Source organism: Eurytemora carolleeae, unplaced genomic scaffold (assembly GCF_000591075.1).
Source record: "Eurytemora carolleeae unplaced genomic scaffold, Eaff_2.0 scaffold213, whole genome shotgun sequence".
NCBI classification, from domain to species: domain Eukaryota; kingdom Metazoa; phylum Arthropoda; class Copepoda; order Calanoida; family Temoridae; genus Eurytemora; species Eurytemora carolleeae.
In genome coordinates, this window is record NW_019396118.1 from 166,527 (window position 1) to 238,615 (window position 72,089).

At 32.1% G+C, this 72,089-nt stretch overlaps 3 protein-coding genes and 1 long non-coding RNA gene across 6 annotated transcripts in view; 2 read left to right on the forward strand and 2 right to left on the reverse strand.

Annotated features, from left to right (window-relative positions):
• Window positions 1-22,588: 22,588 nt before the first annotated feature.
• Window positions 22,589-43,915, reverse strand: LOC111695470 (hemocyanin AA6 chain). 2 transcript variants are annotated; one of them, XM_023464814.1, is made up of 28 exons: window positions 43,788-43,915; window positions 43,346-43,441; window positions 43,254-43,271; window positions 43,099-43,184; window positions 41,855-42,016; window positions 39,423-39,472; window positions 38,073-38,164; window positions 37,213-37,269; window positions 37,131-37,158; window positions 36,185-36,307; window positions 34,824-34,901; window positions 34,292-34,354; window positions 33,862-33,896; window positions 33,753-33,792; window positions 32,860-32,937; window positions 32,323-32,372; window positions 32,157-32,184; window positions 32,046-32,085; window positions 31,191-31,236; window positions 30,765-30,817; window positions 29,875-29,945; window positions 29,470-29,538; window positions 28,146-28,254; window positions 27,005-27,078; window positions 24,867-24,935; window positions 24,345-24,452; window positions 23,440-23,528; window positions 22,589-22,690 (listed from the first exon to the last, which is right to left on the reverse strand). In XM_023464814.1, exons 1-28 carry the CDS (start codon window positions 43,849-43,851, stop codon window positions 22,668-22,670), a joined length of 1,899 nt encoding a protein of 632 aa, XP_023320582.1. In that variant the 5' UTR covers window positions 43,852-43,915; the 3' UTR covers window positions 22,589-22,667. The 2 variants fall into 2 exon arrangements, with proteins under 2 accessions (XP_023320582.1, XP_023320583.1); XM_023464815.1 differs by lacking the exon at window positions 43,254-43,271.
• A 2,280-nt stretch (window positions 43,916-46,195) lies between these two features.
• Window positions 46,196-48,781, forward strand: LOC111695471 (uncharacterized). Its single transcript, XR_002763879.1, has 3 exons — window positions 46,196-46,238; window positions 47,120-47,146; window positions 48,700-48,781. It is a non-coding gene; the product is annotated as an uncharacterized LOC111695471 (long non-coding RNA).
• A 1,741-nt stretch (window positions 48,782-50,522) lies between these two features.
• Window positions 50,523-53,387, forward strand: LOC111695473 (uncharacterized). The gene is made up of 5 exons (XM_023464816.1): window positions 50,523-50,576; window positions 50,656-50,741; window positions 52,077-52,232; window positions 52,888-52,937; window positions 53,202-53,387. The coding sequence occupies exons 1-5, from the start codon at window positions 50,528-50,530 to the stop codon at window positions 53,281-53,283; spliced, it is 423 nt and encodes a 140-aa protein (XP_023320584.1). The 5' UTR covers window positions 50,523-50,527; the 3' UTR covers window positions 53,284-53,387.
• Window positions 53,388-55,228: 1,841 nt separating this feature from the next.
• LOC111695475 (stromelysin-3) overlaps window positions 55,229-72,089 on the reverse strand; it is a 19,834-nt gene continuing 2,973 nt past the window's right edge. Inside the window, exons 4-25 of one of the 2 annotated variants that reach the window (XM_023464818.1) lie at window positions 71,927-71,964; window positions 70,584-70,644; window positions 69,074-69,123; window positions 68,370-68,429; window positions 68,258-68,306; window positions 67,911-67,985; window positions 67,338-67,381; window positions 67,151-67,276; window positions 66,381-66,418; window positions 66,155-66,216; window positions 64,424-64,484; window positions 63,696-63,920; window positions 62,913-63,019; window positions 61,905-61,960; window positions 61,655-61,746; window positions 61,086-61,153; window positions 60,348-60,393; window positions 59,973-60,047; window positions 58,996-59,113; window positions 56,984-57,023; window positions 56,491-56,551; window positions 55,229-55,454 (exon numbers count right to left, since the gene is read on the reverse strand). In XM_023464818.1, coding sequence (XP_023320586.1) covers window positions 55,345-55,454; window positions 56,491-56,551; window positions 56,984-57,023; window positions 58,996-59,113; window positions 59,973-60,047; window positions 60,348-60,393; window positions 61,086-61,153; window positions 61,655-61,746; window positions 61,905-61,960; window positions 62,913-63,019; window positions 63,696-63,920; window positions 64,424-64,484; window positions 66,155-66,216; window positions 66,381-66,418; window positions 67,151-67,276; window positions 67,338-67,381; window positions 67,911-67,985; window positions 68,258-68,306; window positions 68,370-68,429; window positions 69,074-69,123; window positions 70,584-70,644; window positions 71,927-71,964 — 1,662 coding nt within the window. In that variant the 3' untranslated portion in view covers window positions 55,229-55,344. Of the gene's footprint in view, window positions 55,455-56,490; window positions 56,552-56,983; window positions 57,024-58,995; window positions 59,114-59,972; window positions 60,048-60,347; window positions 60,394-61,085; window positions 61,154-61,654; window positions 61,747-61,904; window positions 61,961-62,912; window positions 63,020-63,695; window positions 63,921-64,423; window positions 64,485-66,154; window positions 66,217-66,380; window positions 66,419-67,150; window positions 67,277-67,337; window positions 67,382-67,910; window positions 67,986-68,257; window positions 68,307-68,369; window positions 68,430-69,073; window positions 69,124-70,583; window positions 70,645-71,926; window positions 71,965-72,089 lie in introns of those variants that run through there. The other variant, XM_023464819.1, reaches the window with a different exon arrangement.

Sequence of the window (72,089 nt, forward strand, 5' to 3'; positions counted from 1 at the left end):
CCCAAGGTTGTAAGCTCTATTGCAAAAATCTATGAGAATTTATCCCATTACTTACCAAAAACTAAAGCGTAAACGATGTAGTCGTTAGAGATAATGCGTTCAAAAAGAAAACAGTCTATCTATCAAACCACGCCCATCCCTACACGTATGTAGCATGTAGATACAGGATAAACGGACTTAAATTGTAATTATAATCATATTTTGTACCTTACATAAATAGAAAATGATTGTACAGTTAGAAAATCAGTTGGAGGGGGGGGGGGGGTAAGAATTTAGAGGGTTTTCATAGAGACAGGGAAAAATTGGTTGAGTGAAAAGGGGGAAAATAGTACATCAAACCGTAACGCCATATTCATCCATTTTCCCATTTCCCGATTAAAATAAAATAATTAAATTTATTTCTTTTCCCCAATATTTATTACGATTTATTTTGTATTGTATGAACGCTGTTCTTTGTTTGGGTCCAGAGGAATTATGCACCAATGCAAATGCCTTGATTTTATGTTTCATGTTTTCAATCGAGAACTTAGATGCAGTCCATCAACATGTACAATTCAAATGTAAATCAAGGTAATTTATAATTTAATGTTTGTTGTATAAATGTTTTTATCTCAACCTCAATGAATTAACGAGAACTTTTCTTACATTTGCATTTTTTTTACAACAAAATGTTAGTTCAGAAAGAACTAGGGTTTTCTGTGCACAAACAACTTTTTTTAATTTGAGGAAAGATTTCCCAAGAATTTTGCCACAAATTGAAATTTTCTAAACCGTATATCTTTGCAACCTGATCTTACATATTTCATAGTTTGAAATATCAAAGGTCATTGGATTGCAAAGATAGACAGATAAGAACATCTGAGTTTCTTCAGCTAAAATTTATTTAATATTATATTAAACATTTTTATCTATTTATTATATGTGAATTATCAAAAACTAAAAACCTTTAGAAAATGCACAATTATCTAAAATGCAGCATATAATACTACAAAGTTTGTATTATTCTTCTACAATTTGGTGCCAGTCCCGGGGTGCAAAAATCTTGCGAAAATGTTCGGATCGACAGGCTCTCTGCTGTTCCAAAAATGTGCTTGCCAACCGGATCGCTTCACTTACGAGGGGGCTAGAACGTCGGGAAACCCGTCGGTCGCAGGGTGCAATTTAAACTACAACAGAGACACTGGAAATCAATTTCTTTTCCTACCATTGCGATTATTTCCAAGATAAATTTTAAATTTTTCAAATAGGTCAGGTATTACAGATCAAATTTTGCGCTTTTTTGGCGCAATTGCGAACGAACGGTCCTAGGGGGAATGAGAATTTTTGAAATTTGTTGAAGAATTGGGTTGAATTAAAAAAATATTTATTTGAATGATAAATGATGCTGCTCTTAAATACCGTCTGCTTTCTGCACAGATTTCTGTTTACACAATGATCCAAAGGTTGCGTAAGCTCTCAGCAAAAATTGTTGAGAATTTTGCAAATTACTTCTTTTACTTTCAAACTTGATTATAGTTCGAACATGAATGTCAGAAGTTTAAGATGAGAATAAATAATAAATATGCGCATATTTTTATTCTCAATAAGAAGTATAGCTGTATCTATCTAACAACCATTCTATACAACTCTACTCACGTCAAACTAAACTAAATTGCACTTAAAGGGAGTGACCGGCTATGTAAGGTAGTTGAACTGAGTATGTACTGCAGTGTTTAACAATTTAAAAAAAACAAAATGAAACGTATCCACCCCCAAAGTAGGAGTTTTGAACGTCGAATTTGCACTCAAACTCAGGATTTACAGATCTTTAAAAAGATTAATATGTCTCAAATGAATCCGAAAGAAGTTTTCCACAACACTGGATACTCAGTTCAACTACCTTACATAGCCGGTCACTCCCTTTAAGATGAAAATGTTTGCAATTATAACTCAACTTATTGAAGAGCTATTGAGAAGAAAAACATGCTATAAATAAAAAACGAGAAAATACTTGTGCGGAAAATCAAGCCTAGACGAAGTGCAAGGTTACAAAGTCGTAACCGTAATGTAGCGTAAATTTTATCCTCTTTTTCTATATAGTTTGCAGTATGCTGAGAGTAAAATAGTTTACAGCTGCAGAAGCAAAGAAGGAAAAATTTTTTTAACACTGTTGACTCATCTCACCTTTAGATGGCCCTTGGCCTTTTTTCGTAAAATTACTCGCTACTAAAAGTCTTAAAAAGCATCATTTAAATCGGAGAAATATTAGGAATATCTTTTCATTGTATGTCTTTTGAATTCTAACGGAAAATATAAGATGATTTAGGAAAAGTTTTTAGGAAAATCCAAGAAGTATGGCCAAGGCAAATATTGCATATTTTTGCAATATTACAAGTACCTATGGAAGAAGACATTCTAAACTATTCAGCAACTGTTATGTTTCGTGGGACACCGTGAACACTATAGTTTCAGTAGAAGTAAATACTTCCATTTACTGTTGTAGCGCCGATATAAGGATTTATCTCTAATTGGATAATGAGCTAGAAAGAGAGATAGATGTTACCGTCATGCAATTTCTATTGGTTCAGAATAGACAACAAACACATGACTGAACCCTGATTGGATAAGGCGCTAATGGACTCGGCATACTAGATTGTGAAGATGTAGACACAGTAAACCATATTCTAAAAAATAATAATGTTGATAACCAAATCATCAAAGGTCTTCAAGACGTATACCGAATAAAAGGTACAGGGTGTTACAGATTTTATGACTTTTTCTTGTTATCTGGTTCACCCTGTATTATATACATATATGTATCTATATGTAAGTGGATGAATATGAATCGTGGACTCTTGATTGACAACCAAGAGAAGTAACCTCATTAGCATGCAAATATATAGATATATAGATGAATAGATAGATAGATAGATAGATAGATAGATAGATAGATAGATAGATAGATAGATAGATAGATAGATAGATATGTAGAATGAAAGATATATACATAGCATTTTTGGTGTGAATTTTTTCTTCTCCGAAATTACATTTAAGCTATAAGAGACATTAACGAAACACAAAACAACAGTGCATTTTTTTAATTTTAATTAAACTTTTACTCCTAAGTATGGGGGGGGGGGGAAGGCGGTTTTTAGTAACATATTGGTTAGGACTTCAGGGGGAGGGGGAGGGGGGGGCTTACTTGTTATTTTAGATGATATTAAACATTGAATAGAAAGAAAAACTGGGCATGACTGAGTTTAAAAAGAAAATCCGTTCTGAGAATTTAAATGTTTCGACACAGTAGTCTTATACAGTACACTGTGTAATCTTTTAAACTACTAGACTTTTAGGGCACCTCGCGCCCATCTTCTATTTCAATTGAATACATTGTAAAACAAGACCAAAAAAAAGTTCGCAGATGTCATAAAAGAATTTTGAGGATTTTCAAAATTTAATGTAAATCGAATTTTGTCAGAGTATAATTTTTGATCATTCATTAACCTTTCCTGTGGCCACGTGAGGTCCAACAAAAAATAGTCCCGATCGGTTCAACAATTTTGACGCTTATTGGATTCAAACAAACAAACAAACTGACAAGCAAAGTATATATAAAGATAAATAATTCACTCGAAGTTGGAGAAGGAAGATTCAAATCATATATAGATGAATAATTCACTCAAAGTTAGAGAAGGAGGGTTCAAATTATATATAGATGAATAATTCACTCAAAGTTAGAGAAGGAGGATTCAAATTATATATAGATGAATAATTCACTCAAAGTTGGAGAAGTTAGATTCAAATTATATATAGATGAATAATTCATTCAAGTTGGAGAAGGAGGGTTCAAATTATATATAGATGAATAATTCACTCAAAGTTGGAGAAGGAAGGTTCAAATTATATATAGATGAATAATTCACTCAAAGTTGGAGAAGGAAGGTTCAAATTATATATAGATGAATAATTCACTCAAAGTTGGAGAAGGAGGGTTCAAATTATATATAGATGAATAATTCACTCGAAGTTGGAGAAGGAGGGTTCAAATTATATATAGATGAATAATTCACTCGAAGTTGGAAAAGGAGGGTTCAACTTGTATATTTTGTGAGCAATTTTTATTCCGACCTTCATTAAACAATATCTTAAAATTACTTGTAGTCTGTAGATTTACTTATTATGGAAAAAATTTGTAAATTATTAAAAATTATATTTTTCTATTTAAAAATGAGGTTTAAATCCTAACCTATGAAACCAACCTATGTGCGATTTCGAAAACAACCCAATGTCCATGAAAATATTTTTACAAAGTTATTACAGGCACAACTATGTGACCTTGTAATTTAATTTACGTATGAATAAAAAATTGAACTTGATTGCATAATTTAGATTCAAAACTTGTTTGTTCCTCTCAGTAGATCTTGAAAAATCATTCCAAATATTGGAAATATATGTCGCAGTTGTACTTTATTTATTTAAAAGGAATTATCAAATATATTCTTCCAAAGGTTCCATTTACTAATGGTACTCCCTGTATCATCACAAACTTCATGAGAATCTTCAATTTATATTATTTTCTGACGGAACTTCTCTTTGAAGAGTTGCAAGCAGTACAAAGCATATACGATAATATTTTATACGATGCAAGAATTCTCTTTGAAGAGTACCTTAAAGGGAGTGTTCGCGAAAAATGAAAGGGGGTATAGGCTTAATGCGATAAAAAAGCGCTTTTGATCGCTAATAATCTTATTTCTATCTGTTGCGTCCAAAAGGAGAAAATTGTTAAAGACGTCTCATACCGAATAACTTAGCGCCCATACAAATTCAGAAAATTGCAACATATGACACGCGAACACTCCCTTTAAAAATTATTTGCAGTAAATCAAACCTAAACATTGTCTACGTTTTTTAGATAATCCGATTTAAGATTAAAGCTACAACAATTATTTTAATAACAATTTTTTTAATTATTGTCTTTTTATCTTTTCTTGTCATCTAAATCTGCATTTAAAAAATGATCTCACAAAACTTGACATTTTCATTACTGAACAGTCAATATTTTAAAAAGGTGCAAAGTTCTTAAAATAAGAGTATATATGTTGAATAAATTAGAAAGTACCCTCCCCCCCCNGAGAATGTGGTAACTGGAGTGTGGAATATGTTTTTTAAGTTGGGATCATTGGAGTGTAGAATATGTTTTTAAGGTTGGGATCATTGGAGTGTGGAATGCGTTTTTTATGTTGGGATCTTGGGAGAGAGTGTGGACTATGTCTTAAGGTTGGGATCATGGGAGGGGGACTATGTTTTTAAGGTTGGGATCATGGGAGGGGGACTATATTTTTAAGGTTGGAATCATGGGAGGGGGACTATATTTTTAAGGTTGGGATCATGGGAGGGGGACTATATTTTTAAGGTTGGGATCATGGGAGGGAGTGTGGAGGTTGGACTATGTTGTTAAGGTTGGGATCATGGGAGGAAGTGTGGAGTGTGGACTTTGTTTTAAGGTTGGGATCATGGGAGGGAGCGTGGACTATATTTTTAAGGTTGGGATCATGGGAGTTGGGAATATGTTTTAAGATCGGGATCATGGCCGGGAGTAAGGAATAAGTTTTAAGGTCGGGGTCAAGGAGCGGTAAATTTATCTTTAAGTCATCAAAGGTTTTCTTAGTTTTGGTCATCAAAGAGATTTGTTTACATATTGTGGCTTTTGGGAAATATGCTTTTAAAGTTAGGGTAGGAGAAATAATAAACTTGAAGATACCAATTGATTTTTTTCTTTCTTGATTTAATTTATATTGTTTATGTACAACGTCTATTATAAATTATATGTAATGTTTATGTACAACGTCTAGTAAAGATTATATATAATGTTTATGTACAATGTCTAGTATAGATTATATGTAATATTTATGTACAATGTCTAGTATAGATTATGTAATGTTTATGTACAACGGAAATACATATTTGACGTGAACCGGAATACGTAGTCATGTCATTATTTAGAAATTATCCTGCCATCATTAAAACAAGATAAAATACAAAAAATGGAGACAGGGTTAGGGGTGATCCAAATTTTATAATGAAAAAAATATTTTTTAAAAATTAAATTAATTTTGTAGATAAATTTTTGGCTGTGTCGAAGAAATGAATCTACAAAAAGCGCCCCACCCCCTTGTCTTTGTCCCCATTATGAAATCTAGTACGTTTGATCTCCTGCCCCCTGCCACAAAAGATGGGGACGTGAACACATTTTCTCTGCTTTAGAATACATGATTAGATAGATAGATAGAAAGATAGATAGATAGATAGAAAGATAGATAAATATTTAAAGGTATATTATAACAGCTACACATTGAAAGATCCATAACATTCATATAAATGAGAAGAAGAAAAAAGATGTTTCTTCTGTTTTCTGGTTTAACTACGTTTGTGGTGTTAGACGTTCGAGTTCTAGTTTTCTTCACATTGATCCAAAAGTTGTAAGCTCTTGTGCAAATATCGTTGAGATTTTTGCCAATTTCTAAAACAAAAGCTACTAACAAGTGCAGTAAATTTTTAAAATGTACATGTCTTGGCCTACAAAAATTAATAGAATATACAAGTATAAGTATAAGTGAGTTAGCGAGTGAAGTAAAATCAACAGAGACACTGAAAAGTTGAACCAGCTATAAGCAGTCTGGATCTGTGTTTTATATCGCCTGACAATATTTTGGTAATGCTTTACAACTGTTTTTGTATTGTAGGATGTTTAGATGATTAGTTTACTTTCTTGCTTTGTTATTTTTTAATTCAGATTTATGATGCAAATTGTGTGATAATGTGTTTATTGTTTGATGGTGTCTCCTCTGTATGACGGATAATAAAAGCAAGACGTGCAAGGGTATCAGAGATCATTCATGGTGATGCAGGATGCCACACTGCTTTAATTTCTAGAAAAGATGGGGTGTGGCGTAGATAAGGCACTGTGGGCCAGGCTACCTTAGTTGCAGAATTCCATGCTAGGTACTCTAGACGGACTGGTACGAGAAAATACTTGACTGGTTACCTTGCAAAATTTAGTCTCATGTTATGGGTCATAAAAAAATGTTAAAAAAGTTAAGGAGAAGGTAAAATTTTTGTGAGATCACAGTTACGACTTTGTGACCTCACAGCTCCTCTAGTAATGATTTTATGCACAAGAAAGAGAGGCAAATTTTATTGACGTGATTTGCGGCCTTAAGTTTTGGTTAATTTAGCATCCTATTCATCTCAGCTGCGGCGTTGGTCAAATAAAAGGCATGGCCGGCTGTGACCTGATAATTTATTCATTTGAACCAACAAAAAGCAATGTTGGATGCACTGTGCCAAAAAAAGGGTGAAATGGGGTTTTATTGAGTTTTATTTTGTGTATGTCAAATCAATAAATTCATCTTGTCTGTCTGTACGTGTGTATCCAATAAACGCCAAAACGGCTGAACCGATCAGGTCCAAATTTTGTGTGGGACCTTAAGTGACCCAAGGGAAGGTTTATGAATGATCAAAATTTCAAATATTAGTTCCATCAAAATTCGATTTTCATTAAATTTTGGAAAGTTTTAAAAATCTACGAAATTTTTGCTTAAAATCTGCGATTTTTTTGTTTATACACAAAGAGAACATGTTCACACATAAAATAGAAGATAGACGCGAAGCGACCTAAAAGGCTAGTAATACAAAAAAATTCTTAGGATGCTAAGGTATTTGTGTAAAAAGACTGTCCCAGTAATTCAAAGCCTCCCTCTACTAAAACTGCATGCCCAACTCACATGAGTACCCTTTAAAGTTTTGTCTGCACAGTAGTCATAAAAAAGATAATTTTAGATTATAGATTTCTCATGAAAGTGACTTGCGGGAGAAAAGACTGTTTGCAGTTAACGAAATTTATCGCTTTTATAGTATAGAAAAACGTTTTAATCTTCTTTGTCGTCAATTAAATAAATGTGAAATTAGATCAATCGGTCTTTTAAAGAGTTAAACATGATTTATATCTTATGATTGTAGATATATTGTATAATATTGATTGATTTAAATTTTCTGATATTTGAAAAACTCCGTCCGGGCGATTTTTGTGAAATCTGCACAAAATTCATAAATTTTTGCAAATTGGATTTTAATTTATGCAAAAACATTCCGGTCTTCCCCAGTATTTGCTGGATTTGATCTCGGGTCACGCTTCTTCAACATATTTCTTAAAACATTGGCTTGGTCTCGTTCTTGTTTAAATCGTCAGGGAAATTGGGGGAAAGTTTGATCTAAATATACAGCAAAGACAGATACGCAAGCAACCCCTATATATATATATATTTGTGGAGAATAACATGTACCGTAGAGGATGAAAATCCCCGAAAGAGGATTATAAAATCTGCAAATTATTTGTGTCGGATTATGGAACCAGAGAAGATCTACTCATCTTCCTCTCCTAGCTTTAATATATTTATTTTTCACCATGTAATTATATCTAGAAGCAAAAAATGTACATTATAAGTTCTGCCATTTTTAGAGGGATACGTACACAAGCACACTGCACAGTTTATGCAGTTTATATTTAATATACAAAGATGTTTATTGATACCCAGTAGACGAAATTGGCTTTACTTATTGTCTGGATCACCCTGTAATTCAAGTAGTAACCTATACCCAACTATTGTCTAGTTCACCCTGTAGTTCAAGTAGTAACCTATAACCAACTATTTTCTCTCTGCAAATTAAAGGGTTTTTATCCTTGCTAATGTATACACACGTATTATTGATGATCTTAAAGAGCTTACCGCCTGAAGGGAAGGGAAAGATAGGAGGGAGGGCAGGGGAGGGGAGCAAGGGTAAACAATTTTTTTGGCTAGCTTATTATGTAGTTCTAACGGCCAGTAAGAGATACAGAAAAAAAACATCATATAAATCATTTTCAATTTTTTCTATTTCTAGTAGATAATAATAGTAGTATAATTTAATTGTAAAAAAATTGTCTTTTAAATTAACCATCTCTATTGAAAATAAGAACTGTGTTTATGATAAGATAAAAATTACGCAACATTTGTTACTCAGGAATGCGCAACGCAAAGAAAAAATATTTACAGATTGGACTCGGACCAAAGATAATATAATTTACTAGCTTTTGTATTTACAGGGATCCAAAATCTATGAGAATTTTGTCAATTAATTTTTAAATATTTAGCTAAAAGCATGTCTAGGGCTACAATAAAGTCTAGTGAGGTAAACTGTACGGAGAAGGCGTTACGAGACTTTAAAGCTGATCTAGTAGCGTGAAAATTGATGCATTGATCTTAGCTGCAGATCTTACCTATCTTAATACGTCGTACCAGTGTAGTTTCAGTTGAAGTAAATATTTCCATTTACTGATAGCGCCGATAGAATTATTCATAACTATGATTGGATAATGAGATAGATAGACAGAAAGATAGATACTATGTCCCTTGGTTCAGAATAGACAACAAACACATGACTGAATCCTGATTGGATCAGGTGTTAATGGACTCGGTATACAGGAGCGGTCATAGTAAATGTAAACATATTCCTTCACTATATTTCCTCGTTTATCTCCAATGAAACAACAATTCAAATGTGAATAGTTTGAATTTAAAACAATATCTGTGGCCATTAATGATGTCATATATATTTTTGTATGCATTGTATACAATATTTTGGTAGATATCAGAAGCGGGATCTTTTATTGTTTGCAGGAAGATTTTTCATAGATTTAAACCAATAGATAATTCAGGATTCACCAACGGGGTTATAGTATAAAGAGTGATTTTGTACACAAATCCTTTACTAACCGTACAGGCCACGTATTCTCCAGTTACTTACTGCGAAAGCGTACTGCATATTTGATGTTCGTGCATGACATATTACATAATCTACAAGCTTTAACACCAAAATACGAAAAAAATACTCAAAAAACATGGTATTTTCTGCAATTTTTAAAAAATTAGCCTTATCCATATATTTTTTAATCTCTCTTTTTTAATTTCTAATTATTCTCTTAATTTAGAAAAACGATCTAATATGATGTGGGACACCCTGTACTTTCATTCTTTCTTGTACACACAACCTGAATAGCAGGGCTATATTTAACTAACAACACCCCTGGGATTGATCCATCTCGAAAATATTTAATCTATGATGATAATGATAATATAACAAGACTGAAATTACGTGTGGGCATCTCAAGATAAAAACCTCTTTGATGAAACATTGAAGGGTGTAAATGTTAAATGTTTTTACATCCATTTAATGTGGGCAGAAAGTAAATCCACCCTAGAGGGAAAAACCTTTAAAATGACCAATGTTTGATATGTTGGGTCAGCAAAAACATAATTCTAAATTCCAGATTTCTAATCTTCAAATTCCAGGCTAGGATTAGGTTTAGCACGCAATGTTATTTGTGAATTATTCTTTCACTCCTCTACTCCTCTACTCCTCTACTCCTCTACTTCTCTACTCCTCTACTCTTCTACTCTCTACTCCTCTACTCCTCTACTCCTCTACTACTCTACTCCTCTACTCCTCTTCTCTTCTACTCCTCTACTCCTCTACTCCTCTACTCCACTTCTCATCTACACCACTACTCCTCTAGTCCCCTACTTCTCTACTCATGTACTCATTTACTCCTACTCTACTCCCCTGCTCATCTGCTATTAAGATTTATAAAACTAAAGACTTTTATTTTTACCTAATCCTCTCTCGTTCAAAATGATTGACTCATTATTTCAAAATTCACTTTATATCTCAGCCAAAAGTGGTTTTTGATCCCCTAATAAGTATCACTGTAAAGATGAGAAAAAGAAAAACACATTATCATTATTTATTAATTAATATCAATTACTGTTAATTACTGTTTGTTCATTATGATTATAATTGGTGTTTACATTAGACCTAATGATGGTGTTTATTTGTATGAAGTATCTGAAAACTCTATTCAAAGATTAGATGGATGAAGCAATGTACAGGGTTACCCATAAAGGATGCGACTTCAATGACGACTTAAAACTCAAGAATTAAAAACCTAATTGTAGAAACCCTAATATAGGACCTACATGTAGGGATGGATCGTTTCTACATTTTGAAAAACGATCGTTTCGTTTTAAAAACGACGAGGAAAAAACGAAAAACGAAACGGTTGTTTTTAACCCTCCGTTAACGGTCGTTAATGACCTTTTACTGAGTAAAATCCGAGGTCAGAAAACATTTAGGTTATTTGTCTCGATAAAGAAAAACCATTTGGCAAGACATTCAAAAACTTATCTTCCTGAACAAAAATTAAAGTTAATTGATGTCATAAGACTCGGATTCATTAACGAAATTTTTTCAAAAACTATTGTTTTTTGAAAGTTCAAAACGAGTAATTCGTTAATAAACATTATCGGTTTTTTTCTAATAACGAAACGAACGTTTTTTAGAAAAAAAAACGTTTAACAACCCTGCCCCCAAGGAAGGTAGAAGAAATTCTATTTTTTCTCAACTTTTGCGAAATGCGAAAATTTGCATTGCTATTTTTCAAAATGTACCAGAAGCTTCTCATTAAATATTTGCAACAACAAACTTAGAATATTTGCGAAACTTCCTGTAAATCTAGTTTATTTTATAATTGTTGCTAAAAAGGAAAAGTAGAAAGAGAAAAGTTAAAAAATAAACCACTTTCCTTAAAGTTAAAGTTCTTAAAATATGAAGTGAATTTCAGTTCAAATGTTATGAAAAACTAAATTATGCAGATGATATAATATGTTCAGACTCTTCATACTAAATTCATATATTTCATATTACTTCTTTCTTTTCAGAAGATCACTAAGATCCAGACTGTTGTAAAGGAGATCACGTCGATCCAGACTTTTGTAAAGGAGATCACGTCGATCCAGACTGTTGTAAAGGAGTTCACGTCGATCCAGATTGTTGTAAAGGAGTTCACGTCGATCCAGACTTTTGTAAAGGAGATCAGGTAGATCCAGACTGTTGAAACATTTTGAAGTGTCGCAACGCCTTGGTTTTGATTTGACCTTACTAACTCAGTAACACTTTTGTAGCCATAGAAAAAACAATTTTATAATTTTTTAGTAACAATTCGCATCGATTTTTGCGTAATTTTGGTTGACTGTGGCATACTTTGCAAAAAATGAGGAAGTGTTAACATCAATATAACATTTATAGCAGCAGAGAATATTCATAAAACCACAAAATTTAGTGTTAGCACTTCATATAAGATATATATAAACTTTATGATATTATAAAAAGAAAAAGAAAATTGGAAAAGATTAGAATACCGATATCATGCACATTGCACATCATATGGCATATCACATAAGTGCATGATCCAAACCGTTGTAAGGATTGTTTGATGTAGTGTTTACTCGTACCAGCCCGTCATGGTGTACCCAGCACGTTTTTTTGCCACACAATAAAGCTGTATCTCTGTCGTTTGTGTGTCCGATCTTAACTAGTGAATCCCTTGACAGATTATACTCAAATTGGGGAACTCGGTAGGACCACGGGAATGTTCTTACCTTAAATAAATGATTCTATAAGTTGAGTGGGATAACTTAGATACAGATAGTTTAGTTCCCAGATAAAGCTGGGTTCCCAAGGTAGTCCGATAAAATGTGGCACATATATGCCGATCATTTAGGACTAGGAGGGGGGAGAGGCATGCCAATAAGATAGATAAGCATAATGGGGGTGGGGTTAAGTTTAGAATCTATGGATGCAAAGTGTACATAGTACTAAACTCTAATGAGTGCAAGAAACTACTAAGTATAAGGTATTTGACAATGATGTATTTGTTCATTTAAATCAGTATTGTTTGCACTCAGACGTTTTATATATATAAATATAATAGAATTGTATTAAAGATGAGTTAAAAGCCGTCGCTCAATTTCTTTTATTCAAATGAAATGAATTCTGTATTTTCATATTTATAACTATATGGGAAGTTGGGAACTATCTAGGATATCTAGGGTAGTAAAAAGTGTAACTTTAAATTGACAATTAAAATTCACTTAAAGGGACTGTAAGCGAAATTTTAAGTGATCCGTCAAGCAAAGAGGGCAATGCACAATTTACAACGGTACCCTAAACATCGTTGTGTGTTGTAGGGTTCAGAGATATGTGTGTTTAAACTTATCGAAACCCGCTTGTATTCGATTGTAAAAATTCTATGAAATTGGAAATATATATATATATATATATATATAGAGCTGCATGAATTCGTAACGCTCGACGACCTAACTTATATTTCGCTGGTACATGTTAAAACGACTTATTAGTTGAGTTAACATGATTCTTCGTATTAAAAGTTTACACGTAAATAAAGACTAGCTTTCTTTATTTACGTCGATAGTTGATTTAATGCATGTTCTTAATTTGCTTTTAGTCTTTGGCAGCAGAAACATCTTTTTTTTAAATCCCCGCTAAAATGAAGGATACGTAAACTACTTTAAAATCTTCTATTTATAATTTCCCATACATTCATTTCTTCGGAGGTTGCGTGATTTTTACAAACAGTATATTTACAAGTTTTCACGGAACTGGCGGTATCAATAACTGCATTAAATTACAAATATAAATTAAACATTCAAAGTTCTATCAAACTCCCACAATATGTATAAAAAAACTTCAAATATTTATTAATCAAAATTGCAAATCGAATTATTCATGATTCCCATAATTTCATGGTTATTAATGTGATAATAATAGTTTCTATGCTAATTAAGTTTAAAATTATTGTCAGTAAAACTGCCAATTCTGATAAGCAATTCATCAAAACATATTATTTATCAAACATTTTACTTTCTAATATTCTCTTCTAAAGTATTTCTTTCGTTTCATATTCTCTTCTAAAGTATTTCTTTCTTTTTATCTTCTCTTCTAAAGTGTTTCTTTTTTTTATCTTCTCTTCTAAAGTATTTTTTTCTTTTTATCTATTTTTTTCTATAGTTTTTTTTATTTGGATTAGAAAATTAGTGATGAAATCTTAAAGCAAGTATGTTTTCATCAAACGGTTTCACTGTTTTTTTTAGTAATTTTTCAATGTAACTAATTTTTAAAATATGCTAAACTTATTACTTTAAAATAGGCTTCTAAATTGCCTTACGATTCATTGTTCTGTTGATATCACGTGATCATGTTTAACGTTACACCCTGCATCTCAACCTGTTAAAATATTAGTAGATCTTTCATCATTTACAACCTGGAGCAAAACATTACAAATTATATCACACAAAACATCTCGCAAAGATGTAAAAAGTCCAAAAAATCTTGAACTTCCGGTTAAATTAGAGCGCAGATCACAGAAAGGTCACCAGGGCTGCTTCAAATGACAGATATTATATTTTTCTCACATTTACTTTCAGAATTTGTACACAGCTCATCTTAACACCCTTCAATTCCCACGCAATCGTCGCCATTTTTTTTATCTTCATCTTTCTTTTTTGTCATATATACAATGAGACTCAAAAGTTGTATTTTGAATATTAGTCCAATAAACATGAAACACAAATATTTGTGCAGTTACTAGACCCTTTTCACTTAAAAAATTTAATTTTAAACTAAAAGGTATTATTGCGATATAACAGCATCAAAACACCTTAATTGCTTAAATGTCGTCTTCGTATTCCAAAGTCTAATCATGGGCTCACTGAATGTAAATGAATATCCTTACTATTTATTTAAACTTCATTTTAATCTTTAACTTTATCCTTATCTTTATCCTTGTCTTTATCTTTATTTTTTATTTATCCTTAGTTTTATCTTTATCTTTATCTTTATCTTTATCTTTATCTTTATCTTTATCTTTATTTTTATCTTTATCTTTATCCTTATCCTTATCTTTATCTTTATCATTATCTTTATTTTTATCTTTATCTTTATCTCTTTATCTTTATTTTTATCTTTATCATTATCTTTTTTTATTTTTATCTTTATCATTATCTTTTTTTATTTTTATCTTTATCTTTACCTTTATCTTTATCTTTATCTTTATCTTTATCTTTTTCTTTATCTTTGTCTTTATCTTTATCTTTATCTTTATCTATATTTTTATCTTTATCTTTATCTTTATCTTTATCTTTATCTTTATCTTTATCTTTATCTTTATCTTTATCTTTATCTTTATCTTTATCTTTATCTTTATCATTATCTTTTTTTATTTTTATCTTTATCATTATCTTTTTTTATTTTTATCTTTATCTTTATCTTTATCTTTATCTTTATCTTTATTTTTATCTTTATCTTTAAATTTATCTTTATCTTTATTTTTATCTTTATCTTTATCTTTATCTTTATCTTTATCTTTATCTTTATCTTTATCTTTGTCTTTGTCTTTATCTTTATCTTTTTCTTTATCTTTGTCTTTATCTTTATCGTTATCTCTATCTTTATCAATATTGGTAGAGTAAGTTAACGGATAGATGTTCGAATATTAAATTTGAAAATCGACGAGATATTTTTCTAAAATCCGCAAACTTTTTTTGATTTTGCTTTACAATGCTGTGAACCATATCCCTCAAATTTCCCCTGTTGTAAGGTCGTCTCCGTCAAACTGTACCTCCGTTGAATACTCCGCCCACCCACCAAACCAAACCTTGCCAAGGATTTTGCATAACTATAAACAATAACCTCATGGAGCTAATAAAACTTAAAGTGCATTAAAAGAACCCATTTAAACATAATTTTCAATGAATCATTTACAAAATAAACAGTGAAATTACTTTAACCAGATAAATATTCATTTCAGAAGAATTAAATTGCTTTAGACTTCAGTTCAAACAACTTTTTGGCCTAACACAGTTTTCTAGATTGTAAGTTAAACCTTTTATTTGTCNTAACTCCGAACACCTTCTCCTTCTTGGCCCAATTCGTCATCGAATTGAAAGGGCACTACCAGGACAACCCCAACCTCTATGACCTTGACCTCTCCCCAGCAAGCATCGGGGTCAAGGCAACCAGGCCTGAGCCACACAAGCCCAACTCCAAGCCTCAATACTCTGCAACCACCTCCAAGAACAGGGTCATGCGCCCCTGTTCACTATGCACGATCAAAGGATTCCAGGATGACCACTTCGCCCTCGGCAGGCTTTGTGGAGCGGCCAAGTTAAGCTCCCCTGATATTCTCAAGATCATCACTGACAATCATCTTTGTCCCATTTGCACCTTAGCTCATGACCCAATCTACAAGTGTTATACGACCTATAAAGATGGGAGGTCTAAAATATGCACCAAAGGATGCATGCACGGAGGTTCCCCCGTCCACCACAAGGCCTGCATGCACAACAACCAGGCTCCCTTCGTCACTGTAGCCAAGGTCGACATGAACAAGTCGGTCCCCCTGGTAGAGGACATCCAAGTGAACAAGGTCACCCTGGGCGTGCAGTATGACACAGGGTGTCAACTCAGCATCATTTCCAAGTCAGCACTTTCAGCTCTGCCCCCTTCAATGTACTCCCTGGGGACCTCCTCTCAGATAAGGGTGATGACCTACGCAGGTGAAGGGAACACCATTCTCGCCACGCCGGTCAAACTAAGGCTCCCTGGAATCACTTTGACCCTCACAGCCATTGAAGAAGACCTCAACAACGGATCTGGATTTTCATTTCCAGTTCCCAGCAAATGGAGGTCAACAGTGGGGTTCTCAACCTCTCAACACTCAGGACGGGTATCCATCTTACTGGGTGGAGACAACAATTACCATTTTCCCAAGGAGATTGAACGAGATTCTCTAGGTTTAGCCCTATACCAAAGTAAGCTGACCTCAAATTACCTAATCTACGGACCGATCCCGCCCAACACCATCACCTGGTCGGAGCCAATCATCTCGCTGTCCATCAAGACCGTCTTCATCCACTCAGTGAATGTACAGGCTTTACAGGACAACCTCATGCTCCTCTACTCTGCAGAGGAATTCACCACTCCCTCCAATCGAAGCTTGCTGGCGCAGAAGATCAAGGAGAAGGGCGTCAAGGACATCATGGATAACACCTTCGTGGACCTCACCAAGAACAAGGTTTGTGTCAAATACCTGTACAAGGCTAATTTAGCCAACCTTGGGGAAAATTATCTCGGGGCTACTAAAAGAATTCATGCTCTGCACAACAAAATCTACAACAAGCCCGAGATCACTTCAGAGATGGACAAGTACATCCAACAACAGGTCAACAACGGTAACTACGTGGAAATCAACCCCGACGAACACAGAGATCACCATCAACTCCACTTCGTTGCGTATAACTTTGTGGTTTCAAACACCAGCACTTCCACCAAAGTGAGGATGACAACGGACAGTTCCATGCACACAGAATCTGGCCTCAGCCTCAATGACGTCACCCAAACTGCCCCCGGAAAAGTTCCCAGCCTCAGGGGGATCCTCATGCGCTCCAGGAGTCACCCCTACTATGCAGTCTACGACATCACAAAGTTCTTCAGGTCCGTGCTCACCACCGACAAGGACTCATTCCTCAGGATTGTGTGCGTCCCCTTTAACTCTTTCTCCAGTCAACCCACTCCCAACCCTACCTGGAGATATTTCCGAGACCACGCCATCCCATTTGGGGACAGTGCGTCAGGCGATTATGCTACTTGTGCCAAGGTTGCTACAGTCCAGACATTCATTAAAGAAGCCCCTCCCCCCCTCCAACAAGCCATCTTACAAGCCACATTGGAAGACACCTACATAGATGACGGGGGAGTCGGGGCCGAGTCCTTCAGCAAGCTCTCAGCCCTTCAAGGTGAAATTGAGAGAATCCTAGGCAAAGGTGGATTTCAGATCAAATCATGGGAATGTTCGGGAGAGAAGGGCGTCAGCAAATACCTAGGGATGACCTGGGACCGCTTCAGAGATTGCTTCATGCTCAAATTCCGACTCAATCTCCACAAGAAACACCGAGGTATCCCCTCCGGAGACGACCTGGATTCCGGATTTCTCCAGGACAACACTATACCGATCACCAAGAAGAATGTCCTGTCCGTAGCCTGCCAATTTTACGACCCTACAGGACTTGCAGCACCACTCATGTTCTCTGTCCGAGCACTCTTCAGCGAAATCTGCAGAGACTCTCAATGTTCCATTAATTCTGTACTGTCTCAAGAACTCACCGATAGGTTCAGGCGTGCCGTTGGAGAGATCTTACTCACCAAAGAAATATATTTCTCTCGCCAGATCATCTTCAACTATTCAGCTCAACTCTTCATTTTCTTCGACGGAAGCCTACAAGGATATGATGCATGCGTCTACGCTCACTCCAATGATCAATTCAACCTTCTCTACAGTTCAGCAAAGATTTTGGGGAAAACTGCGTACTCCGCCCCTCAATCCAAAATAGCAGGGGCAACCCTGGCTACCAGGATGGAGCAGAAGATCAGTCAGGAACTTTTCAATGTGACTCTGTCCGCTCCTATGTTTGTGGGGGACTCGGAGATCGTCCTGAAAATGATCGCCAAGAATGATCCTGCTGGACCCCCTGTATTCTATGAAACCAGACTCATGGAAATCCTTTCCACTTCTTCACCAGACAACTGGTTCTGGTGTCCAGGCCCTCTCAACCCAGCAGACCTGTTGACTAGATCTGGAACAGAATGCAAACAAATCAACTCCGAGTTCTGGCTCCGAGGCAGTTTCCTTCCTAAAGAAAAGTCCACCTGGCCCATCATAGCATGTACTTCTCTTCCTACTTCTGATACCTGCACCAGAATGGTCAACATCATCAACCTGCCAGTTAACCAGTCCCAGGATCTGATTACCCACTACCTAGAGCACTCCCAGAGCCTCACCAAGGTAGTCAGAGCCATAACTCTACTCCACAAAGTCTGCAGAGCCTGGAGAGCTAAAAAGAATCCTAACCCTGCTTTTACCTGGAGCAAGATCAAGGACTCCATCTCCTCTTCCATCATTAAATGCTTTATCAGAACCACGGAGTCCATCATTGCCTCCAATAAGATGAAACATCTGGTGGTTCAAAATGTCAAAGGAGTTTATTACGTCTCCGACAGAAGCTTCCGCTCCCGGGTTGGTGTGCCGCTCATTTGCAAGACGACTATCCTGGCGAAATGCATCGTTAACGATGCACACCGTGACCTGGGCCATGGTCGAGACATCCTCCAGACCATCTCACACATACAAACAAATTTCTTTATTCCTGGTGTCCGGACAATGATCACGGATCTAAAGAAGTCTTGCCCTGGATGCATCAAACTCAACAACAAACCGTTCTCTGCATTCGAGGCCGATGTCCCTGACGTCCTCAAGACCATCCAACCTCCCTTCACTTACTGTCAAGCTGACATATTTGGACCAATATTTGCACACCAAGAGGGACTACAGCTCAAGAGATGGGTGTTAGTAGTACTCTGTCTCTCCAGTCGCGGGGTGCACCTGGAAATCCTACACAAATACAGCGCTCAAAGTATCTCAAGAGGTTTCCGCAGGACATTCGCTCTGAGGGGCACTCCAAGAATCATCTGGATTGATGCCGGACTGAACATTGTGAAGGCAGGCAAGGATCTGATTGATACAGAAATGAAGGTGATTTCTGGCCTCAACCTCAAGTTCGAAACCATCGAGTTCAGAGTAACTCTTCCCAAGCACCACCAAGGCATCGGTGCTGTTGAGAGAATTATTGGTTCAATTAAGAACACTGTCAGCAAATCCGTGAAGGGACCACAGCACCTGATCATGGACGACGAGGAACTTCTCACCTGGTCCCACATGGTCATCAACGAGCTCAATAACCGGCCTCTAATCCTCGCTGCTCCGCTAGGAATCACCATCACCCCGAATCATATTCTCCAGGGGTTCAAGGAATGTCACGGGGACGAAATCAACCTCAACACCCCCGTTCAACACCAATTATCCAGGTGGAAGATTGCCCTCAATACCTTCACCTCACTCTGGTCCCAAGAATATACCAGGCGGAGGTTAACCGTGGCTTGGAAGGAACAGAAAGGGTCACCTCAAGTAGGAGACATAGTTCTATTCAAGAATGAACCCATTTACCGTCATCCAATCTCGGCCGCAAGAGTAGAAGCTGTACTCTGCAGGAAGAATGGAGACGTATACGGTGCAACCATCAGTTACCGCCGAGAAGTAGGAGGCCGGAAAATTACCGTCGACTGTCATCTGAACCAGTTGTTTCCATTCCTTGGCGTGGAACAGCAGCTCCCTCAGGAAACGATTAACGGGCTAGCAGCAGATCCTGTAGCTGAGAACCTAGCTCCGGACAGCTCCACTCAACATATCCCAGCTCAAGACGAGTTCCACACAGATCCTGCAAACCCGGACCAGTAAAAGCATAATTCCGGCGGGTACATTAGAATTTATCTTATATTTTCTTTTTTTTTGGGTCAAATTAATCAATCAATTTTCAAATCCATCAACATTATTTACCATTTTGTTGCTTGTCAACTTTCAAAACAAATGGAAAGTTTATCAATACCCGCCGGATTCACAGATCCCCGCCGGGAAACAACTATGAAACCACTCAGCACAGGAAATCAACCAGTCCATTAAACATTAAATTCAATAATTGAACTACTTATTTAACACACATTTCATTTATTTATTTCCCTCAAAAGAAAATCCCGTTTAACTGACACAACACTTTCAATTTGCCAATCGATCAATCATTAAAATACCAACTTGTTTATGCTAATTTAACATTCAATTCTCTGGACTGCCCTCAACCTGCAATTTGTTATTCATGATTTCGCATTTCTGTATCAATTCTGATAGTTCGTCAATAATAATAATATCCCTACATGTAGTGTAACAATGTGTCCCTTGTGATGTACCAATCAATCAATCAAACCCACAATGTAAACATTTTAAGGGCTATGGTTCTCATTTCTTCTCGTCTATAAGCTTTTATATCCTCGAACCCCTCCTGGGGCCACTGTGAACCATATCCCTCAAATTTCCCCTGTTGTAAGGTCGTCTCCGTCAAACTGTACCTCCGTTGAATACTCCGCCCACCCACCAAACCAAACCTTGCCAAGGATTTTGCATAACTATAAACAATAACCTCATGGAGCTAATAAAACTTAAAGTGCATTAAAAGAACCCATTTAAACATAATTTTCAATGAATCATTTACAAAATAAACAGTGAAATTACTTTAACCAGATAAATATTCATTTCAGAAGAATTAAATTGCTTTAGACTTCAGTTCAAACAACTTTTTGGCCTAACACAGTTTTCTAGATTGTAAGTTAAACCTTTTATTTATCTGTTCACAACAGTACCTTTTAAACCTTTTATTTATCAGTTCACAACAGTACCTTTTAAACCTTTTATTTATCAGTTCACAACAGTGCCTTTAAACACTTTATTTATCGATTCACAACAGCAATAAAATATGATCCCCAAATCCTGCTAAACCTACTAAACCTAGAATCCCCAAATCCTGCTAAACCTACTAAACCTAAAATCTCCAATCCTGCTAAACCAATTGTTCAATACTCATTTATTGATATTATTAACAATTATTATTTATATGCATGTGCGCCAATAACAATTTGTATTTTGTAGGAAACCTTGTTACTGAAATATACATTTTCAAGAAGTTCTCATCTATCTGTGTATGGTTGGAAAGAGTGTTTCCCTCACGAATTCGCCTTATTTCCCTATTTCGAGTGTTATTCCTTTTGTTCGGCTCACAATTGCATACAAAGAAAACTGTTCACAATTTAAAAAGAAGATTGACATGAAGCGCCCTAAAAGTCTCGTAACTTTAAAAGTACAATAAGCACGATACGAGACACATCAATGTGTTATGTAAACAGATGCAAATGTTACTTTAAATTAGTGAAATAGTAACACAATTCACTTTGTAGCAATTTACTGAATAGGCGTAATTATTGATACAATGTCGTCTTCAGATGACATTGTTATCTGGTTATCACAAATTCGGTAAAGTAAGACATGCAAAAATTATGCAAGATGAGAAAATATAGAAAATCAGACATATAGGATTGAATAGTTTATGATTACATAATGTAACTTTTGAAAATTGAAGTTTGAATTTGAATTGCATAGGAGAAGGAATTTAAAGAATTTGAGCCGCGGTTTGAATCCGCCAAAACCCGGTTTAAATTATGTGCCGGCTTAAATCTTGAAACATTTGATACAATTTTAAGTGGAACCAACCATATTTAAGCCGCGGCTTAAATTTAAACCGCCACTTTAAATTCGGCCACAGTATGATCTACAAAAAGTACACACAGAGGATGGCGCAGTAAATTCTGTAAATTTGATGATGAAGTCCTGAGAATTTCTCTGGAATTTTTTGAATTCTGTATTTATAGCAAAATTTTTGTTTTTTTTCTTCATAATTTCCATTTTTTCGGGAAATTTGTGCATTCCTTAATTTTCCGTGAAATTTTCACATTATTTTTCTCGCAAAATTTTTGCATCACTTTTTTAGCGAAACTTTCGCATCATCAAAATGTCTTTCCCTTAACAATGTGACTCAGATCTTGATCAGATCCGAAAGTGAGGCACACCGTCACACGGACTCCATCAGAGAAATCATCTGCGTGTTATAAAAGTTTTCTTTTAAGACTACTTTTCCAATTTATGAAATAATAAAATATACGATTTTTTCTTTAATTTAAGGTAAATTTATTAAAGAATAATGTTATTTATAATATTGATGGATTATTCTTGCTATGTTTGTTTAGGGCATAACCATCGATAAACCTTAAAATAAATGAAATATGATAAAATATACAGACATTAATGAAAATGAAATATGATAATAAAATATACAGACATTAATGAAAATGAAATATGATAATAAAATATACAGAAATTAATGAAAATGAAATAAATATTCCCTCTCCCTCTAGTGCAACCGAATGTTTAAAAATTTAAATTTAAATTTAAATTGAAACTAAAAGTGAATACGACATAGATTATAGGGCCTAAATTGCAACATTAAGATAAATTCAGGGGGGAAAAGTTGCGATCAATGAGTTGACCCAGACCTGACATTAAGTTTCAGATTTGGAACAAAATGACAAATGTAACTGTTAATATTTTGATTTTAATCAAGTATTAGAGAAAAAATGTCTTCTAAAAAAGTCAAAGAGATCCACTGAGAACCAACAATTTTAAAATTATTCCACAATTAGAAAATAAGATTGATGAGACCTGAAACTCTCAAAATATGACGATTTCTAGGTTGAATTAAATCTTCTTGAGTCTTTTTTTGGCGTATTTAATGATTTTGGCAAAGAGCGAAACCTGTTTACAGTTGCAAGGAGTTATGAATATAAGGAAACAGACAGTATAAATTTCCGAAGCTCCTTTGTGGTATAATATTACGACAATTGGTGTGATAAAAATGCAAGATTTATAATCTGTTCTGTTGATTAACAACATAATGGTTAATGTCAGGTTTTGAACACAGTCATGGGTTGGAACTTATGCCCCCTGAATGGTTTTACCTTCTCTAGTAAACCGGGCGTCATCGCAAATGCTGGGATTAAAACCTCTATTCATGATTTCAATCCGTTGAGAAATTCTCCCGAAAACCCTTAAATTGAAAAGAAAAGTTAATTACAGTCCCATCATCTATTTTTTAATATATCAGATTGTAACAATTGTTGTTGTCTTAATTTCTTTTTACTATTCTTTCAATTTGATGCTTTTTTCATCAAAAAATATATAGTTAGTTTTTACTCTAAATTCTAATACAATGAAACCCTTCATAACGAATACATCGAAAGAATTTATCAAATGTCGTATTCTTCACTTTCTGATAATGGAATGTTGCAGATATTTAGTTTTTTTAACTAAATGATTATATGGAGCACTTTAAAACCGTTACTGCATATTCATGGATATTAATTTATTTTAGCAAATACTAAAATTTACGTAATATAGTATAAAACTCATTGAAAAATTGTCAAGACGACATTTGAAAAATGCTTCCGATGTATTCGTTAGTAAGGGTTTCACTGTACTTAATGCTAAAATTTTGTTTTAAATTAAAATCTGTCAACCCTCTTTGATAACACAAAAGTGGAAAAGACTCTTTTTATTCATTGCATATAAACTTGGAATCTTCAGAATAATTGTTTTCTTTGCTTGAAAGGGTAAAAATTATTTTAAGTGGCATGTCCTATACACTACAGTACCCTTAAAAGCAAGTAGTCTAAAGAAGAATACATTAGATCTCCATTTTGTAAACTGTTTATTTGCATTTGTAGTTTCACTGCTTCAGAAATGATCAGATTTCAACACTTTTCAAACCATAAAAACTACGTTAAACAAGAAGGGGACTGTGTTTAAATATCCTCTAATAATAACGACATTTTTTCAAATGTTTAAACAAATTAGTTTCTCTGACCTGTATCTGTTATTAATCACATTCATTTTATTTAAACCTATCCAATCCTTGTCTACCGGCCACCCAAATGGTCTCGAGTCCATAAAAACGTTAGGCGAACCACAGGGACTAAAATCAACATTTTAAAGGGAGTGTTTGCAAAAAAAAGGTTGCAACGGACAAACAATTAATTAATTTTAGAACCAATATAATTCATGAAATAATTAGTTTATTTTAAAAATGTGGTCTTCCTTTTGGGGGTTTCAAAATTATTGAAAATGTGAATATTTTAAAGCAATATTTCGTTTGTGTGATAAAATAAAAATTAAACTAAGTGCTTTATAACTCTTTGAAAGCACAAAAAAAGGATCACTTCATATTAAAAATAGGAAGACTATTGTATTGTAAAAATCATAATTAAAAAGTTGAGTTAATAAAGAAATGCCCCAAATTATTTCAAAGATCATGTTGTCTTCCAATTATCAAGAAATTTCTATTTCTTATAAAAATCATTGCAGCAAAAAAAAATGTTTAGATATTTACATGGTTGGTTCATCAGATTCTCCTTCGTTGACAGCTTGATTTGAAACATCATTTATGAAGACAATTATTCTAAACATTTATAATATGACATTAGAAAATAATATATGGCCATTGGCCACCTACCTAGCTATAGCTGACCAAACCGATCGACCCAATTGGCTAAAAAAATTGGAAACTAAACCCTGGAGGTCACATAGGTTAAAAAGTTTTATTGTTTATTCGAAATTCGGAAATTGATTTAAAATTCCACCGGCAACGCCGAGCAATTCATCTAGTAACATGTAAAATTTACCTAAAAGGGCCTGGTTCATTTGGTGTACAGTCACGTTTTGTCTGGTATAATTTGTAAGTGTACTGTTTCTGTACAGCTCTCTCTAGCCACCCACCTACCTACCTGCCTACCCACCTACCTACCTACCTACCTACCTACCTTACTACAGTGATAACCAGAAAACTGTAGAATAGGAAGACGACACTAAAGCAATACTAAAGTGTATTTGATGTTGTCACAAAGCAAATAAATTTACTAGTAAGTTATCTAATCACTTATTAAGTGAAATAGGTCTGTTTGCACTGCACAACTGCTATGCCTCATGTTCATTGGAATATTTAATGTCATAACTTGAGTCTAAACATCGACTTCCTATTCCAAAGTTTTATGGCTCTTACTGTACTTTCCTACCTACCTATGGCTATACCTACCTACCTACCTAACTAACTACCTACCTACGACAGTCATAATCGGAAAGACCCGGAATTAATTGACAGTTAGTAGGCGATTTTACATATTTATCTATGGAAATTTTAAAGGCCAAGAAAGGCAAACCACAATTTGGAAATGGTAGGACTAGAACTATTTTGTGATTATTTTAATCATATATATATATGTATATCAGTTAAAACGCAACAATCTTCTTATAACAATTTACTCATAAACAAATTGTTTCATGCTTTTATGCAATCATCAGTATATATATATACAGTGGAACCCTTAATAACGAAAACATCTGAAGAATTTATCAAATGTCGTTTTGACAATTTTTCAATGAGTTTTATACTATATTACGTAAATTTCAGTATTTGCATAAATAAATAAATAGCCATGAATATGCGGGAACAGTTTTAAAGAGTTCCATATAATCATTTAATTAAAAAACTAAATATCTGCAACATTCCATTATCAGAAAGTGAAGAAAACGACGTTTGATGAATTCTTTCGATGTATTCGTTATTAAGGGTTTGGTTTCACTGTATGTATATATAATTAATATATTAATTTCTGATTAATTGTAAATAAAGTCCGGGTACTTCTGATAAGGACTGTACCTACCTGTAAGATTCTGGTATAAATTGTCCTACTTTCTGATTAGGACTGTACCTACCTGAAAGATTCTGGTATAAATTGGCCTTCTTTCTGATAAGGACTGTACTTACCTGTAAGATTCTGGTGTAAATTGTCCTCCTTTCTGATTAGGACTGTCTGTACCTACCTGTAAGATCCTGGTGTAAATTGTCCTCCTTTCTGATTAGGACTGTTCCTACCTGTAAGGTTCTGGTGTAAATTGTCTTCCTTTCTGATTAGAACTGTCTGTACCTACCTGTAAGTTCCTGGTGTAAAATGTCCTACTTTCTGATTAGGACTGTCTGTACCTACCTGTAAGATTCTGGTGTAAAATGTCCTACTTTCTGATTAGGACTGTACTTACCTGAAAGATTCTGGTGTAAAATGTCCTCCTTTCTGATTAGGACTGTTCCTACCTAACTGTAAGATCCTGGTGTAAATTGTTCTCCTTTCTGATTAGGACTGTACCTACCTGTAAGGTTCTGGTGTAAATTGTCCTCCTTTCTGATTAGGACTGTCTGTACCTACCTGTAAGATCCTGGTGTAAATTGTCCTCCTTTCTGATTAGGACTGTACTTACCTGTAAGATTCTGGCGTAAATTGTCCTCCTTTCTGATTAGGACTGTCTGTACCTACCTGTAAGATCCTGGTGTAAATTGTCCTCCTTTCTGATTAGGGCTGTACTTACCTGTGAGATTCTGGCGTAAATTGTCCTCCTTTCTGATTAGGACTGTACCTACCTGTAAGTTCCTGGTGTAAATTGTCCTCCTTTCTGATTAGGACTGTCTGTACCTACCTGTAAGATTCTGGTGTAAATTGTCCTCCTTTCGGTAGAAGTAGATTTGGAGGCCATCCACACTGGGCATTGTTCTAGAAATTAAGTTAGTTAGTTAGTTAGTTAGGAAATAAGAGTTTTCAAAATTAAAAATGAAATGAAAAATACTTATATCTCACATCAACAAGAACTCAAAGATTTGTTATATTGAAAGATAACATTTAAGAAATATTATACATGTTTGACAGCTTGACAGCTTGATGTGTCTGTGTACAGTGTACAGTGTACAGTGTACAGTAATGGCTGTGTTTCATGGTCATTTAATGCCTATATCAGTCCTCTTCCACGGTTTTATGACTCCATTTGTGTAACTTGAATATTAATGAACATAATCATAGATTAATATAACAATACAGACAATCCACTACATATCGTCTTTTCAAGATTTAGGAGTTCTTCGTTTACAATAACCCTGAGGCAGAGGCACAAAGAAGTTACGCGCATGGTCTCTCTCTGTCTTGTAATTTAAAGTTGCCTGCACGGAACTCCTTTGGGCTTCTGCCTCAGGGTTATTTTCATAGAGAATAGAATATATATTAGAGGGGAATTTAAAGAATCTCTCGGTATGCATTTTTTCAGTCCCTTTCAGCCTGAAAGGGAGTTCAAAGTGTACAAATCATGTAAATGTTCACAAATTATATGCAGTAGAGTACATTAATGCAGAATGTTCCCTGGACTATTCATTTCAAATTCGAGATTTTTAAAGCTGTTAAATAAACTTTATAATGAATTAGAGGAATAAAAACATTCATTTGATTTACAGTTATAACGGAAAATCATCGTTTGTAAAGTGAAAGGCATAGAGTCTATGTGAAATCATCATTGGTCAATTATGAAACCAGCCTATTTCATAATTTGGTTTTCTTTTAACATTAATTTTAGATTTTCTATAAAATGATATTCCAGGGCCCAAAAGGTTATATAGCATAAATATGTGAAGTACACCTGCAGTATGGAAACAGTACAACACTTTTTTCTTGTAAATTCCCCTCTAATATATATTCTATTCTCTTTGGTTATTGTGCACGAAAAACCCTTAAATCTTGAAAAGACGTCACTAGTGTTCTATCTGTATAGTTATTAATCTATGCATACAACCTACCCTCCAGATAATTGAACTTTGGTTTGAGAATCTTGTCAAAGATTCTAATCTATTTCCGGTCAGTCTGTAAGTAAACCTGTCCAGCTCAAAGTAGTGTCTATGGATATTCCTGAAAACAGTGAACTCTAGGCAGAGGCCCAAGGAATGCATGCCGCGTTGAATTACAAGATAGAGAGAGAGCCTGTTCTAGCCGCGGAGCTTGGCTCCTATCCTTTCCTAGCCTGCCCTAGCCGCAGCGCTTTCCCAAGAAAGTGTCTTAACCTAGCCCTAAAATAAATACTTCTCCTTGTAATTCAACGTAGCAAGTGAACGTAACTTCCTTGGGCATCTGCCTAAAATCTAAGGCCAATCTCAGATATGAAATGTCGTCTTGAAATGTATCTGAAAGTTTATGAGAGCTGTTATGCTTCATCATTGTTCTGTACATTACGAAAGCTGCTGAGATGTTCGCAGTTTTAAGGAATAAATTGAATATGATTTATGAAAATATATCCAAATATCCATAAATTGAGATCTTGATAATTCTTAAGAAACTAATTTTTATTCTTATTTAAAAAAAACTAAATATGAAATGTACAGGACAGCAATTTGAATATTAAACTCTTTGTTTTCCGCAGCATTTGAACTTATATAGATTGAGAATACGAAATTATTAAACAACTCTTGTTGCGTATTAATATAATTTAGATTGGCTGTTTAAATTTAGATTTTATTTTTTAAGTTCATTGATTTGTGGCATTTATTTTTTCCTAGCTGAAGGGCCCAGCGTTGCCCGTGAAAAAAAACATTAAAAAAAATATTTTTAAAATAATGTCTTGTTTTATTATATAGATTGAATAATTTGAATTAAAGTACCAACTATTTTGGTTCATGGGTTACCCAAAAATATTGATACTTCAGAGACGATTGTGCGGAATTCACTCAGTAATTTTTCTTACATTCTTAATTCCATAAGATTGTAAACTTGTCTCTAGCTTTGCCACATCATTAAGTATCATTAACAACGATATGCTTGACAGCTTTTAAAACGTCTTGTCTTTGATTTTTAAGTTGTCATTTAAGTCTTATCTTCTTAGGTAACCCTAGAGCCGGTGGTATAAGCGAAAATAGCATTATGTTAAAGACGACTTTTTAAATAAGTTTTTATTGATAACAACCTTTTTGAATTAATTTACAAGTATTTAAAGAGAAGCTTTTTAACGGATAGCTTGTGTATTCTGCGGTTTAAAAACTTGATATAAATCCAAATTGAAATCGAAAGTCGTCCTCATTATATTGCTTTATTTGCCTACTACCGTAGAATAAGATAGAAAAAAATACTTACACAAATTTCTCTTTGACAAGGAAAATTCTTAAGATAACCTTATTTCGGAGTCGTAATGCATTCCAAAATCTACATAAGAAGAGGGTAGGTTAATAATTATTTTCAAGGATTGGTAAACACGTTTCTTCAAATCAATAATTTATTGATTTTTATCAATCACTTCACTACTGATTATTCGTTTCATTAGTTCATTTTAAATGTATCGGGAAACTTATACGTTAAATTTCAATGCTTGCATTACATTCAAAGTTTTCTAATTTGTTTGTTCATCGTTTGTAAATTGACAATTTACTTTATTATTTTGTTAGGTCATATAGAAAATGTGCTGCTTCCTATAATAACAGATCTGGATGTTGATTTAAAAAAGGTGAAATGGGTTTGACACTTTAAAAGAACATTTTTTACCTTATTTCAAATCTGAAATCCATGTGATTAAGTCTGTATTGACTATCCGTTAACTCCCAGAAGGTTTCAACCTAAAATGAAATCTAGAAATTTGATCTCTAGGGATGAGATTTAAAGCGCAAGCCAGCTTAATCTAGACTGAAATGGAGGGATGCGATTTAAAACTTGAATCAGTTTTAATCTGGACTTAATTGGAGGAATGCGATTTAAAACTTAGATCTGCAGTTTAAATCAAACAATCAAACTTAATCAAAGGGATGTAATTTTAAACTCTGATCAGTTTTGATATAGACTTGATCAGAGGGATGAGATTAAAAACTCAGATCAGCTTTGATATAGACTTGATCAGAGGGATGAGATTTAAAACTCAGATCTGTTTTGATATAGACTTAATTGGAGGGATGAAATTCAAAACTCAGATCAGTTTTGATATAGACTTAATCCATGCGATCAGATAGGTGCACTCTGATCAACTGTAGCAAATATTAATCTAACTCACAGCGATCCAGATAGAATTGAAGAATACTTAATTTGATTTTCATTCTCATGAGAGACAGCTGTTATCAAATATGAGCGAATGATTGTTTCTAAAGCAACGCTCAGGATCTTTAGTAGGCAAAATTGGTCGAGGGAAACAGGGATGATATTTTTACTTAATTGTCCCAGGGGAGTGTTTAGTAACCTAACATTTCCCTGATAATCTATATAATAAAACATTCGTATATATGTTCCCTATAACCGGCCAAAAAACTGTTTTTAGGGAACCCGTTAAACAAAATTCGATATTTTCCAAATATTTTTTTTCAAAATTCGTCTGTTCAATTTGTATTTACATGGGCAACGCCGGGCACTTAAGATAGTTTATTTCTAAAAAATGGAACTAAGATTACCTTATTTACATCTCTACATCTTGACCGAAGATATACATCAATCACATAAATTCCTAAAAAAAAATTCAATTGTATTTTACAACAGATTAACCAATTCCTTTATTAAATCATTTATTAATATTAATATTAATGATTATTAATTAATTATTAATTATTAATAAATTTATTATTTAATTAATCATTAATTTATTTTATTGTATTTTAAATTGTTGATAAATTATGTAGTAAATTTTGTACTTCTCATAAGATTTCAAATATCTTAAAAGGCAGATTTTAGATATTTGGAAAATTTTCTTTTATTAATTATAAAATTAAAATGTTAACAAACTATTTAATATTTCATCAATTTTGAAGTTGACGGCAGAGCACATTTTTGGAATTCCAATTTTGATAAATCATTAAAAACTGTAATATTAGATAAACTACCTCTGGGTGGGAAAAGTTCTCGGCTGGTGTAGCCTCTTTGTCTTCTCTTGAAATATTTATTAAAAACAATTGTTAGATAATCACCCTAATTTAAAAACCGTAATTTCAAGAGACTCTCTATGATAGGATGGCAATGCATGATTTACAATGGTACCCTTTGAGTTTCACCATTGTTTCTTATAAAAAAGAAACGCGCAAGTCACTCTCGCAGTGAACCCGCAATTACAAAAAAAACAATGATGAATAATCCTTACTTGATCAGACAAAGCTTTCAGGGGTACTATTGTAAATGGAGCATGCCGTGTTTGCATGGAAGGTCACGTGAAATTACACGTACAGTCCTTTCAACAATCGGAATTTGTCTCAGCTTAAAGCGTAAGAGATGTGAGATGTTCAGAATGAAATCTTTAGATCCCAAACTGCTGGAAAGGTTTAACAAAGTTATGCTAAACAAAATTAAACAAAGGTTTTTTTCTTAAAAAAGGCATACATATATATTTAGACTTGTTTCTGATGCAATTTTGAAGGGTCTTATGGTGGTATATATAAGCGATTATATAAATAATATCATAAAGTTTTAAATTTTGACAAGTTTTTTTTCGAATTACAAGTATTCCTTCAACTAAAAATAAACTTTTTAATTTTCCTCTTCTCTTTGTGTTTCATGTTTGTGTGTTTTCATGGTCTTTAAGAGCTTGAGAGAAGTCAAGAAATTTAATCGTAAGTCGCCTTCAATATATTAATATAATCGCCTACCACTGTTTTATGTAAACTTGAATCACAGAATGTCTTAGTAAACTTTCTGTACTCTCACATGTATTTGAAAGAAAAAAAAACTATTTTTATAAATTTTACCAGATATAGGTCGTACTTGATATCAATCTCAGTATGCCACCTGTTGTTAAAAAGGATAAAAAGTAGTATAATATAGATTTTATTTTCTCTAATATTTCTGTTTATTCTTACCGATAAAATATTGGATCACGAGCCGACACTGAAATGAATTAGTGAAATGGTACGATAAAGAAACCAATTGAAAAAAGCCAACAAGCCCATCTCTACCCCGACCCCCCCCCCCCCCCACTCTTCTTCATTTCCCAGGATTTATGTAAGAAAATGAATACATATTTACCATCACTGAATCCCATTAGGCCAAGCTGGTTTCCACTCTTACATTGATCCCTTTAAAGAGATTGTTCAGATATTTGGTTATTCAAGGGAGGATAAATGTTTTAAAATAAAGCGTTTGTAGATAACTAAAATATTTTCACTATTATTATCATTTTCATATTCTATTTGCGAGCTAGTGAGCGATAAAATAATAAAAGGAAAATGTTTTAACTGTTCAAGGGTTTACAAGATATTTCATATTTTAAGATAAAGAAATGGAGTCTTTGCCACTAACCCAAAGTTTTTAAATACTTTATATTTGTAACTTGATGATTTAAACCTTTGATATTTCAAACCTTGTTTATTCGATCAGACAGAATTCAGAGTTTGAAATATATAAGGTCTATGGCACTGGGTTGCAAAGATATAGGGATTAGTAAATCAGAGTGTGTGTCAATGACTCCAATCCTTATAAAAAGGATTATAAAACTTGGTATTATTACCCCGGGATATAAAACTTGGTATTATTACCCCGGGATATAAAACTTGGTATTATTACCCGATAGAGTTGTGTCCTACATTGTGATAAAAATCACAATTAGAACCATATGCCTCTAGTCCGTCTCCTCGGTTTAAACTAGAAATATATAAACTATGGATATATGGTCTGGGACCGAATTTAATGAATTTGAGTTAGGTCGCTGAACTACATACCGCCGCAGATTCAAATCTTGATTCACTGATTCAAATTTAAAGGTTCATGAGAATTTGCGAACGGGATTTGAACAAGCATATATGTATTGTATTGTATATTTGTATATTTGTTTATTTGTATATTTGTATATCTGTATATCTTTATATTTGTATATTTGTATATCTGTATATCTTTATATTTGTATATTTGTATATCTGTAGATAGATGGAATTAGAGGTGAATTATGATCTATATAATATATCTCTCCGCTCATACATATAAATATTTGTATATCAGTTTTTAAACTTTACATTACATATTATTATATTATATTTATAATATATCTCTCCGCTCATACATATAAATATTTGTATATTAGTTTTTAAACTTCACATTTTATTAAAAAAAAGAAATTGAGTCTTTTCCACAAACCTTGATTTTCTAATCATTATATCTTTGGAACCATATGTTGCTTACCTTAGATATTTCAAACTATGAATTCTGTAAGAATAAATAATCTGAGTTTGAAATATCAAAGGTTTACAATATCGAGTTCTGAAGATATTGTGGTTTAAATATTTGATTTTATTCCAAAGACTCAATTCCTATGTATGTATTTAAATTTTTTCTTCAAAATTTGATTTTTTTTTCACGGGCAATGCTGGCACTTGAGCTAAACAAATTTGTTCGAAATAATGAAAAATATGGGATATAAACAGTAAACAATAAACAGTAAACAATAAACAGTAAACACCCACCTTCTGAAGCATTCTGATTCAGCACTATCAATTCGACTGTCTGAAATATTTAACAAAATGTAATCAAGGACTTAAGGATTAAGGATTAAGAATTAAGGATAATACTTACAAACTTGTGGTGGTAATCGGCAGAAATCTACATTGCTGAAAACATTAAGATGACGTGACAGTTTTTAAGCAACGAGAGACAAATTGATAATGATTAAAATTGTATTGTTTTACGATCTGAACAGATGAAAACGTTTATTTAAAGGTTTGTTTTAAAAAATGCCAGGTTTTTAATTATCATTTCCTTCATTAGCAAGCATTGCAAATTATTTTGATTGTGAAAAATAGAAGTAATAATGCATTACAAACATAGGTAATCCGAATGTAATGTATTAAAAAATAAACGGATTTCATAATCTTTACGCATTATTTTTGGTCCTGGATAATTTCTTTCCAAATAATGTTATATAATGTATATAATAACCCATGATGTTTTTTTCACACCCTGTAGGTACATTTTTATAAACAGTTAACACCCTGTATATATTCACCTGCTGTAACGATTCGACAAAACTCTCTGTGGATCATTAATCGGTGTTATCGAATAAAAAGTGCTGAAATAATTAAATAATTAAGAAAAATGTTAAAAAATGTTAAAGTACAATATTCAGCTTAAGGATTAAAAAATCTATAGTTTGATATATCTCAGGTCTACATTCATGCATTGGGTTTAGGGTTTCCGTTCGCCAAACTTTTTTTTGCGCATTTTTTGCGAGAGAAAGCGCAAATTTTTGCTTTAGTTGTGCTTCATCTTTGCACGAAAAAAAACACTTTGCGCAATCATTATCAAGCTTTTTTATCGCAAAATTGTTCTATTCCGCGTTTGCGTTATTCTGTTTTATGCAATTTTGAGGTTAAAATTCTCTGTGAAAGGTTGAATAAAAGTGTATTCTGTATAAACTAGTTATCTATGCGATTACTAATTTATAACTTGGAAAAATATAAATAATTTGGAAACCCTAATACAAGTAAATTCCCTGGAGTTCCCAATGAAGTAGACAGTTGTTAAAAACTTAATATTACCTAAAACTTCCTCGCCTAGCGTTAGCATCTAATGGTGTAATTTCCGGGATCCCGACTGTATCTCTTTCTGTTATATATCTAAAATTGTAATTAAAAAGCCTTGCACATTTCAAGACATGTGTAGGTTTACATGACCCATCATACGAAAATGGCAGTGCCGGTTTCACAACAGTACCTTTTGGGCTTTGTCTGCTCAAGCATGAATTATTTATCAATGTTTATACTTTTGATAAATTATTATCTTCAATTCCATAAAGCCTCTCTATTACAGTAATTTGTGCATTTCTAGTGTAGCAAACTCGTTAAGAAATTATCAGAATTAAACACTTTAAAATATAGAAAAAACGACAAATTCTTCTAAATTATTAATAAAAAACATTAAAGGTACTGTTGTAAACTAAGTTGTAAACTAACCTACCTGTAAATTACCCTATAAACTAACCAGTAAACTTACCTCTCAACTAACCTGTGAACTAACCAGTAAACTAAGCTGTAAACTATCCTGTTAATTAACATGTAAACTAACCTATAAACTAACCTGTAAATTAACATGTTTATTAATCTGTAAACTTACCTTTGTACTAACCTATAAACTAACCTGTAAACTAAACTAGAAATTAAATAATATACTAACCTGTAAACTAACTTGTAAAACAACCTGTAAGCTAACCTGTTAATTAACATGTAAACTAACGAGCAAACTATAACTATTAATTACTACTTAACCGGGAGATTAAGGGAGGATAATTAAATTGAGGGGAAAACCACTTAGCCGAGGGCCTCCAAGACCTTTTTGGGGTTCTAAACCTCAATAGCGTNAAAGAGGGAGGATAAGTAATTATCCTCCCTGTAAATAGGGAGGATAAGTAATTATCCTCCCTGAAAATAGGGAGGATAAGTAATTATCCTCCCTGGAAATAAAAAAGTAGGGAATTTAAGGTTGGTTATTTCGTTGAACAGGAGATTAACCTGTAAATTATCCTATAAACTAACCTGTAAACTAACCAGAAACTAACCGGTAAAGTAACCTGTAAACTAACCTGTAAACTAACCTGTAATCTAACCTGTAAACTAACCTGTAAACTAACCTTTAAACTAACCTGTAAGTTAACATGTTTATTAATCTGTAGACTTACCTGTAAACTAACCTATAAACTAACCTGTAAACTAACATAGAAATTAACTTATATACTAACCTGTAAACTAACTTGCAAAACAACCTTTAAGCTAACCTGTTAATTAACATGTAAACTAACCTACAAACTAACCTGCAAACTAATCTGTATTAAAATGTAAACTAAACAGAAACTAACCTGTAAACAAACCTATAAACTAACCTGTAAACTAACCTGTAAACTAACCTGTAAACAAAGAGTCGGTGAAGGTAGTAAAAATGTTCGAATGGTCTTCGTCTAGGTGATGAGAATGAAGCAAAGTTTATGCTGTGCCAATTTCTATGGAACATGTGCAAACTTTCGTCCTCTCTGTGAAATAAAGATTAAAGATTTATATTTATACAAGACAAAAGATCAAGATTAAGCTTGATTTTCTGCCGAATTATGATGAAAGCAATGGTTGCATACTAGTTATTGGTTGCATACTAGTTGGTGGTTGCAAACTAGTTATTGGTTACATACTAGTTATTGGTTGCATACTAGTTATTGGTTGCATACTAGTTATTGGTTGCATCCTAGTTATTGGTTGCATCCTAGTTATTGGTTGTATCCTAGTTATTGGTTGCTTACCAGTTAAATATTGAATTCTTTAATTTAAGGATCCAATAATTGTATCTGTAAAGGAAACATTTGCAAATTTTAACTTTGTAAAGTACGCCCTGATGCCGTAAAACATTGATATTTCAAACTATGATTTCTGTAAGATCCAAAAGTTTTCTAAAAATCAATCATTAAACTTTCGCACAGTCCCTGAAACTGAGTTCATTGTAAAATAAAGAATTTTGTGTATTCTGATCGTTCTAAAGTCAAAGTATGAACTATCAAAGATTTGCACTATTAGGTTGCCATTGCAGAGGTAAATAACATTAGAATTAGTAGCAAATGTTAAGTTGAAATGGAGTCTTTTTCAGTTTCTTTTTGCCGAGAACCAAAAATCTATTAAATAGGAAGATCGACTTCTTTAATATTGTTACACAAAAAATATGTACAAGTAGCTAATAAATGCACTCATTAAGTTTAACTGGTCTGAATTAACACTATTGTTTTGTCTCAAGTCAGAATATTTAAAATTATAGATTAATTCTAAAAGTCGTCTTCCTATTCCAGAGATTTTTGGTTCTTTCTGTATCACCTGAAATAATCTAATCTACTCTCTGGTTCTAAAAATAAAAACAATCAAAAAAAAAATAAAATTAATATTTTTATTTTTCGACCTTGTACACGTGAAGGAGTTGTGGGCAGAGCCTCCCAAGGAACGTTTTCTGTTGAGGCTAAAATTAAGAAAATTTGGAAAAGTATTTTTTAACAAGAACTAACACAAATAAATAGGCTTAAAAAAAGAAAGGAACTTATTTTGTTCATTAAATAGTTTTTACCTCTAAACACAAATTTAACGTTATTTGTTTTTAAATTTTTTCCTCTAAACCCAGGTATTTAAGTAGTTCTACCTCTAAACCCAGGTTTGATAGTATTTATTTATTAGTTTCTTCCTCTTAAAACATTTTTAATAATATCTATTTATTAGTTTCTACCTCTTAACAGAAGTTTAATGATATCTATTTATTAGTTTCTACCTCTTAACACAGGTTTAATAATTTTTATTTATTAGTATCAACCTCTAAACACAGTTTCAATAATATTCATTTATTAGTTTATACCTCTGAACACAGGTTTAACAGTATTTATTTATAAGTTTCTACCTATTAATACAGGTTTACAAGTTTGTATTTATTAGTTTCTACCTCTAAAAGAATGTTTAAAAATATTTATTTAAAGTTAAACATTTTATTATTACATACATATTATTAACATTATATTGTTAAACACAGGTTTAACAATATTTATTTATTAGTTTCTACCTCTAAACCCACGGGGTGGGCCAAACGAAAATTAATATGCGTTTATTGTTTGTGTTCTCCAATTATACAAAATGGAACCTGCTGTGGAAAATATCGCATATTTTCGCCTTTAATAGATCTCTTAACTCACTTATCTCTGGAGTACTCTGAGTATACAATTCTCTATTTGCATTACCTTACAGCCTAACCTTTCAAACTTACCCTGACGTCCTTACCTTGTCTAAACACTGGGCTATTCAATGCATTGTACGTGTTTAGCTGTGGAAATATTTTGGATGGATCGATGTGAACATTTCTCGTATCATTCCTAAACATTTTCGTGTATATTATTATATTATTCTGCTCGCGATTTTAAAACTTTGGCTCGAGCCGTAATTCCTGAAACCCGACTTTAAGACCCAATCTTCGACCCAACTCTGAAGACAGCTTGTGTCACGTTATTGACAGCTGCAAGATCTTTGGCTTGACTTAAGGAGTTGAACCCAATGAAAATAAAACCAACCTTGGTTGGTTTTAGTGGAGAATAAGCTCAATGTTGTGTCTTGTTCTCATAAAACCCGGAATGCGCCAATTCCTACCATGAAAATCCGTCAAACTGGTTTTTAAACTCAACTCTTTGGAAAATAAGATGCAGCTTGAATCCGAAAGCTCAAGCCGTAAACAAGCTCAGACCTGAGCCATATTTTTCTGAATTTTTTAAATCGTGGACTCTGGTCAATAGAGTTCTTAAACAAAAAGCCTCCATCTTTAGATTCTGACCAGCTAAATTAATTATTGGGGTCAATCAGATATATCAGGAGTTAACAACTCGGGAAAATACGACTCGGGTCTAAGCTGTCGTTGCGCCTTTCGAATTCAATTGCTGCATTTATTTTTCACAGAGATGAGTTCAAGAAACCGGTTAATTATTCTGTTTGGCTGATTTTTATGGTCGAAATTCGCGCTTTCCGGGTTTTCATTAGCGCCTGATCCAATCAGGGTTCAATCATGTGTTTGGTGTCTATTAGGAACCAATATAAATAGTATGGCGTTAACGTCTATTTTTCTATCTATCTCATTATCCAATAAGAGTTATGAATCCTTCAATCGGCGCTATCAGTAAATGGAAATATTTACTTTTACTGAAACTATAGTGTACGTGTACGACCAACCAAGGTCGGTTTTATTTTCATTGGACCCAAATCTTAAAGTCAAGAAAAAGATCTTGCTGCTGTCAATCACGTAACACAAGATATCGTCAGAGTTGCGCCTTAAAGTCGGGTTAAAGGATTTACGGCTCAAGCCGAAGTTTTTAAATTGCGGGCTCAGGAAAGACAGTTGCATTTTCAGTGGTTAACCGTATTCTTGCTGCCTCCTTCCTCCCTTATTGTGATATTAATCTTTAAAAGTTTCGCCTTAAGAGAGGGGCATGCATGTTTTCGTAGAAAAGTAAAAAAAATGTAGCACAGCTATGGACCAATACTTTTTGAGCTTTGTCCAAAAAAACCCGGGAGAGGGGGGGGTATCCGAGTGGAATTAAAGTTTATAAAAAGTAAAGAAATCGATTATTGATTTCATATTTTTACCTTTCACTGATAACTCTTAAAACTGCTGATACAACAAGGCTTTCATTTACCTTGAACAAATCAAATTCTAATTAATGTAATATGATAATTACATTTACCTTGAACAAATCAAATTCTAATTAATGTAATATGATAATTACATTTACCTTGAACAAATCAAATTCTAATTAATGTAATATGGTAATTACATTTACCTTGAACAAATCAAATTCTAGTTAATGTAATATAATAATTACATTTACCATGAACAAATCAAATTCTAAATAATGTAATATGGTAATTACATTTACCTTGAACAAATCAAATTCTATTTAATGTAATATGGTAAGTACATTTTCCTTGAACAAATTAAATTCTATTTAATGTAATATGGCAATTACATTTACCTTGAATAAATCAAATTATAATCAGTGTAATATGGTAACTTTATTTATCTTGAACAAATCAAATTCTTATTAATGTAATATGGTAATTACATACATCCTGAACAATTCAAATTCTAATTAATGTAATATTATAATTACATTTACCTTGAACAAATCAAATTCTAATCAATGTAATATGGCAACTACATTTTCGTCTTAAGTACATTATATATAAAACAAATAAAAAATATTACGAAATACTATATACTAATGCGTCGAAAAACAATCGATAGTTAAAGGTTGTAATATATGAATTATTTGTTTGAAATTAAATTTTTTTTTTTTACTTTCTGAATTCGTATGGACGCTACGTTCTTCAGTAGAAGTCATTTTTAACAATTTTTTCCTTCTAGACGCAACAGATAGAAGTAAGATTAGAAGATATTAAAAGCGACAATTTTTCACCGTAAGTTTATGCTCCATTTCATTTTTTGCAACCACTCCCTTTAAAAAAGCCGTATTTTTAGCTATGCACAATTTTTTTATTAATTCCAGCTTATCTAAAGTATGTTTATGCAGGTTCGCAAAGAAATGGCGTTCATTCTCAGAAAAGTTTAAATCAATGGCCGGAAATACAAATTCCCAAGATAGTATCATTAAATCTAGAGGTGTAATAAATATCCATTTGTAATAAGTATTGTGTAATACAATATTCTGTAAATTTAAAGTATTTTGTACGTAAAAAACAAAAACATTATTCATATGAACTGTGTTTCAAATGAATATTTAGCATGATTAGCCCCTTTTAATACGTACATTCAACTTATAAACATGTGTGGAGATAGCTTTATTAAGTTATATCTATAGCCTCGCTAATCCTATAAATATTCACATCTAATTGCGCATATTTCAACTGTGCTGTAATACGTAACATAATTGCCCTAATCTTGTGATAGATAACGACGTAGGAATTGTAATTACCTTTATTAACTTTAGCTTGTAACATATAAACCTCAAATACAGCTGGATAGAATCAGAACTGCTTTGATTACAGTGTAGAGTAATTTGGTTTTGTTGAAACATAAGAATTGAGATTGTGCCTTGAGTATTGGCATTGATCTATTGATTACTAGTGTCTGTATTGACACTGATAGCTAACAAGATTGCGCCCAGTGGTAGTGGTGTTGATAGTTTACAGGATTGTAGCCGTGTGGATCCTGTTCTCTTTGAGACATTGATCAATTGATTGCTAGTGTCCGTATTGACACTGATAGCTAACAAGATTGCGCCCAGTGTTAGTGGCGTTGATAGTTTACGGGATTCGAATGTAGCCGCGCGGATCGTGTTTTTTTTGATATTCATAGCCTGAGTAATATTGAAAAGCTACGCTTGTGTCTTTGTGTGGCATTAGAGCCAGGTGGGTTGTATCCTGGTTGACTTGGATAGCAGACTGGTAGTACCTAGACTGATACAGTTTGGGACGAACTTTTAAAAGTAAGGCATTTACTAGAGAGGGACTTAAAATTATATGGGGCTGTTTCTTGTCCAAGCCTTTAAATCTCATTTATCTTCAGTGTCTAGATATTTATAAAAGTATTATTGGTAATTTGTGCACTTGTCTTGCTACATTGTTTTTCCTGTATATGCTAATTGACAAAGTTTAAGTAAAAAAAGTGCTAGTAATTTCATATTTTTTGGGAGAAAATCTAGGAACCAATTTAACTTTATAGCACAATGCTCTAGAATACACTTCAGGGAGAACCAGAAAACTCAGTATTAGGAAGACAACTTTTAGATTAAAGTTATCCATTGTAGTCCAATGAGTACATTACAGAAATGGTGCAGTGCAGGATCATTTGATTGAAAAAAAGTGATTAAATAAGTTACAAGTTAAACTATTGTCTGTGGAGCAGCATCAAATAACTTGTATCATTGCATTAATGTCGTCTTCCAATTGCACAGTTTTCTAGTTCTCATTATAACAGCTAGTATACAGCTTTATCCAGCACGATAGAGTGCACAATACATAATATTGTTTTAATAAAATCTTAATAGATTAGGTATTACCTTTTCTTGCTCGTTCTTTTCAATGAAAGAAAGCAAATATTGAAAAATATTTGAAAATGTTTCCAAACTGTTGCTAATTTCTTTCGATGTTTCCAGACCAGTAAAAAGTGCAACAACAACGTCAAAAGATTCTTTGTAAATCTTTCCAAAATCACTGTATCCCTGCATCATACAGGGTGTCCCAAAAAACATGGGAATTTAGTGACGAATTCGATTTCGCCTTTGCTATGAATTAGCATTGTAATGCCTAATTTCAAAAGCCATAATATTATTATGTCTGCTAGAGTTTATTTTATGAAAAGGGTAAAAGACTGTAAAGATGAGTCTATTATGTCTCCGCAAGATGTATAGCGAAGACAGAAAAGTTTACTCTGTTTGTATACTGCAATTTTCTTGTTTCACTAAGTACAACTGTATGCAGTCAAAACTTAAACAAACAAATTGTGAACATAGCAGACGAAACTCTTACAGATTACTGGCTAATTTCTTAGACGTTCTACCATAGGTAGAACCACAGTCACACTTTGCTTACGCTTTACCAGAGTAGTGTAGATAGATAGATACGACCTATAGTTGTACCTATGGTTAAATGATTAAGAAATTGGCCATACAGCTTTCTCAATAAGTATCACTATACTAAACCAAAGAATTATTTGAAAAGACGATATCGAATTCGTCACTGAATTCCCATGTTTATTGGGACACCCTGTAGATTAATTAAATTAACAAATAGGACACTTGATGTCGTGTTTTAAAAATTTGTGTTTTTTTTCTTTCACAATGACCCAGGGGACAGAATTCCAAAGGAGTTACACGCACACTCTCTGTCTGTCTTGCAATCCTTCGCTGACTACGTGTGACTCTTTTGGGCTACTGCTACAAGGTTGTTGTGAACGAAAAACCCCTAAATAAAAGACGACATCTAGTGTCATAATTCCTTTTTTATTAATATAAGTCCTGAATACTAATTGGTTATGAATTTATTGTAAATTAAATTATCGCTTGGGATTAAATAGTAAACCAAAAAGTTGTCAATATTCTTCAAAAAGTCATTAATCCTATACAAGTTGGGATTTTGTGTCTTATATTGGAGTCCCCCCCCCCTAATTTTTCTCTTAGCGAGAAGAAAGGTGAATGTGTGTTAGGCCCCTAATTTTTACGTGCTGTGCAATTTTAAAACACTAAATTTAAAATTTAAAAAGTAACATATTTAATTTGACAAATATAATCATATCAAATTTGACCTGTTTGCAGGGGAGTTCTTTTATTATATTCCACATGCTTTCAGCAATTTTTTCTTCTTTGTTCATGATTGTATCCGAGCGGAAACCTTTTTATGTTTTAAAAATAAGATTTTGAATTATTTAAAACTGTTTTTATTTAAATATAAATTACTTACTGTGCAGAACTGTATTATCTAAAAAAATAACTTTAATATTTAAACAAGTGTTTTTTTTGCATTTATTAAGTTTAAAGATAGTAATTCATCACCACGTTTCAGCAACGCCTTGTTTCTTGGGCTTAACATCTTAGTTATTCTTTGTGCAAAAACATTTGCTTTTTCATCCTCTTGTGCTGATATTATTGCTAAAATAATGGAAAAACTGCACTTGAAAAAAGAATTTTCATAATTTTTTCTGCAAAAGTTAGAAAATAAATTAATATGCTAAAAGAATAAATGAACAGCACGCAAAACTATTTCTCATTTAAATTCTAAATCAAAATTTTTGATAAAAGGAATTGAGTCTTTGTCACAAACTCTGATTTTATAATTCTTATATCTTGTATTAATGAAATATAAAATTTAAAAGGTCGACTTGTGACCAAGACTAAATTTATTTCAATTTTTTTCTGCAAAAAGGTATGCTGAAAATGTGTGATATACATGTCATTTATTTTTTGCAAAAACCTGAAAAGAAAGTAATATGCTTACCAGAATGTAAAAGCACTAGGAGCAATACAGATAAAAATACATTTAACATGTTTAAACAAAACATCAAATATAGAAATATGCTAAATAAATCAATTGATCATTCCACTGTTAAATAATAAGAAATTTTTGTTTAATGGAATTATATGTATAGAAATATTATGACAATTTAATTTTTAATTGCATGTATTTTTATTAAATAAAGATCGTGTTATTCTGTGAACAAGAATATTTAAAAACTTTTTAAAGTATCAGAAAATAAAGATTTAAGCACTAGTCAATGGTAGGGTGTAAAGATAATTTCAGTTTTTAAAAAAATCTATCCTTGAAAGGTTCTCCCAGATACCTTTGGTAAAAGATTCATGATAAGAACGAATTATTTTGTGTACAACTACAACCTGTAAAAATAATCGAGAATCTTAGTTTTGCCCTTGTTCGCTGTATAAAATTTATATAAATAATTTGTTCCCCTCATTGCATTGTTTAGACAATGACACTTAAAAACACCATTTAAAGGTCTAAAAAGTAAATAGATGCAGATACATTTTTTTATTGAAAATATTATCTCGAGCCAAAAGTTATCAAAAATGGCCAAAATTTTCAGTTTACACCTTTAAATGTGTTTTTAAGAGTAATTTTCTAAAAAAAACAGGTATACGGTATTAACTATAGAAATATTTACATATATAATACAGGTATACGGTATTAACTATAGAAATATTTACATATATATAATATATAATACATATATATAATACATGTATGGTGAAACAGCGCACTTCTTTGCCGCTTTAGTAATTGTAAATTGGCGGTACAGTCCAAACTAAGACTGCATAGGCTGGCCCAGCTCGGATATTCAAATGGCGGTACAGTCCAAACTAAGACTGCATAGGCTGGCCCAGCTCGGATATTCAAATGGCGGTACAGTCCAAACTAAGACTGCATAGGCTGGCCCAGCTCGGATATTCAAATGGCGGTACAGTCCAAACTAAGACTGCATAGGCTGGCCCAGCTCGGATATTCAAATGAATTTATCTTATTAGGTTGCAAATTTTTAGGGATTTTAAAATCCGAGTTTGTGGCAAAGTTCCAATTTCTGAACAGTTAAAGAATTATAACAAATTGTGATTCAATCCAAAGTAAGAAAAACAGTAAAATTAAACAATAGACACATTAAATAATTAATTTTAAAAAAACTGGAATTTCTGATGAAAAATAGTTTTTCCAATAAGTTTTAGTTTGAAAAAAGTTGTGTACAATAATTCATAATATGTATAAAGTTACAGTTAATACTCAATGTCTTTATGGTATAGAGATATTGTTTAAAATGTATACACAATTTAAACGATTTAGTTTATCTTTAAATATATAAATATATCTTAAAATTAGATATTTGATACTTTTATGACTAAATAGCTGTTGAGTGTTGATTATTAAGAAAACTTTAAAAACACAATTTAAACAAATTCAAAATAAACAATGATACATTTTTTATAATTTTTGATTCTAAGACACATCATTGGTAGTTAATTTCATTAAATAAGATTTTTTAAATAAAAAGTTTAATAATACTGATTTTAATTAAAACTTAATTTAATATAACAGATTGAGAAAACAGCAGTTTAGTTCAAAACGTGAATAGATTATGATTATTTATTTTATTTCAAGGGGTCTGGGGGTTTCCGAGTAAATGGAGGTGGGGAGGTTTTCGATGAAAGATTTCGTTGAAAGATTGTCTCCTTAAATACTCTAATGACGAAGCTTTCTTCCTATACTCTGTAGAGATGGGCACCTTTTTCTTAAACGATTTTCATGATATTTATAGAGTTAGCTGTTTTTTTTAATGAAACCTTGCATGTTAACTCCTCTATAGAAAATGTATTTAGAAGAACAAAAATGTTCTTAAATTCTAAGATGTCAACAAATAAATTTTCTGTTCGCATACTAATGCGCACATTGAAATTAGAGGAGCTACGAGGTCACAAGGTCGAACTAGTAATTTCGCATAATTTCGGTCTGGTTTGATGTATGTGTACAGAGTATGTTAATTTTTCTTAAATAAAATAATAGAATAAAAAAGAAGCTCAAAGATTATTAGATTGTTAGAAGAAAAAAAACTTTTAAAACTTACAATTTTTGAAGAAAAGGCATTTTTAAGGGTCCTTTAAAAAAAACCGAAATCTTGTTGTTTAAAAACAAATTAGTGTTAATTATTATATAAAATAAGCTGAAGGTGTAATTCTTTTTTATTGCAATGCATTAATAATATTATTATTATCTTGACTATTAAAACAGAATGCATTGTTTGAAATATCAAAGGTTTACAACATTGGATTGCAAATCAGAGTTTGTGACAAAGACTCAATTCCATTAAAATTATTGTATACAAACAAACAAAAATAATAATAATAAGTGTTGCAGATAAAATGTGGGCTCTGTTTATCTGGGGACAAGGTAAGATAAATATGATATATAACTGTTTTAGAATTAGACTTTAAATGGACTGTAAACGGCATTTTGAAAAACCCACCTGTTGTAATTGGCCAATGCCCTAGTCACAGCGGCACTCTTAAAATATTGCTCTAGCCAATAATTTTGATTTTACTAGGACCGTCATTTTACTAGATTGAAAATTAATTTCATTAATTCTGTTGGAAGAATTCCTTAAGTGACAGAAATTAATAAAAAATAAGCAATTTTTAGAAATCATGGCTATCTCAATCATTATTAATCAGAAATAGCTTTTAAAGATAAAAGTGTAAATCAATCAATAAATTTTCAAAATTTGAAATAATCGAAATTTTGTAGAAAGATAATTCAAGCCTAGGCCTTTTTTTAACTTACTAGCTTTCTTATTTTTGTAGCACAAGACTTAAACATTTTAGAATTATCAATACCTTGATTTCAGTCTAAGAAGATAATTGGCAAAATTCTTCCCAATTTTTGTGTGATAGTTTGCAACCTTTTACTGTAAGGTTCCATGCGTACTGGGTCAGTTCTCACAAAAATGTTGAGACTGGTCAGTTTCTCTGTTTTTAAAATCAAACCAAGCAAATCATATCAACAATCAACCTAAATGAATGTAGAGTGTACACAGGGTTTTTTAGAAAATCAGTAGTAGAAGCAAGACGACATATTTTAAAGAAATAATTTGTATTCGTTTGAATTATTCAAAATTTCTTGAAAACCGGTTTTCGGTTTGCAATTTCAACATGCAAAATAATCTTCTTTCATAACTGTTGTTTTTAACAAATACTTTGCCCATAGAGGGGAGTGGAATAAAAATCTCTACCCAGTATTTTTCTAATTTAAAAAAACTAATCTTTTTTGTTTAGTAATGCTGTATGCTGTGTCAGCGCAAGGTAAAGGGAAAATACAATGATTTGCTTACACAAACGGAAGTACAAATAAGTGAAAAACCTGACATTATTCAAACAACGAAAACATTTATTTGCATGATATGAAACCACTTAAAAAATATCAATGTTTGTAAATTAAATAATGTCATCAGCAACCCCTATCCTAGTAACATAGACATACCAATGAATTCCAAATCTTATCTTAGAGGGAGTGTTTCCGGAAAATGAAAGGAGGTATAGGCTTACGGCGAAAAATAAGCGCTTTTGATGAATACTCACTTCTATCTGTTACGTCTATAAGGAGAAAATTGTTAAAACGCCTAAGACTGAAGAACGAAGCGTCCACTTCATAGTCCATAGATATAGATAGATTGCGCATAAGACGACATTTTTCATCTTGAACGATATAAATGTACAGAGATATTTTAAAGATATTCCTATTAAATACAGGGTGTCCCACATCAAATTAGACCGCGTCAATGGGTCTAAATTACGATTTGGGGGCCGGGGACAAATCAGAAAATTTAGGAAGAATCAATCATTTTGAAAAATTTAATAAGGCTAAAAGAATTTTTTTTGCAGAAATTGCCAGATTTTTCGAGTATTATTGCATATTTTGGCGTTAAAAATGATATGGGACGCTCTGTAGTTAAACTAGGTCGGTTGTGAACATTGGCTGTTCTAATGTCATTGAGTACTTGTGGAGTACATGCGTTCTGTAGAGAGAAATTTAAGTTAGTTTAGTCCTTCTCATGTCCTTCTTCAGTTCTCGTCAATATGATATATTGCTCAATGAAATATTGTTCAAATAGTTCCATTCCCGGAGTTATTTTACACTCTATTATGAAATCCATCAAAACACCAAACACCTTATCATTGAAGTACACTTTGACCCCTAGTAGTATGATTTCGCGGACTGTACAATTCTTGGTGATTTTGCGTACATAAGCTCTCTATGTTTATTTATTTATCTATGGTTCATACATATTCAGAAAGTTGCAACATTAAACTGGGATTGTAAAAAATCAATTTAAACTCAAACAAATCATTCAGATATTACAACCTATAGTCATCGATTATTTTTCGACGCATTCGTACATAGTTGATATTTCATAATGTTTCCACGACATAGCACTGGACATTCCTGGAAAATATGTAAATGTCGTCTTCATTATCAAAAATCCTCGAAACAGGAATAAATGTTTTAAAAATAACTCTCAGATCATAATAATAAAAGTTATTATGAAATTTCAACTGTATACAAATGCGTCGAAAAAATATTAATGACTATAATTTCTAAATGATTTGTTTGGAATTAAATAAATGTTTTACGATCCGAGTCGTATGTTGCAACTTTCTTAATTTGTATGGACGTGGTCTTCAATATAAGTCGTTTTTAACAACGCAACAGATAAAAGTAAGATTAGATTTTTCGCCCTAAGCCTATACCCCTTTTATTTTTATTCTTTTAAAATTGGAAAAATTTGAAAATTTGAAAAATTTGAAAAATCCCCACTTAGTAAAGATAAAGGGATCAGACACTTATTTGTTTGTAGAGGATAATGATTGTCTTCAACTACATGGGAATGGAACAACATCGAATCGTAAGATTTTTTTGGGGTGGGAGGGGGGGATGTGGTCAATGAACATATTGTAAATTATAAACTTTATTCTTGAAACTCGGAGACGCAAAAAGGAAGAAAAATGCTAGGCTTGATCTTTTTTTGTTGTATCCATGATTCAACTATTTGTTATCAATATTTTTATGAATATTTCAAATGGAATACATTTTATTGAGATGAGACAAGCAAAGGTTGAAACCTACCCAACTCTATCTCAAAAAATAATTACTATCAACCCTAGACATGATAATTCTTCAACTATCCAGCAGCTGGACAATAAAAAAGTTAAATACTAAGCATGTCTGTTCTCCAGCTCGTTGGTTTCTAATTTGTATGCCAGCTCATTACTCTTAAACCTCTTGACCGATTTGCTTCAAATTTTGAGTTAGTTGACTTATCTATATTTCCTGTTCAAAATTGGGTGTCCAAGCTATTATGTAAAAAAGTAGTAATCTCTGTGTGTTTTGGTGTATGTCAACTAATAACTCATGAACCCCTGGACCGATTTGCCTCAAATTTTTATTGGCGAGTTCATTAGAACAACGAAAATTTATATATATATATTAAGTAGTAATCTCTATCTATTTATTTGTCTTTATGTTTAAAGAATTATTTTGCTAATCTCTGTTTATATCCTTGTATGTCAGATCATAGCTTTAAACCCCCTGACCAATGTTTACAAGCTAGTATTGACCATTGTTCACAGGCTAGCAGGGATATAAAAAATATATATTATGTTCCCAAGCTAGTATTGACCAATGTTCCCAAGCTAGTACTAACCAATGTTCTCAAGCTAGTTTTCACCAATGTTTCCAAGCTAATATTGACCAATGCTCCCAAGCTAGTATTGACTAATTTTCCCAAGCTAGTATATTGACCAATGTTCCCAAGCTAGTATTGATCAATGTTCCCAAGCTAGTATTGACCAATGTTCCCAAGCTAGTATTGAGAATGATTTAACCTAAATATTTTTTACATGAATTGTGATTTCCTAAGGCAGCAAAAATTCTCTCGATTAAGAGTTTTATTTTGTTACGAAAAGAAATTAAATCTTTGCCACACAATTTCTAATCTCTATATCTTTGCAATCTGATAATTTAAACCTTTGTTATTTCAAACTTATGATTATATAATCTGGCAGAATTTATAGTTTGAAATATCCAAGGTCTAGGGCATTGGGTTGCAAAGATAACGGGTTTAGAAAATCAGAGTTTGTGGCAAAGACTTAGTTTCACATAGATTCAGCCTGCTTATAAAAAGTCTCATCAATCTTTAAGGCAGGGTCGACTTTTCACTGCGATTTAATGGTCTCACGCTCTCAAGCAAAAATCGTTGAGAATTTTGCCAATTACTTCTAAAAAACCATATCTAACAAGAAGTGCTTTACATTGCTAAAATGTACATGTAAAGGGCTACAGAAAAGCATAAGTGAGTTAGAGCGGTAAAATCAAAGCTTAGGGCGTTGCGACACTTCAAAGTCAGCCCTGTCTTAAAAATTGATGAGACTGTTTATAAGGAGGCTGAATCTATGTGTTTTGAGTTTCCCAACGTATTAGGCATTGATTTCACCGCTCCAACTCACTTATGCTTTTCTGTAGCCCTTTTTATGTGCATTTTAGTACTATAGAACACTTGTTGTTAGCTTTGGTTTTTAAAAAGTAATTGGAAAAATTCTCAACGATTTTTACTGGAGAGCTTGTAACCTTAAAATCACTGTGGTTTAGTTGTTTTGGAAAGCCTAAAATATTTTTTAAAAATATATATGTTAACTAGTTTTTGTTTTGCAGGCCAAAGGAAAAAAAGAAGAAATAGTAAGTATTAGTTTGTTAAAGAATAGCAAATAAATAAATTTAATGTCAACTTAAAAACTTTAATTGTTTAAATTTGCAGTGTTCAGATCTAATCGTAAGCCCACAGCCGAAGAAAAAGTTATCAGCGAAATTTGGAAATCCCTCAAGAAATTACCATGCAAGAAGGTTTTTTTAAATTTGGAAATAACAGACTTAACTTTAAAGGGACTGTAAGCGTACTTTCAAGAGACCCTCTGTTAAAAAATTTATTATTTTCCAACTGCAGTTTCTCTTCAAAAGTGATTCAATATATTAATGATGAGAAAATATCACATTTAAACCTAGAAGAACGACAATATCTTCAACATTTTAATCAGATAAAGGTTTAAGGGTGTCGCTGTGAATTGGGCACTGTCATCTTAGCATAGAAAATCATTTAATATCACTTTTATGAAACTATTGTGAACTTTATCATTCTTCCTCACTTCATTGTGAATTTCATAATAATCGTGCTATAAAGTAATCATCGTACTATAAAGTTAAATTAGTTGTATATTATAGCACGTGTGCTATAAAGTACAAAAACTTTTCATTAAATTACCTATAACACTATTATTTTGGCATGACGTGCTAAAAAGTTTTTGGACTTAAAGGAATTGAGTCTTTGCCACAAACTCTGATTTTCTAATCCCTATATCTTTGGAACCCAATGTCGTAAACCTTTGATATTTCAAACTTATATTTTTTGATCTAACAAAAGCCAAAGTTTGAAATTTGAGAGGTTTACGACGTTGTAATCCAAAGATATAGGGTTTAGAAAATCAGAGTTTGTGACAAAGACTCAATTCCTTTTCTATATCTCGAAGGTTCTCAATAAAGAGAACATTTCTGTCCAAAAACTTTATAACCCAAATAGCAATGTTTTAAATACTTGTTAAAGTTTCTTCGTTTATAATTGCATTGAGAATTTTAACGCTACCTATTATTGTAATTTTAAGTAAATCTCTATCTTAAAAGGAGCTTGTTCGGTTGACACTGATACCCTTTAAACCTTTATCTTATCAATGAATTATAAGAATTTAATTCCAAAACTTTGTATTTGCAGTTGAAGTCACATTTGTAGAGAAACCCTAATTAAAAATAATTAAAGTTAAAACAGATGGTCAGGGATAGCTTATAAATTCTTTATTAGACAAAGCTTTCAAGGGTACAGATGTGAATCTGACATCCCATTCTTGAAATTATTTAAATTACGTTCACACTAGTCACGTAAGGACCAACAAAAAATAAAGTTTTATGGCTGATTTTGTACAAGCCAATTAGATTACTAAACTAAAAACTTGAACTAATCCAGAGCCTGAGACTTGCCCCCTCGCCACAAATTGTAATTTTCTTATCCCCATATCTTTGCAACCTAATGTCGAATTGTTAAAGTTGGACAAATCAGAGGTTTTCACAATCAGGTTGTAAAAATATAGGAATTAGAAAATAAGGGATTTTTTAAACAGTTTTTTTCTTTAGAGTTGTGGCTCTTTTAGCCCTGACTATCAAGATTCATTGTCCGAAGCTACCTCTCTCTTCGCAGACCTGGAAACCACGGAAAAAATTGACAATGATCTTGATACATTCATGAAAATTATTAAAGGTGTTATCGAGGAAATGGGAAAATCTGAAGAGGTAGACAATTTTTAAGACTTTATACTTTTTTAATTGTAAAAGAAAAAATCGTAAACTTTTATTGCCAAGTCGAAAATTCCAGAATGTAAACCCAAGCTAAGACTTGATTTAGTATTATCATCTTGAGTCTTAAAGGGACTATAGAGGACAAATTAAAGGCGGTATAGGCTGAAACCTGAGCATTTTAGGAGTTGACCCATTAGAGTTTTATCTTATGTTAGTGTCTCCAGAAATTTATAAAAAAAAGAACTTTGTCAAATTTATACGAAAATCTCTATTTATATAAAAATTATTAAATTCAAATAACCTAAGTTACTCAAGCTCATCTGGAACATCGTTGTTTTCAGATTGGTTGCGTATTTGCTGAATATATGATCTGTTTAAACCTACTATTTTTATGCAAAATTTTATATATTTAGATTTTCGTTAAAAGTTGACATAGTTTTTTATCCATTTCTCGAGACAGGAACTTTGGATATAATTCCCATGAGTCTCGATCAACTCCTTCAGCCTATACACCTTTTTCATTTCTCCTTTATAGTCAATTTAAGACTTCAGTTTATGGAAATTGGACATCCCTGAGAGTCTGATTTGATTTGTTTGTTTTAAACTTAAGTTAATTATAATTTAGGTTAATTCATAATGTCTTATTTAGGTCAATAGTCAGTTGATTAAAACCGCTTACATCAAAGCACTGAAAAATAGGTAACACGTATATTCAAGATACAGTGCTCGTTGTAAAACTCAATACAACAAAGACGACTTTCTTTTTAATTTTTTATTTCTCCCAACCATTTATACAGTAGGGAAACAGAAACATTAACACGGCTGTTTATTATTTGGTATTTAAATATTACAGTTCATGCAATGAGGTTTAATCGAATATTTTAAAGTCAAATTGTTTTTACAAAGGAAAGAAAGTCGTCCCCTATGAATTGATAACCATTAGCAATACACATTTTTATTTAGAAATGACACCGAAGGTGTAAGTGTAGATCCAGCATCCATATTTCCTAGTTTGAGAACGACAAATATTAAAGAGAGAAAATAGGTCCAAGAAGATATATGTGATCTGTTTTCAACATCCATCTTTTTTATTTTCACTTTTTATTCTAAGATTTTTAATATTTTTTCAATAAATATATTTCTTCACATTTCTAGTATCTAATTAGTAAACGCTGTATGTCTTTTTGTATGTATGATACATTGTTTAAACCCCTTGGCCGAATTGTCTCAAATAATGAAGATAGGTAACTAAGTACATTCATTAACTGTTTTGTAAATTTCGATGAGACGACTGTTCGGAATTAATTAAATTCTTTTCTTTACATTTGAGCTTACCTGCATTTAAAACAAGTTTATTTTTATTTGTGCAAATTTGCAATGCAGCAATCTAGTCAGAAGATCAAATCTAACAATCGGATCGTCATATTTAAAGGGACTGTAAAGGAGAAATGAAAGGGAGTATAGGCTGAAACCTGAGAACTTATGCAATTGACCGAGACCTTTAAGAGTTCTATCTGATGTTCCTGTCTCAAGAAATTGATGTAAAACCGTGTCAAAATTATACAAAAACTTATACAAAAATTTTTTTGAAACATATCATATTCAGCAAATACTCAACTAATCTGAAAACAACGATATACCAGAGGAACCTGAAAAACTCTGGTTTGCTTCTTTTATCATTTGAATTCAATAATTTTTCATCATTAATAGATATAATCTTCTATATAATAAAACAAGATATTCATAAATATGTATGTTCCCTATAGCCGGTCAAGCGGCTAGACCGAATGGGCTGAATTTTTTGTGGAAACTCATGGAAAGCCTGGGGATGACATAGGCTTATTTACTTTGCCTTTGATTTTACATTTCTAACTCTCATATACTTTTCGTAGCCCAAGACATATCTACATTATAGATCACTTGTTTTTATCTTTCGAGATTGCAACCTTTAAATCACTGTGAAACATTACAATAATTTTATTCTAAAAACATTCCGTACACATTCAAAGTTATGACAATGAAAAGGAATTGGGTTTCTGTCACATACTTAAATTTTCTAATTCCTATATCTTTGCAACCAAGTATCGTAGAAAATTGAATAAAATCACTCATTTTTGACGATAAGATTTTGTTTTAATTTTCTCCATTTGGTTCAAAAGAGGCAGATTCATTTAGCGTACTATCTCGGTTTGACTAATAAAGTTTATGCATGTACTGTACTGTTTACTCCAGCTTCTAACAATTCGACACGGTTTGATAACGGCATTTCCCGTTTTTTTAAGGTTACTGTTCGTTAACTCACCCCGGACTAACCAGAGTGAGAAGCATTCGGTTTCTTCTATTTGAAATCTAGCGTGTTTTGTTCTATAATTCAACAGTCTTTAAACTTACGATTTTGTTTATTCTATACTTTTTCATTCATAATGTATATCCCGACAAAAAAGTATTTGAGAAAAAAGGCTAAAAAATTCTTTTTGACGGGTCAAATTGTGATCAAAAGGCAAAGCTTTTAAAAATATTGACAAAACCGTTAAATCCACGTGTGAACTATCTCAGTATTAACAGAGTTAACGGCAAATATTTTAGAAATTGTTAACGGTGCCAGCCGTTAACGAGCCGTTCACAATTATGTTATGTTAAAGCTAAACAAAGTTCAAAAACATCAAAACAAGCTAAAAAATGAGATGTTTATACAATTCTAAAATTTCATAAATAAAGCGTGGGAAAAATAAGAAGACGGTGTTTAAAAAAATCTTAAATTTTCTTTTATTAAAAGAACTTGCTATTCAACGCAGAAAAAGTCTGAAAGTCCCCGTTTTTGCAATTTTAAAAACAATATGCGGAAACTTAATATAATATTCAATTAGAAAACTAAATGTCTGCAACATTACACATTATCAGTTAGTAGAAGACGACATTTTATAAATTCTTTTGATGTTTTCAAATTTCTAAATTAAGCTTATTAAAAGTTATTTAAAAAATTCCATCAGTGAAGAGAAAAACATGTTTCACCATGAACAATTACGAGATGAAAATAATTTGACTCCTACAAAATATGTTTTCTTAAATACAACAAAAAAATGGAAAAAAAAAACAAAGGATAGTTTCAACACCCAAACCAATATTTGTTAATGTTAAGAGGAATCTCCGTATCCGTAATAATATTGTTGTCATCAAACCTCCAAAAATATCCACCATTCAAAAAGTATGTCACACCTAAAAAAGAAAATTGTTATAAGTGATTTTCAAAAATGGAGTGCAAATTTCTTAAAAATATCTATCAAACTATATATTAAATTTATCTATCAAAACTATCTACCAAAACCATCTACCAAAACTATCTACCAAAACCATATATCCCATCTATCAAAACTATCTTTCAAAACTATCTATGTACCAAAACTATCTATTAAACTATCTATCAAAACTATCTTCCAAAACTATCTTCCAAAACTATCTACCAAAACTATGTACCAAAACTAGACATCAAAACTATCTACCAAAACCATATATCAAAACTAGACATCAAAACTATCTACCAAAACCATATATCAAAACTATCATTCAAAACTAGCTTTTAAAGCCATCTACCAAAACCATCTGTCAAAAATATCTACCAAAATTATCTACCAAAACCATCTATCCTATCTGTCAAAACTATCTTTCAAAACTATCTATCAAAACTATCTATCAAAAATATCTATCAAAACTATCTATTAAACTATCTATCAAAACTATCTATCAAAACCATCTATCAAAACTATCTATCAAAACTAGCTTTTAAAACCATCTACCCAAACCATCTGTCAAAACTATCTTTCAAAACTATCTACCAAAACTATCTATAAAAACTATATATCATAAATGATTAAACTAATTGTTTTTGTTTATATCTTTGTGGTAAAAATAGTAAAAATGTTGCATACTGTAAAAAAAAAAGAAAATACACCAAGCAAAAAATTTTGAAACAGGAATCACTTTACATATTTTTTAGTTGCATTTCAAAAGTCTGAACACTTTGAATGTTTAAAAGCAGATCTCAACGAGGAAAGGAATGCAGAGCCGCCATGAGCCTCATGATACGCAGAATGACCTCCAAACCCCGCGAGAGAGAATGGAGAGGTAGACCCAAGCATTGAGGTCATTCTGTCTATCCAAAGGCTCCGAAAATCACTTCGCGGGGGCTCATGGCGGCCCTGCACCCCCTCCCTCTCTCAACACGTAGCCCATCTCTTGCGTTAAGATCTCTTACCATCAGTCCAGGTAAAGACAGAATCCAAATTTGAAGGAACTCCTCTCCAGGCAGAAATATCCTATTTACATCCAACAAATCAAAGTTAGAAAAAAATATATTATTTATTTAAATCTTGTCGCTAAGGGTTGAAAAAAGGCAAAAAAAAATTGTACAAAAAAGTAAAAAATATTTTTTTTGTGCCAAACAAATTTCGAGGTGTGACACATGTTTCCACATACATTTTTCAAGGGCTTTTCAAAAATATAGTTTTTAGATCTGCAGCTTTTGTTACAAAAAAATTATGGGCTATTTAAAATTTTTTTTTTACACAAACCGGAAATTTAAAAAAAAAATCCTTTAAATTTTTATTTATGAACAGTCACAAAATTGAACGGCGATAGTGTCAAAAATGAGAGTGTTAGGAGTTTATGGTTGAACGAGTTGTAAAAAATGCTGAAATATTTGTATCCTATCCTTGAGTCTTTAAAAGATAAGCTTTGTTTGTTCGATCCTTTGGATATCCAGCTTCTGTTCTCATCTGGGAGTTTAATCTGGAAATAAATATGATTTTTGAAACACCCTGTATCTCAGTTATATTTTTGGTTGAAAAAGCTCTATTTTTAGTCAAAAATGGTGATACTACTGTGCTTTAAGTAAAGAGGACCAATTTATAAACCATATCATGAGTGTATCCGTCGTCTTCCTATTCCATAGTTTTTGGGTTTTACCGGACATCTTATGTCATCTTTCATCCAACATATTGTAACCCTACTTCCAATATATTATAAACCTACCTCCAATATTTTGCAAATCTACTTTCATTATATTCTAAACTTACCTCCAATAAATTATAGACCTACATCAAATATATTTCAAACCTACCTCCAATATATTGTAAAACGTACTACCTTTAATATACTTTTAACCTGCCTCGTATATATTATAAACCTACCTCCAATATATTATAAACCTACCTCCAATATATTGAAACCTTCCTCAAATATATAATAAACCTACCTCCAATATATTATAAACCTAACTCCAATATATTATAAACCTACCTCCAATATATTATAAACCTACCTCCAATATATTGAAACCTTCCTCAAATATATAATAAACCTACCTCCAATATATTATAAACCTAACTCCAATATATTATACACCTACCTCCAATGTATTATAAACCTACCTTCAATATATTGTAAACCTACCTCCAATATATTATAAACCTACCTCAAATATATTGTAAACCTACCTTAAAATTTCTTATAAACCTAACTTGAATAAATTATAATCCTACCTCCAATATATTGTTAAAATAACTCCAGTTACTGCAAACCTACCTCCAGTATATTAAAAAGCTACCTTCGATATATTATGATCCAACCTCGAATATATTGCAAACCTACCTTTATGTATTGTAAATCTCCAATACAGTGTAAGCCTACTTCCAATATCTTATAAACCTATATGTATATCCAATATATTGTTAACCTACCTCCAATTTATTGTTAACCTACATCCAATTTTTTGTAAATCTCCAATAGTTTGTAAACCTACCTCCAATATATTGTAAACCTACCTTCAAAATATTGTTAACCTACATCGAATTTATTGTAAACCTACATCCAATTTATTGTAAATCTCCAATAGTTTGTAAACCTACCTCAAATATATTGCTAACCTACGTCCAGTTTGTTGTAAAACTACCTCTAATTTATTGTAAATCTCCAATATGAAATATACTTAAACATTCAACATATTTTATATTTATCTCCAATATCTATAAATATACTTTGCTTGTCTAGTTGTCTCTTTGTTTGTCTGTCCATTATAAGAGTAAAAACGGCTGAACCGATTGGAAACAAATTCAATGTGGGACCTCTGAGGACTCTATCTTTATGGGAAAATTCCGACAAAATTCGAATGGCCTACTTTTAGAGAAACAGTTAAAAGCTAAAATTATTTATACAAAAGGGAACTTAAAGCTTCTCAAACAGCCTACTATAATATACTTTGCTTGTCTGTCCATTTATATCCAGTAAACGTCAAAACGGCTGAAAAGATCGGGCCAAAATTTTGTGTAGGACCTCACATGGCCTCAGGGAAGGTTTATGAAAGCTCAAAATTACAGAAAGTTGTCTCCAAAAAAGTTTAATATTTTCGTAAAATTTTGAAAACCCACGAAAACAAAATTGCAAAACTGTAAAGGTTTTTGTTATTGTTTCATGGAATAGAAAATTCTGCAAGAATGAGGAAACATTAAAGGTTGAAATAAAAGATATAGCTTAGTATTAATTATAAACAACTACTTTACATACAGGAATTTCCCGAAAAAGTGATTGAACACAATTTTATCGTCTTTTGATATGAAAGTGCGCGAATTTTTTTTTTTAAACTTCGCCAAGTGGATCGTTATTTTACATAACTCTCCCAAAGGACCTTATGAAACTTAGACTCCCTCTGCTGGGGGAATTAAAGGTATATAATGTTGGTGACAAGGCGGTAAAATATATTTACCTCCAATATTGATTATTTGAGAAGATATATATTTTCTTGTTTTTGCCCCACGTGAAGGCTGCATCTACTCTACTAAGTGAAGAGGGCAGACCTAGCTCTGATATTGGCTGAGATGCACCTATAACATTTAATTGCAATTGGTTTTTAAACTTTCATTTGATAAATCCCCGAAAAAACGAACATTTTTTCTAGTATACACTTTACAGTTACACACTAAAGACGACTTTTTTATTTAAGTTTTTATTTCTTACAACCTTTTATCAAATTACAAGTTTACAATTAAAGTAAGAGAAGCTGTTAATTTACAACTTCTCATTGTTTCCATTTTATGTGTTTCCTTGCTGATTAAACGCTTTGTAGATTACATAGTGAAATGGAAAGTCTTCTTCATTGTATTGATAAATACGACAACAACTATAGTTTAGCTGTAAACTGGATGTAAAGGTAGACATAATATCAAGTACCCCTCCATATTTACACTGTACAGTTGTATGCATTATGCCAGCTGGGTTTTTTAAAGTTGGTGTTTTTTACTACCGTCAATGATATTCTTGTCTTTTTTCAGAAAATGGATAATTTCCAATTGTGGTTTCTTTATCGAAGTGACTAAGACTTGTAGAATTATAAAACAGAAAAATAGAATAAAAAAAATAAATAAATTGCTTTCGGTAAATTAGAAAAATGTCGATATCCTCCCCACTGTTCCTCGTTAAAGGTTTAAAGCTGACAATGGCCGATTCACAACGGTATCATTAAAACCTGATCAAAAGCGTGGAAGATTAAAAATGTGTGTGTTTTTCTCTGCCTTTCCCCGTTGATTCGTACAAACAAGAAATGCGCAAGTCACTGTCGCAGAGAACCCGCATATAGAAATAGAATACAATTAAAACAAACAAAAATATTGATATCTAATTCAGACAAAGCTTTCAGATAAAACGAAATTACGCGTACAGTCCCTTTAATTTGTGAGAATTTACCTAGGAAAAAGTTTCCATCGCTAAGCCAAAACTGTCCTGAGGAGAAGAACACTAACATACCATCTTCAGGTCTTTCTTTTTTACATTTTGATAAAAATATATGAAAGTTTTCATTTATAGAGTTTTGCCTCGAAAGAAACTCGTCCTTTTTTCATATTTATTGGCCTGTTTTTGAGGGGAGTTGAGAATAGGGAATGTTTCAAATTCAACTTTTCAAGGCTATACTCATTAAACAAGGCATCTAACTTAGGAAGCTATGTATTAAAAAAAACTATGAAGTTGAAAAAGCTTTAAAGTTTGAGCATTCTAGTGTTGGGGGGTCGTAATAGGGGTAAAATATTTCAATCCTTGTTATTATTTTATCTTTATGAAAACCTAATACAGCGTCTATATGATCAACTGTCTCTGGAAAACCAAACATCTAAATATAAAAATAAAGAAGAAAGCTTGCTTTTTATACTATGTATTCTTAATATGTAAGTCAAGTTTGTCAATAAAATATTTAGGCATGGTACATTTAATTAAATATCTATTTCAACGATGCAAAAAAAAAAATGTTGGCCAACATTTTTTTGCTTAAATCATATATTTTACCAAATTAGGCATTATTTAAATGAGTCTCTGTTATAGCTACACAGTAAAAAAAAACATTGTGAAATTCATGTTTTGTTTGATTTAATTGGAAATAGCTTAATTCGTTGTAAAAAAACTTTTAAAACGTTCCACAAATAACGTAAACTTTCTTATATTTTTTTTACTTTCCCTACGTTAACCCTGAGAGTAGAAATATGAAAAAACGAAACAATAACAAACGAAATAACGATTTGTTATAATTTATATTTACGAGAACTGAAGAAGGACATGAGACGGACTAAACTAACTTAAATTTCTCTCTACAGAACTCATGTACACCACAAGTACTCAATAACATAAGTACAGCCTATGTTCACAACCGACCTAGTTAATCTACATAATAGTTAATCTTTAAAACATCTCTGTATATTTATATCTTTCAAGATGAAAAATGTCGTCTTATGCGCAATCTATCTTTATCTGTGGAAAAAAAGCCTCAATTAATTGCCCATTTGTTTCTATTTAATGTATAAAAAAGACCTGTCTAAAGGGCGCTGGGTACCCAGATCGAAGACGACCCCTGTCAGAAAATCTCCACATAAATTCATCTAATCAAATTATAAAACTTTTGCAAAAAATATATCAAAAATTTTCCTTAAAAAGTGGTTAAAGACAGGGTCACAAAAAAAATGAGTCTTTTCAGGATAAAAAAAAATATTTAAAAAAGAAGCTTAATAAAAATCAGATCAGACAATGATGACATACTTTAACCTTTTATGATCGGCCTTAGTTTTTGATCATTTTTTTAATATAAAGTAAATTCAAGTCCCTGAAACCCATTACCCCTTTTCAACTAATTTTATTCATTTTTTCAGTCAAACCATTTTGGAGCAATATATTTTAACCAGATTCCTAGTCCTTTCCTAATAATTCCATTTAAATCTATTTTAACCAGATTCCTAGTCCTTTCCTAATAATTCCATTTAAATCTATTTTAACCAGATTCCTAGTCCTTTCCTAATAATTCCATTTAAATCCAAAAAAAATGTCCTTTTTCTCACAAAACTTAACCAAATTAAAAATTCAAATCTATTTAAAATTAAATTTACCTTTAAATACAAAAAGTTCATTGCGTATTCTTGAAACTGAATCAAAAACTGCTGATGCACAAATATCCTCTTCTTTCTGAGGTCTGTTTCGCCTGCAACAGATACCACAATAAACAGAACATTAGAACTGATCTGTTATGAATTACAACAGGAAATAAATACGAAAATGAAGTTTAAATTCTAATAAAAATAAAAAAATAAATGCAAAAAAAGAATATGTAAGCATCATGTTATTTAGAATATTTACAACCTGATGTGATCATCTACATTTTCATAATCTCCTTCATAGGTTTGTGTTGATGCTTCCTAATATAATTGAATCAGGGTGTATACAAGGGGGGAGTGCAGAAGTCCTCAATAGGTAATCACAGCCACCCAAACGTGTTTTGCGGCATGCGCGCTCCTCAATTGGTAATCAGAAATAAAAAATTTATCATTAACCCATTCATTTCTTAAAATAAGACCAAAATGACCTCTGTTAATGGCCTTATGTTGTACAATATTTTTCAAGCTTTCTTTATTGCTCCTCAGTTTCGAAAATAAATCTATAAGTACAACAAACTAGGTGTGATTAACAATTGAGAACTTCTGCATTCTCGTGTATACAGGGAGGATGGGGGGGGGGGACCAGAGTTCTGAGACCCCTTCTGGATTAGGATGATCAATATTTACCACGGCACCCCCTCTCTGTGCATAGAACTAGTTTTTAATATTAAAAAAAACAATTTTGTCGAAATATTTTAAATTTCCAACCGAAAACTAGTTTTTATAAAATTTTAGGTTTAATAATTTCATATTCATCGATTTGGGTATTAAAAATCCGCATTGAAACACTGAATTCAGAAGTTTTTTAAAAAAAAAACCATTGTTTTTTTTATACAAATGCGACTTGATTTGAAGATTTTTTTCAAAGTCATACCAGTAAATTTGGAATACGTTTAACTATCTGGGCTTCTATATATACTTTGCTTGTCTGTTGTCTGGGTATCTGTTTGTTTGTATCCAATAAACGTCAAAACGACTGAACTGATCGGCTCAAATTTTTGTGGGACCCTCAGTGACCCAAGGGAAGGTTTATGGGTGACAGAATTTTTAAAATTTGCCTTTAACAACAATTTTGAAAATCCACCGAATTTTTTTTGTTGTAAAAACCGTGAAATTTTTTTTCCAATGTAGATATATAAAGAGAAAATATTCATAGTTGAAATAGAAGGCGGGCGCAAAGCGTCTTAAAAGTCTAGTTTTCTAAATATATCACCTTTGTCACTACAGTTGTTGGACTATTTGCTGCTGCTGTGGTCACTTCAGATTTTGTTGCTGTTGTTGTTGTATCAAACCCGTCGTTGTAAAACTCCCCCTCATCAGCTAAAAAAGCGCTAAATATTTTTAATTTTTTTGACAACATTTTAATTTTCGTTCAGGAAAACATGAAACATTTTATGATCAATGTTTTTTATCCATTTTCCAAATTTTCTCTACATACAATTTACATAATTGTTATTGTTTGCTGTTTGGTCCAATATTTTGTTGTAAGTGTTTGGCCGTTAAAATAAAAAAAAAATACTTTATAAGGATTTTCTAATTTTGCTAGCAGGAAAAACAACAAAAATACATAAAGGTTTTTTTTCAGACAGATGCCGACATAATTTTTCCCGATTGTTTCGATATTTGAAGGACAACAACATAAAACAAAATAAAATTACAAGTCAGAGAGATTAAAATATGCTGTTGCTGTTTAACCGTTGTAACAAAGTAAATATGTTACACTTTTAATAAGAAAATATGTTACTGTTATAACAAGTAAATAAGTTACTGTTATAACAAGTAAATATGTTACTATTATAACAAAGTAAATATGTTACTGTTATAAAAAAGTAAATAAGTTACTGTTATAACAAGTAAATATGTTACTATTATAACAAAGTAAATATGTTACTGTTATTACAAGTAAATATTTTACTGTTTTAAAAAAGAAAATATGTTACTGTTATAACAAATAAATATGTTATTGTTATAACAAGAAAATATATTTAACTCATCCCTAGATATTCATCATCAAAGAGTACAGTATCTTCCTCATCATCTTGACCATTCTCATCTTTTTCATCCTTTTTATCCTTTTCCTCTTTCTCTTTTTCCTTCTCCTCTTCCTCGTCGTCTTTTTCATCTTCCTCATTGTCCTCTTTGTCCTCTTTGTCCTTGTTGTTGTCCTCATCGTCTGTTGTATAGTTGTCCTCTAGTCCCCCCTCCAGAAAAGGAGTTGTTACTAAAAAACATACCTACACTGAGAACCAGAAAACTGTGGAATCAATGTTTTTTTTTTTTCATTTAACTTAATTTCTTAATCTGCAATTATTGCAATTAATGTATTTCTTAATCTGCAATTATTGCAATTAATGTATTTCTTAATCTGCAATTATTGCAATTAATGTATTTCTTAAAGTACATTAATTCAAGGAATAAAACATATCTTTGTTTAAACCAATCACAAGCAGCCGTAGTACATTTGAATTTCCTAGCCGGGTCAACCTTTCCAGTCCTAGTTTGTACTGTATCGCCCGGAGATAGGGTAAATAATAGGACTAGCCGGTGCAACAGGGTTGACGCGGCTAGACTTTAGGTTGAATTTACTTTTACTAAAGAATCAGAGGTGCATGCAATGTGTGCTGTAGATTCTGTGAGTTATGTTTTTCTGTTTAAAAAATAGCAAGAAACCAAGTATTTCTTTTTAGTCACACTTTTCTTATAATAATGTTTATAAAAGCTTACTATATTGCTGATACATCGCAAGTATATCATCGTATCCGAGTCCAAAATCACGTTCAGGGCCCTGATTACTCATAAGTTGATCAAACAGGAAATATAATCAATTGATCAATCAATAGCTAAAGACTATATACTATACATATTGATCAATCAATAGCTGAAGACTATATACTATACATATTGATCAAATATTGATCAACCAATAGCTGAAGACTATATACTATACCTATTGATCAATCAATAGCTGAAGACTATATACTATACATATTGATCAATCAATAACTGAAGACAATATACTATACATATCGATCAATCAATAGCTGAAGACTATATACTTGTTGACTTTAAAAGTCACTATAGTAAAATAAAGAGATCTAAAAATGGATATTTCTAACATTTATTTAAAAACGAAAGTTTTGAAATATTTGCATTTAAGGCGGAGTTAAAATTGGTTGATTTAGAAATTAACAAAGGAATTAATGATGAATATTTGTGGGTACTTCATGGGAGTGATGTAGAGCTTCATGTTGGTGGAGCAGATCAACAGGAGCCTCGCGCTGAGTATCTGCGTCATCATCATAAAGGAGTCAAGAGGCTCCCTGTGTCGGAGCAGTTACCAGCTCAACTCTCCAAACCTAACTGAGCTGGGATGTGTTATAGAGGGGTGAGGCGGGAAACGGATGAGCAGGGTTTGACATGTGGGTGCTACATGGAGGAAATGGATAAACACGTCTTGAGAAAAGGCTACGGCATTTGAGTTGGTAAAATCGTCTTCCTTATATTTCTAATTTGTGTTAACATTACCCCCTACTGGGGGTTAAATTAAAATGGGATTTTAATTTAACAAAGAGTAAAACAAATTCGAAAATTTAAAATCCAACCAACCAAGATATAACCCGCCTAGATTTCCATATTTAAAAATGTTGACTTTAAAAGTCACCATAGTAAAATAAAGAGATCTAAAAATGGATATTTCTAACATTTATCTAAAAACGAAAGTTTTGAAATATTTGCATTTAAGGCGGAGTTAAAATTGGTTGATTTAGAAATTAACAAAGGAATTAATGATGAATATTTGTGGGTACTTCATGGGAGTGATGTAGAGCTTCATGTTGGTGGAGCATATTAACAGGAGCGTAGCGCTGAGTATCTGCGTCATCATCATAAAGGAGTCAAGAGGCTCCCTGTGTCGGAGCTGTTACCAGCTCAACTCTCCAAACCTAACTGAGCTGGGATGTGTTATAGAGGGGTGAGGCGGGAAACGGATGAGCGGGGTTTGACATGTGGGTGCTACATGGAGGAAATGGATAAACACATCTTGAGAAAAGGCTACGGCATTTGAGTCGGTAAACTCGTCTTCCTTATATTTCGAATTTGTGTTAACAATTCTATACATATTGATCAATCAAGAGCTAAAGAGTTACTATACATATTTGTATATTTTTCTATAAAGATGTATATTAGCTATAAGTGGCCAAACGGTTGCACCAATTTTTTATTCAATTTTTTTTATTTCTAATTTTTTGTTTCATTTCACGGGCAACACTGCGCACTTTAGCTAGTCAAAAAATAAAAAAATCAGAGAAAACTTTTTAAAACTAATTTTGTTAGTAAGATTAATTTTCTTTCACTAGAAGAGAGTGTTATTTAAAGGTTCCACAATAAATTCACAATATCTAATATATTGTTAATATAATGTAACAAACTAACAATCAATATTGAATTAGTACTAACCTTATAGAATGGATACATGATGGATTCCTGGGTAGGGCTGTGCGCCAGTCCAAGGGAATGTCCTTTCACAAGCACTTTTTCAAAAAATGTATTTTCATGAATTTATTTCTTTGCAAAACTATAAAATCACATTTTTTAACTTAAACTGTGTAGTGTATAATATTCTACAATTAGTTAAAAAATATATCAAGATATTTTAAAGAATTAGTTTTGAGAAAAAATATTCCTATTTCATGAACTGCGACTGTAAAGAAATCCAGATCACTGAATGTAAAAAAAAACTATTATAAATTTTATCATATTTATTATTACTTTCATTTTAATCATTATAATTATAATTTTTAGTATTAGTATCACTATTATCTTATTATTATTATCATTATTATTGTTAATATTAAGAATATTATCATTATTACTAATATTTTTAATAACATTATCATTTTTATTATAATTATCTATATATTTAACATTGTAATGTCTGTTTGTCTGTCTGTTTGTTTGTCTGATCTTAACTCAAGAACCCCATGCCAGATTTGCCTCAAATTTCGATTGAGGAACTCGGGAGACCCACGAAAATGTTCTTAGCTTGGTTTTGAGATTCTAAAATAAGTGGGTCGACTTTAATAGAGAAAATTTAGTTTCCCGGTAAAACCTTTCAAGTGCGAGTAAACGGCGGGAGGAACTTTTAGTTACCTTGGTAGCGCTGGGTTTACAAACTAGTTATAATATTATTAATATTATCATTATTAATATTATCATTATTATTATCATTTTTGTTAGCATGCTACCATTAATACAATTATTCTCATTATATTTTTACTATTATAATCATTATAATTTATCATATTTATTATTATTGTTATTACAATTATAATTTATAGCCATGATATATTATTGCTGGTTTAATATTGGTATTATTTTGCATTTTTCGAAACGACATCTATCTAGTGGATATTTTTGACTTCATAACTCAAAAGTCGACATCGACAATTGGACCTGTTTTCTGTCGCATTTGTCGACCAATCTTCATCCTCGTCGAAATGAATATCTCCACCGTAATCTCCGAACTCGTAGGGATAGTACGCATGCGCCAATATAATTCCAGGCCCGTCGAATGGATAACTAAAGAAAAGTCATTATTTTCCAAATATTTCATAATTAAAGTTGATAAAAATATGCTTACTAATCGCCGTGTGAGTATCTTCCAAATGCCACACGTATATCAGACTACCGATATGGAGCTTTTATCTTTTAAACCAATAATAACAAAAGGTAATTTATATGCAACTATTTTTTAGTCTATTATATGTCAAAGAATAGATTTGCAATAAATGGTCTTCAAAAGCTAGTTAAATTTCTGAGCTATGAACTTAATTAACAGAATTTTCTTTTTATCGAGAGCGTTCAAGTCTTCTTAGATTATACTTCATCACGGGTTTTTTTCCGACTTTGTGATCTTGCCACTCCTCCTAGTAATTGATTTGATCCCCATGGAAAAGAAACATAAGGATTAAAAAACTTGTCTCAATTAGAAATTCATAAATGTTTTTTTTTAACTGGCTGCTATTATTATAATTAACTGACGTTTAACTAAAGAAAAATGGCTACCCTTGTAAAATCTGCTAAATCTATAAAAAAAACAGCGTCCTTGAAATAATCTGCTAACTCTAAATAAAAAAACTGTCCTTGTAATAAAAAAGAAAAATGGCAGCCTTCGTAAAAAACAGCTGACTTGATAAAAAAGAAAATGGCTGCCCTTGTAATAATCAGCTGACTCTATAAAGTTTAGCCTAGAGTATGGGGCCCAAGTTTGGAATGCACGTCTAAGTTCCTGCAAAACAAAATATAAACAATTGAAGAATTTTAGTTATTGAAAAATATGAAACTTCATTATAAAGTCATTTTTTTGCTATTTGCTATTTTTGCGTCAAATTATCCCCTTTCTCATTATTTAGAGTTAGGTTAGGCGCTGTAAGTTACAAAAGGTAACAAACTTTGGGGAAGTTCACAAATTTAAAAGAAAAGTATAACAATAAAAATGACGCTTTGCATAGCACAAAAAATGTTTTTCCACCCACCACTGATTATTTTATTATTCTAAACCTGTTTCACAAACTGCTCACTGCCAAGTTTTGGTGTCCAATTACTTAAACTAAACATTTAATAAATTTTTATTTTTTAGGTTTTATTTTTATATTAAAATATATGTGCTTACTGGTAAGAAATAGTTCTTTTCTTCCACCCCTTGGATCCAATAATAAACCTCCTTGATCTTCTAAACACAACAAAAAAGGTTTGTACAATCAGAGAACCGATGCAATTTTAGCAAGGATTTAATTTAAAAGGAACTGTGGACGTAATTTCAAATGACCCCCCAGATTATAAAAGTGATCCCTTCAACCTTGAGCTACAATAAAAAAGCTTCGTCTAAATAAAAACGCGTTAAATTTTGACAGTTTATACCTTATCTCAAGTGCAACAAGTCATTTTTTAAAAGAAACAAAAATTTAAAATAAAACAATTTTAACGGATAGAAAAGAATATATTATCTATGCTTAGTGGGTTTTGTCTCGAAAACGCGACAATGTTTCAAATTCAGGATATGTTCGAAAATGGAAAACCTGACATTGTCTTGAAAACGGTCAAGAGATTTAATATGAAAAGAACTCCAACTATGATTTTTATTTTTTTTAAAAATTTTAATTGGGAATTGTTGTCCTTCTCATGTTTAATAAAATGTTGGTTATAATTTTTATTTTCGACTTTTACTCTGGATATGGGCCGGGATCCCAAAAACCCAGTCTTTCAATTTGTGCCCATTTCTAACACTCAGTGTTAGAAATGGGCCAAGTGTTAGATTTAGAACTAATGTCCCCTGTATTTATGCCTGCACCCACTTCAGACATTTTCTCGACTTACTTTGGTTTTCTTTCAGTATCTTTATTTCCACATCTTGACCTACTCAACAGCTTAAAAATAAGATTAAAATATGTTTTGTACAGGGTGAATAGCGAGATCTTGCATAAAATACAGCATTTTTTTTGGTAATCTCATTTTTGACAAATATGCATGACATTTTTGAATTTTTTAAAAAAGGCAATCTGTTATACCCTTTAAAAAATCCGCGAAACTATTTTTTTACTCAAAATTAGATGATCTGTTAAAGATTTTAAGGTGTGATAGAAATAAGATATTCCCGCATTTTTGTTATACTACTCATCTAATCTTAAGTAAAACATAGTTTTGCGGATTTTTTGATAGGGTCTATCAGATTGCCCTTCAAAAAAAAAAAATCAAAAATTGCTTGCATATTTGTCAAAATGAGATTACCAAAAAATGCTTTAGTATATCCAAGATCTTGCTATTCACCCTTTTTTGACTCACCCTGTATATTTATGTAAACATAACTAATGACATAGTATATGTTTTCAATAAATAACTCCTCTTATTGACACCTATGGAGAAGAATACAAATGTCCTGAATTTTTAATATTTAACTAGAAATACATTCTTCGCTAATATTTCTTGATAAAATGAAAACTTGATGAGCTGCGAGGTTACATGAATTCTCAATCTTTAATTTCAGGGAAATTGTATTTGGTCTTCAAATAAAAAGTCATAGATATTTATAAATTATTTGTTGTATAAAAATACAGAAAAACAAAGGTTTTTTTTAATGTTAAAGGGACAATGGGTGTAATTTCAAGCGACCTTTCAATTAAAGAATAGCATGCTAGATTCACAATGGTACCCTTCAAATATTTATCTGAGGCTCTGAGCAAAACATTGTGATGGAGCATCCAATTCTATTATTAGGGGGTCACTTGAAATTATAATTCGAAGACAGTCCCTTTAAGAAAATGTCCCTGTTTCCAAGAGAACAAAATAACTATTTATAACACTGTTATTTTGGTTCGCAGTGTTATAAGGTTTTTGGACAGAAATTTTCTCTTTATCGAGAAGGCTCAAGCTTTTTTAGAATTAGTTTTGTCCCGAGCTATAACAAGGGACAAAATAGGCTAGAATCTTCGAGATATCGAGAAAATTTAAGTCCAAAAACTTGATAGCATTTCGTGCCATAGTGTTATTGGTAATTTTTTGATACGTTTGTGTACTTGTCTTATTTCAATGGCTATTTCTATAGATCAATAAAGCTTTGAAACAAAGCAGTAGTAAAAAAGGTTGATTTTAATTTTATTTTTATTTCAATTGGAAAAAAATGATTTAAGAAACATCCTAAATTTTTTAGAAAAAATCCGGGAACTATGAAAACTTTATAGAACATGTGCTTTTTTAACATTGTAACACGATGATTACTTTATATAGCCCGTTTATTATTAAATTCACGATGAAGTGAGTAAAAATCAAAAAGTACAAAATAGTTTCATAAAAATATATTCAATTTTTAAATTTAATATTGTAAAATCACCTCAATAGTTCTTTCGTCCACTTCGCCGGTTGGACGAATTCCTCCATAGCTTTGCAAGCTTCTAAACATTTATTCAATTAATATTTTAAACTGTAGAGAGGAAACCAGATTTTGCTACTAAACAAGTTTCTATTAAACTTTATTTCTTCATATGGTACTCCACAGTCTATATGGCAAGCACCATCGAACAAAAATAAAACAAATTTTTTTCTTAACTTTTGAGTTGAAGTTTCGGTTTTGCAAGGTACTAATGCAAGGAAAGTTAATTGCAGTCGTGTATACCCTGAGTACATATTGAAACCAGTTCTCTCTGGACAGACTTTGTAAACAAAAAAAATATGCGGTGTTCGTCTAGTATTCGAGGAGGAACAAATCATTTAATTTGGATAATTTTGAATATTCACATAATATGACTAGAATATTTCATAGATTATTTTTGTGAAAATGGATTCCATGTCAGGCTGTGACATTCGTCTTGTGATTACTTTTCCGCACAAAGACAGTACACTGCAGTACAAAAAGTGCGCACACCTCTGAAATAACTTTCCTTGCATTAGTACCTAGGGTTTTGTAAGTATATGTAAAATGATTATTTGAAAACAAAGTGGAAACCATATAATAGAACCTATTTTATAGGAAAACGATGTCTAATTAATATTATGTGTATGAATTGAATGTTAGAAAGCGAATAGTTTTTATAGAATTATGTGAAATGGGTCTGCTTACACTACACAGTACACAACTGGTGCGTTTCATGTTCATTGGACTATTTAAATCATAATTTCAGCAAGAGTCAAACAGTCTTTTTCCTATTGCCGCCACCCTTGTTACGGTATTGTCCAATTTGTAGAGTGTAATGAACATCTATTTTAAAGTATAATCATCAAATAAGAGATCTATATTGTACAGAGCAATCCATATCATATTAGATTATCTCCTAGCTTTAACGCTAAAATACGCACATAATATTCGAACAACTTAGCATTTTCTTCAAGAAAACTTTTATAAAAACCTTTAACATTTTTTAATAATGATTGATTGTTTTGAAATTTTCTGATTAGTCCCTAAAATCATAATTTTGAGCTATCCACGATCTAATATTATGTGGGACACCCTGTATAATCAGTGAAAAAGACCAAGCTAACTAGTTTACTAACTGAGACATAAGTGCACAGTTTTATGAGTCCCACTGTATAAAAATGTATTACCTAAGTGCACAGTTTTATGAGTCCCACTGTATAAAAATGTATTACCTAAGTGCACAGTTTTATGAGTCCCACTGTATAAAAATGTATTACCTAAGTGCACAGTTTTATGAGTCCCACTGTATAAAAATGTATTACCTAAGTGCATTTTTCACTGCCACCTCTGTAAATAGGGCCTGAAATAAATACAACATTAACCAAGAATATGGCCTCAAAAATATATTTTTGTTTACTTGAATTTGTAAAATACTAACTGAAGTGCCCGGCGTTGCCCGTGGAATTTTGCCTATGTTACCCCAAG

Bases quoted from the DNA above. Each gene is read 5' to 3' on its own strand.
- LOC111695470 (XM_023464814.1), bottom strand. From the start codon at position 43,851: ATGTTTTGTTTAAACATGTTAAATGTATTTTTATCTGTATTGCTCCTA. The intron at 32,373-32,859 runs GTAATAATACCA...ATCTCTTTAAAG, and splicing joins GTAGGACACAACTCTATCGG to GGATCAATGTAAGAGTGGAA. The intron at 24,936-27,004 runs GTAGGTACAGAC...ATAAATGTTTAG, and splicing joins TTTACACCAGAATCTTACAG to AATAATTGTCTTCATAAATG.
- LOC111695473 (XM_023464816.1), top strand. From the start codon at position 50,528: ATGTTAACTAGTTTTTGTTTTGCAGGCCAAAGGAAAAAAAGAAGAAAT. The intron at 52,233-52,887 runs GTAGACAATTTT...TGTCTTATTTAG, and splicing joins AAATGGGAAAATCTGAAGAG to GTCAATAGTCAGTTGATTAA. The intron at 52,938-53,201 runs GTAACACGTATA...ATTTTTATTTAG, and splicing joins ATCAAAGCACTGAAAAATAG to AAATGACACCGAAGGTGTAA.